The sequence below is a fragment of the Pseudophryne corroboree genome, chromosome 4 (assembly GCF_028390025.1).
Source record: "Pseudophryne corroboree isolate aPseCor3 chromosome 4, aPseCor3.hap2, whole genome shotgun sequence".
NCBI classification, from domain to species: domain Eukaryota; kingdom Metazoa; phylum Chordata; class Amphibia; order Anura; family Myobatrachidae; genus Pseudophryne; species Pseudophryne corroboree.
In genome coordinates this window covers 784,774,647-784,846,735 of record NC_086447.1, presented here as the reverse complement: position 1 = coordinate 784,846,735, position 72,089 = coordinate 784,774,647, and positions in this window count along the sequence as shown.

Below are 72,089 nucleotides of genomic sequence, written 5' to 3'. Positions count from 1 at the left end.
ACGGACAACAGGTGTCTCCCCGGGTGCCTGACTTAAACAAACCACCTCACCATCAGAATCCTCCTGGTCAATTTCCACCCCAGCACCAGCAACACCCATATCCTCCTCATCCTGGTGTACTTCAACACTGACATCTTCTATCTGACTATCAGGAACTGGACTGCGGGTGCTCCTTCCAGCACTTGCAGGGGGCGTGCAAATGGTGGAAGGCGCATGCTCTTCACGTCCAGTGTTGGGAAGGTCAGGCATCGCAACCGACACAATTGGACTCTCCTTGTGGATTTGGGATTTCGAAGAACGCACAGTTCTTTGCTGTGCTTTTGCCAGCTTGAGTCTTTTAATTTTTCTAGCGAGAGGCTAAGTGCTTCCATCCTCATGTGAAGCTGAACCACTAGCCATGAACATAGGCCAGGGCCTCAGCCGTTCCTTGCCACTCCGTGTGGTAAATGGCATATTGGCAAGTTTACGCTTCTCCTCCGACAATTTTATTTTAGATTTTTGAGTCCTTTTTTTACTGATATTTGGTGTTTTGGATTTTACATGCTCTGTACTATGACATTGGGCATCGGCCTTGGCAGACGACGTTGCTGGCATTTCATCGTCTCGGCCATGACTAGTGGCAGCAGCTTCAGCACGAGGTGGAAGTCGATCTTGATCTTTCCCTATTTTTGGAACCTCAACATTTTTGTTCTCCATATTTTAATAGGCACAACTAAAAGGCACCTCAGGTAAACAATGGAGATGGATGGATACCAGTATACTTATGGATGACGAGCGACTGCCGACACAGAGGTAGCTACAGCCGTGGACTACCGTACTGTGTCTGCTGCTAATATAGACTGGATGATAATGAGATAAAATTAAAATATATATATATATCACACTAGTACTGAAGCCGGACATGTATATATTATGTAATGACGGACCTGCTGGACACTGTCTGTCAGACTCAGCACTGCAGACTCCTAAAGTAAGCTACTAGTATCAAGAAGATAGAAAAAAGAAAAACCACGGGTAGGTGGTATACAATTATGGATGGACGAGCGACTGCCGACACAGAGGTAGCTACAGCCGTGGACTACCGTACTGTGTCTGCTGCTAATATAGACTGGATGATAATGAGATACAATTAAAATATATATATATATATCACACTAGTACTGCAGCCGGACAGGTATATATTATGTAATGACGGACCTGCTGGACACTGTCTGTCAGCACTGCAGACTCCTAAAGTAAGCTACTAGTATCAAGAAGATAGAAAAAAAAAAACCCACGGGTAGGTGGTATACAATTATGGATGGACGAGCGACTGCCGACACAGAGGTAGCTACAGCCGTGGACTACCGTACTGTGGCTGCTGCTAATATAGACTGGATGATAATGAGATAAAATTAATATATATATATATATCACACTAGTACTGTAGCCGGACAGGTATATATTATGTAATGACGGACCTGCTGGACACTGTCTGTCAGACTCAGCACTGCAGACTCCTAAAGTAAGCTACTAGTATCAAGAAGATAGAAGAAAAAAAAACCACGGGTAGGTGGTATACAATTATGGATGGACGAGCGACTGCCGACACAGAGGTAGCTACAGCCGTGGACTACTGTACTGTGTCTGCTGCTAATATAGACTGGATGATAATGAGATAAAATTAAAATATATATATATATATATATATATCACACTAGTACTGCAGCCGGACAGGTATATATTATGTAATGACGGACCTGCTGGACACTGTCTGTCAGCACTGCAGACTCCTAAAGTAAGCTACTAGTATCAAGAAGATAGAAAAAAAAAAAACCACGGGTAGGTGGTATACAATTATGGATGGACGAGCGACTGCCGACACAGAGGTAGCTACAGCCGTGGACTACCGTACTGTGTCTGCTGCTAATATAGACTGGATGATAATGAGATAAAATTAAAATATATATATATATATCACACTAGTACTGCAGCCGGACAGGTATATATTATGTAATGACGGACCTGCTGGACACTGTCTGTCAGACTCAGCACTGCAGACTCCTAAAGTAAGCTACTAGTATCAAGAAGATAGAAAAAAAAAAAACCACGGGTAGGTGGTATACAATTATGGATGGACGAGCGACTGCCGACACAGAGGTAGCTACAGCCGTGGACTACCGTACTGTGTCTGCTGCTAATATAGACTGGATGATAATGAGATAAAATTAAAGTATATATATATCACACTAGTACTGCAGCCGGACAGGTATATATTATGTAATGACGGACCTGCTGGACACTGTCTGCAGAATGCGTTTATAAAAACACCACACGACGAGTGTTTAACTTTTTCAGGCAGACAATCACAATATACTGGTGGTCAGCAGACAATCACAATACTGGTGGTCAGTGGTCACTGGTCAGTCACACTGGCAGTGGCACTCTGGCAGCAAAAGTGTGCACTGTACTTAAAATATGTACTCTTGCTATAACTGCTCCCCAGTCTCCCCCACAATTAAGCTGTGTGAGCAGTGAGCACTCAGCACAGTCAGATAATGATATACAGTATTACATATGATGCAGCACACTGGGCTGAGCACAGATATGGTATGTGACTGTGTCACACTGTGTATCGTTTTTTTTCAGGCAGAGAACGGATTAATTAAACTGGTGGTCACTGGTCACACTATCAGCAGCAAGTAGTACTCCTCCTAATAATATGCTCCCCAAAATTTGTGTCTCTCTCTAGTACTCTAGTCTAAACGGAGAGGACGCCAGCCACGTCCTCTCCCTATCAATCTCAATGCACGTGTGAAAATGGCGGCGACGCGCGGCTCCTTATATAGAATCCGAGTCTCGCGATAGAATACGAGCCTCGCGAGAATCCGACAGCGGGATGATGACGTTCGGGCGCGCTCGGGTTAACCGAGCAAGGCGGGAAGATCCGAGTCGCTCGGCCCCGTGTAAAAAAACCTGAAGTTCGGGCGGGTTCGGATTCCGAGGAACCGAACCCGCTCATCTCTAGTTCGAACCCAAAACACGGCCGCGGAACCGAACCCAAAACCAAAACACAAAACCCGAAAAATTTCCCTTGCTCATCACTAGGTATCATGTAATTTATAATGTATTGACATGTTTTAATAACACCCAAACCCACAGCCAAAACTTTGAATTTTTTTGAAAAAAACCCAGTGGCGTGCGGTGAGGTCAGTGGCTGGTGAGGCACTACAGCCATAATGTCCTCCGAATCCAGCCTATGACCCCTACCTATTACACCTTATACCCCCAGACATAATATTGCACCTCATACCCCCAGACATAATATTACATCTCACACCCCAGACATAATATTACACCTCATACCCCCAGACATAATATTACACCTCATACCCCCAGACATAATATTACATCTCACACCCCAGACATAATATTACACCTCATACCCCCAGACATAAATATTACACCTCACACCCCAGACATAATATTACACCTCACACCCCTAGACATAATATTACACCTCGCACCCCAAACATAATATTACACCTAACACCTCATACCTCCAAATATTATATTACACCTAAAACCCCCCAGACATTATATTAAACCTAACACCTCATGCCCCCAGAAATAATATTACACCTAACACCTCCAAATATTATATTACACCTCATACCCACAGACACATTACACCTCATACCCATAGACACATTAGACCTCATTCCCCCATACATATTAATGCACCTCATTCCTCCATACATATAAATGCACCTCATTCCCCCATACATATTAATGCACCTCATTCCTCCATACATATTAATGCACCTCATTCCCCATACATAATGCACCTCATTCCCCCATACATAATGCACCTCATTCCCCCATACATATTAATGCACCTCATTCCCCCATACATATTATTGCACCTCATTCCCCCATACATATTAATGCACCTCATTCCCCCATACATATTAATGCACCTCATTCCCCCATACATATTAATGCACCTCATTCCCAAATACATAATGCACCTCATTCCCCCATACATAATGCACCTCATTCCCCCATACATAATGCACCTCATTCACCCATACATAATGCACCTCATTCCCCCATACATAATGCACCTCACACCTCATTCCCCCATACATAATGCACCTCATTCACCCATACTTAATCATACACCTCACACCCCACCACGATCAGACCTTCTCTTACCGCCGATGACGACAGTGGCCTTTACAGGTGCGTGGACCTCCTCTTCTGGTCAGCCGGATGGGTTCGGGCCGGCTCTCCTGACAGCGGCCGCTGGCCGCAGCGCTCACATTGCAGGCACGCAGGTGACGGGGAGGGGGGATGGCCGGTTCTCTAGAAAGCTCTGCGCTCACATTGCAGGCACACAGGAGACAGGGAGGGGGGGATGGCCGGCACTTAGATAGCGGCCGCTGGCCGCAGCAATCGCATTGCAGGCACACAGGTGACGGGAAGGGTGGGATGGCCAGCTCTTAGATAGCGGCCACTGGCCGCACATTGCAGCCAGTAAGCATGTGACGGGGAAGGGGGGATGGCCGGCTCTCCTGACAGCGGCCACTGGCCGCAGTGCAGCACTCTCAGTTAATTCATTCAACAGTTAGCAGGTGACGTGGAGGGGGCAGTGCCGCTTATGACAGGCGGCCCCACACCCCAATCGGACCACCGGGATATTCCCCAGTTTGGCCAATGGCCAATCCGGGCCTGTCTGGGGGACTGACAGGGGCGTGCATTCATCGGGGCTGAATGCACGCCCCTGTCATTGAGGCACCAGTATAGGTGCCGCTTCACCATTCATTTTCAATGGGCTTTCACAGCCCATTGCTGCACCCCACCCCCTGCCCGCCCCCCGCTGTCCGTCTTTTACTGTTAGCAGCTGGAGGCACCTCTCCCGCTGCCTCCCACAATCACATGCAGCCACATACACAGGGGAGAAATGATTACAATAATAAAGGAAGATATTTATCACAGAATCTGTGCTATAAGTATCTTCTTTTTATTATTTTAATCATTATGACAGGGGAGGCACTGCCTCCCCTGTCTCCCCTGACTGCACGTCCCTGAAAAAAACAACAGGGTTTATGCACCAATTAATGCCCAACCCCCACTGTAGCTCCACCCACATTATCCACAGTTCCACCCCCAGGGGGGCCCTGTCTATTTTGTCAGTCCCGGGCCCCACAATTTCTAATGGCAGCCCTGGCTAGATACACACAGATTTGCAATATACTGTATTATTGTTATTGCTAATAGCAAAGTCTTCCTGTTTTCTTTTTAACAACAGTCCTTTGGGGGTCATTCCGAGTTGATCGCTAGCTGCATTTGTTCGCAGCGCAGCGATCAGGCTAAAAAATTGCAGTTCTGCGCATGCGTACGCGCAACATACGGGCACAATGAACGATGCAGTTTTGCACAGGGTCTAGCGATGCATTTCAGTCGCACAGGTTGCCGCAGAGTGATTAACATGAAGTGGGCGTTTCTGGGTGGCAACTGACCGTCTTCAGGGAGTGTTCGTAAAAACGCAGGCGTGCCAGGGAAAACGCAGGCGTGGCTGGGCGGGTGTGTGACGTCAAATCCAGAACTGAATAGTCTGAAGTGATCGCAAATGCTGAGTAGGTTTTGAGCTACTCTTAAACTACAAAAACATTTTTTGCAGGCGCTCTGCAGTACAACCGTTCGCACTTCTGCTAAGCTAAAATACACTCCCAGTGGGCGGCAGCATAGCGTTTTCACGACTGTTAAAAACTGCTAGCGAGCGATCAACTCGGAATGACCCCTTCTGTCCACTGTGTAATAGTTGTGGGATGTTCTTGAATCACTTACACAGGTCTGCGATGAAAAAGCTTTTTTAACGAATTTATGTGATACTTAAAGATTTTTGGCTTCTGAACACGAAAATGACTCCTGATTTTGCATGTCACATCATGTTTTTCTGCAAAACCTTTATTTATGAATAAGTCATTTTTTTATATTCATTAAAGTAATAAATGTATTTGGCCTACATCTCCTATATATTAGCCCAGATCTGTGACTCTGCCTCTGTGTCTAACGCTGGGAGGAGTCACAACGCTGGGCGGAGTCAAATGCATCTGCAAGGAGACATACCATGGCCTGTGCCAGCAGCAGAGTCAGGTACAATATGGCCTGTGACACTACCGACAGTAGGGAGGTGACCATGGGCAGTGGTAGCAGCACACACAGCGCCTGCCAGCACCAGCAGGGATGAGAAGACAGGGTATACTGAGGGTACATGGAAGCAGCAGGTGGACGGGACCCACACCTCTGCCAGTTACACACCATGCGTACCGCCTTACACCCACACCCCACGCCGGGACCACCTCCCTTATGCACCCCCCATGGCAGCGCTTGCCGCATACAGCCACTGGGGGGGTCATGGTGCCAGGGAGGCAGCGAGGATTCAGCGGTCCGGCGCACACACCACACACTCTCCAATACCCATTGACTGCGGCTAACGCCCAGCCCACCGCCCTGGGGACACACGCACAGAAGCAGCGCCATCACATCCCCCTGCCTGCAGGAACATAGTGTGGAGGCATGCCGCCCTTCACAAGGGACAGACCAAGCGCTGCGGAACTGCCACAGGACGGAACTATACATCCGGCACATTTCTGTAGCACCCGACGCTCCCTCCCTCTGCAGCCGACTCATTCTCTCACGGCAGCAGTCAGGGAGTGCACATCAGTAGCCGCATATGCTACAGCCACAACGGTGTACAGGCACCTCCCACATGAGGCTCACCATCACACCTGAGCCACCACCACCCTCCCCACCACAGCCCCCTTTTCTCCTTCACACAGAGGAATACCCCACCACCCCTCCACCAACTACAACATGCAGGCACCTTCCCCCACCCCCTGCACATAGAAAACCCCTTCTCCATCCATAAAATAACCCCACACAACTGCAACACCTCATGTACCCCTATCCAACACACCACAGCAACAAACACCACCCTCGCACATCCACATCTCAAACCAAACATCAAACCCCACTCACCACAACATCACCTGTACAACACCCACCGCACCCCACAAGGACATCCCCCAAGCATACCTAGCTCCCACCTCCCACAAATACACAACCCCTCCACCACCCCCTGTACCTTAACACACCCTTCCCCATCTGCCTACCCCACTCCCCACCCCCCTCTCCTGCACACACCACACCCCCCAATGCCCTTCCCCATCCACCCGCCCACCACAAGTGGACCTCCCCCACCCATGCCACTCTCATACACCCTTCCTCATCCCCTTGGCACTGACACCCACAACCTCTTGGCCAAGCCCCATCATCCACCAGCCACAGCATCTCGGGGACCCCCACCCTAATCCACGTACCCCTCGCAAATACTACTCCAACAACCACATTACCTTCACCACCCACCACAATCCAGCTCTAAACCCCCCATAACCAATCACATACAACCTCCACACCCGACCGTAAACAAACTGACCCTCCCCCCAGCAGCATCTATGAACCCCCTCTGGCATCCCCTGCATCCCCTCTGAAACTCCACCTCACTGCACCCTCCCCCTTTCTAATGCAAACCACACACAAGTTAATTTGCAGCTCCCCCCCCACAACGCACCCACCTGTGCAACATACACCACTACTCACAAGGCCATTCCCCAAATAAACTAGCCCCATACCTGCCACCCACCTGACACAGCCCTGATTGACCCTGGCACACCCTAATAGCAATATGTTGGACGCACTGACACAGCCCTGATTGACCCTGACAGAACCTGATGGCCACTGACTGACAGCACTGTGATCAACGTTACACTTCTCAAGTTCTCACACAGTCCTGATTGACCCTGACAGTCCCTGACAGACCCTGATAGCCAGTGACAGCAGAGACTCTGACAGGCTGCCCTGAAAAGCACAGACTGACAGCATCCCACAGCAGAGCTCCTCGCAGTGTGGATGCGTGCAGGAAAATGGTGCTGAGCCGCGTGATGTTGAGCCTTTATAGACTCGAAGTCTTGCAATAAATCTGACATGGGATGATGACATTCGGCCTCTTGCATGCGCCCGAGCTTGTTGTGACGTTCGCGGGCCAGGCTCGCAAAGTCTTGTGCCAGGCATGTTCGGAGCTGTTCTGATTCCACGCAATCATTATCGCTCAACTCTAGAACAAACATAGTGGGCATACACAACAATTTGTACAAAAAAGCAAAAAAAAAAAAAAAACGTTTTATTTTCTCTTATTAAAAACTTTTTTTGAAAATGACACTGCGGAGTCACACTGCTTATATTTGGAGCGGATGGACACAGCACAGCAGCAGCAGCAGCAGTAACTGACTGGAGTGGATGGACAGCACAATGGAGACAGCACAGCCCAGCAGCCACTGACATGAGTGGATGGACAGTGGATACAGCACAATGGAGACAGCGCAGCCCAGCAGCCACTGACTAGAGTTGATGGACAGTGGACACAGTTAGCAGCGGTCCCTACTGGAATGTATGGACACAGTACAATGGAGACAGCAGAGCCCAGCAGCTTAGATAATGAGAAATGGAGAAATGGATCCGAGTCACCACCGCAGGGACTTATATAGAATCCAAAACTCAGCGAGAATCTGACGCCGGGATGAAGATGTTTTGCCTCACTTTGGAATCCGAGCTAGGGTGGGAAAACCCGAACCGCTGTTCGATTTCACTTGGATCAGGGAAGTTCAGGTGAGCTTGGATCTCTGAGATCCAAGCCTGCACATCTCTAATACACAGGGTTGGACTGGCCCACAGGGTTACATGGGAAACCACCGGTGGGCCCTACTGCCTGGGGCCCCACCCCCTCCTCTAGGGATCAGGTTTCAGACTGTACTGTTACTAATCTAGTACATTATCAATGCATACACTACAGTATTTACTGTATATATTTATCTAGGGGACCAACACTTGCAAAATGAACCAATGTGGCGGCTGGGCACACCCCCTCTAGAGACTGGCCACACCCCTAAACATGGGCCCCTACCACTGTATTCCCCCAGTGGGCCCTACATGCCCCAGTCCGACACTGCTAATACATACCTTCCTTGAGTTCTGAGGATTATTCTTTTTGTGTGTCCCTCTGAATTCCATCTGTTCCTCCTACTCCTACTAAATTTAGCTGCATACTGACCTCCTCATATTTCAACCCTTCTTTACCTGTCTAGGCTTTTCTCATTTTTCTCATGGTACTGTATGTTGAAATCCAGATGAAAAACCACAATCATGGTATGCTTCAAAGTAACTACCAGGGATGTATTCTCTGTGTTCTATACCTTAAGGTATTAAATCCAGTGGTGGATTTTACCTATCAACCCCTCCAAGTAAAATCCACCACCCAGCTCAGTGTCAGTGAAGCCAGATACAGTCCATGACTGCACTGGCTTCACTGTGACTGGCAGTGTCTTCCTATTGGAAGTCCTACCTGTCATTCGCAGACACAGAACACAGTCCCACTGGGAGGTGTTTCCTCCCTCTGGGACTGCCAGCCCGGGCTGTCATATGCAGAGGGCTGGTGCAGCCCAATCCGGCTTTCATGGGCTGCAGTCAATGCAGTCCATAGAAGCTGGGGGTTTGCGCATGGGCAGTTGCACCACAGCATGGGATGCATCTGTCAGAAGACTCTGGGTGGGATGCATCAATGTCAAAAATGCAGTCAAGCCTCCTAAAATGCCATTTTTGGACATTTGACCACATTCCCCGTATACACCAAGCTCCAGACAGTGAAACTTTATGGAGTTTGGACCCAATAGGCAATGCCATCTATTCAGAAAGGGTAGTAAAAATACCAACAATATCATAGGTGTATTGAAAAAAACATAATCCGTATCCAATGTGTTCGTGGTGGAATTAGAATTATCTTATACAAGGTTTTATTGTATTCAAATACTTATATTTGCGTTAGTCTTTATATGGACAGCAAGAAAGCACCATGAGTAGGTCAGATCACTGACCACAGTATAACCTAACTGTATTAGTGTAACCCAGCAAACCATTAGTCCTAACAGCACTTCTGATTCCTTTCTTTCCATTCAATCTTTTAGGAAAGCTTTGTTTTATTTTTACTACAAGCTATATGTATATACATGGAATGTAGACTATTAAAAGTTATATTTTATTAATACTGTTTCTCTATAAGAGTGATTACAAAAGAGTTTTCTTTCTTTCTCCTTTAATGTATAGCAGGGGTAGGGAACCTCCAGCCCGCGGGCTGTATAAGGCCTGCAAAGCCGTTTGTTCTGGCCCACCTGCTTATTTGTCAGCGAGACACGCTGCCGCTCAGTCCGGCGGCGGCGTGTCTCAGCTATCAGGGCAGGGAGGAGAGCGCAGCTACTATGTCCGGCAGCGGCGGCGGGTAGGATCTAAAACCAGCCGCCTGTTCATGAGCCAATCAGAGCTCGTGGACCGGCAGCCAATCAGGAGCCGCTGCTGCAGGTCCGCGAGCTCTGATTGGCTCACGAACCGGCGGCTGGTTTGAGGTCCTACACGCCTCCTCCCTGCCCTGACCCGACAGCTGAGACACGCTGCCGCTGGATGGGGCTGCAGCAGCGGTGAGCGGTCTGGCACTGTGGGGACATTTGTGTATCTGGCACTGTGGGGGCATTTGTGTATCTGGCATTTTGGGGGCATTTGTATATGTGGCACTGTGGGGGCATTTGTGTATCTGGCACTGTGGGGGCATTTGTATATGTGGCACTGTGGGGGGCATTTGTGTATCTGGCACTGTGGGGGCATTTGTTTATCTGGCACTGTGGGGGCATATGTGTATCTGGCACTGCACTGGCATATGTGTATTTGGCACTGCACTGGCATATGTGTATCTGGCACTGTACTTTTGGGGGCATATGTGTATCACGTCCCATTTTAATTGGCCAACCCATTTTTTGGCGAGCGCACTCAGTACCTCTAAGGGGCATAACTACTGGGGGAAAGGGTCATTTTTAAGTTGATAATTTTTGTATGGCCCCCAAAGGATTTTATAAATATCCAAATGGCCCTTGGTAGGAAAAAGGTTCCCCACCCCTGGTGTATAGATACAAGTTACAGAATACAGTAAGGTATATATTACCTGGATTATCCCTGTATCAGTTAGCAGTTGCCATGGGGTCTAGCAGATGAGGCTGACTATAGCAGACAATCAGGTGCCAGGCTCTGTGTATTTGCCACCTGTGTTGCTCACCTCTGTGATGGCTGAAATCAGCAGGAAGTTTAATAAGCTCCTTGCTGTGTGAAATAGAGAACTCACGGCAATTAAAAGCCCAGTGTGCAGTACACATCAACCAGCATTCTAGAGCTCCAAAATTAAATTCTGCTCAGACGAAAATGTAACTGTTATCTTGCCTTCCTCTCTGAGCAGAAAGAACAGTACGGCACAATTCAGCAGGCGACAAGTGGAGATGGGTGCCTGGACCGGTGAGTACTGTAAGTTAAGGGAAGGTGCTTTGTTCTAGAAATTCAAATTTTACTTTGGGACCCACAGAATTCTGTTTACAGTCTTGATTCCATATATCTATAGTCCTCTGTGTTATATTTTCAGTTAGCTTACGCCTTGTTCACTCAGATATTATAATTAGAGATGTGCACTTGAAATTTTTCGGGTTTTGTGTTTTGGTTTTGGGTTCGGTTCCGCGGCCGTGTTTTGGGTTCGACCGCGTTTTGGCAAAACCTCACCGAATTTTTTTTGTCGGATTCGGGTGTGTTTTGGATTCGGGTGTTTTTTTCAAAAAACACTAAAAAACAGCTTAAATCATAGAATTTGGGGGTCATTTTGATCCCAAAGTATTATTAACCTCAAAAACTATAATTTCCACTCATTTTCAGTCTATTCTGAATACCTCACACCTCACAATATTATTTTTAGTCCTAAAATTTGCACCGAGGTCGCTGGATGACTAAGCTAAGCGACCCTAGTGGCCGACACAAACACCGGGCCCATCTAGGAGTGGCACTGCAGTGTCACGCAGGATGGCCCTTCCAAAAAACACTCCCCAAACAGCACATGACGCAAAGAAAAAAAGAGGCGCAATGAGGTAGCTGTGTGAGTAAGATAAGCGACCCTAGTGGCCGACACAAACACCTGGCCCATCTAGGAGTGGCACTGCAGTGTCACGCAGGATGGCCCTTCCAAAAAACACTCCCCAAACAGCACATGACGCAAAGAAAAAAAGAGGCGCAATGAGGTAGCTGTGTGAGTAAGATAAGCGACCCTAGTGGCCGACACAAACACCGGGCCCATCTAGGAGTGGCACTGCAGTGTCACGCAGGATGGCCCTTCCAAAAAACACTCCCCAAACAGCACATGACGCAAAGAAAAAAAGAGGCGCAATGAGGTAGCTGTGTGAGTAAGATAAGCGACCCTAGTGGCCGACACAAACACCTGGCCCATCTAGGAGTGGCACTGCAGTGTCACGCAGGATGGCCCTTCCAAAAAACACTCCCCAAACAGCACATGACGCAAAGAAAAAAAGAGGCGCAATGAGGTAGCTGTGTGAGTAAGATAAGCGACCCTAGTGGCCGACACAAACACCGGGCCCATCTAGGAGTGGCACTGCAGTGCCACGCAGGATGGCCCTTCCAAAAAACACTCCCCAAACAGCACATGACGCAAAGTAAAAAAGAGGCGCAATGAGGTAGCTGTGTGAGTAAGATAAGCGACCCTAGTGGCCGACACAAACACCGGGCCCATCTAGGAGTGGCACTGCAGTGTCACGCAGGATGGCCCTTCCAAAAAACACTCCCCAAACAGCACATGACGCAAAGAAAAAAAGAGGCGCAATGAGGTAGCTGTGTGAGTAAGATAAGCGACCCTAGTGGCCGACACAAACACCTGGCCCATCTAGGAGTGGCACTGCAGTGTCACGCAGGATGGCCCTTCCAAAAAACACTCCCCAAACAGCACATGACGCAAAGAAAAATTAAAGAAAAAAGAGGTGCAAGATGGAATTGTCCTTGGGCCCTCCCACCCACCCTTATGTTGTATAAACAGGACATGCACACTTTAACCAACCCATCATTTCAGTGACAGGGTCTGCCACACGACTGTGACTGAAATGACGGGTTGGTTTGGACCCCCACCAAAAAAGAAGCAATTAATCTCTCCTTGCACAAACTGGCTCTACAGAGGCAAGATGTCCACCTCATCATCATCCTCCGATATATCACCGTGTACATCCCCCTCCTCACAGATTATCAATTCGTCCCCACTGGAATCCACCATCTCAGCTCCCTGTGTACTTTGTGGAGGCAATTGCTGCTGGTCAATGTCTCCACGGAGGAATTGATTATAATTCATTTTAATTAACATAATCTTCTCCACATTTTCTGGAAGTAACCTTGTACGCCGATTGCTGACAAGGTGAGCGGCGGCACTAAACACTCTTTCGGAGTACACACTTGTGGGAGGGCAACTTAGGTAGAATAAAGCCAGTTTGTGCAAGGGCCTCCAAATTGCCTCTTTTTCCTGCCAGTATAAGTACGGACTGTGTGACGTGCCTACTTGGATGCGGTCACTCATATAATCCTCCACCATTCTTTCAATGGGGAGAGAATCATATGCAGTGACAGTAGACGACATGTCCGTAATCGTTGACAGGTCCTTCAGTCCGGACCAGATGTCAGCATCAGCAGTCGCTCCAGACTGCCCTGCATCACCGCCAGCGGGTGGGCTCGGAATTCTGAGCCTTTTCCTCGCACCCCCAGTTGCGGGAGAATGTGAAGGAGGAGATGTTGACAGGTCGCGTTCCGCTTGACTTGACAATTTTCTCACCAGCAGGTCTTTGAACCCCAGCAGACTTGTGTCTGCCGGAAAGAGAGATCCAAGGTAGGTTTTAAATCTAGGATCGAGCACGGTGGCCAAAATGTAGTGCTCTGATTTCAACAGATTGACCACCCGTGAATCCTTGTTAAGCGAATTAAGAGCTCCATCCACAAGTCCCACATGCCTAGCGGAATCGCTCCGTGTTAGCTCCTCCTTCAATGTCTCCAGCTTCTTCTGCAAAAGCCTGATGAGGGGAATGACCTGACTCAGGCTGGCAGTGTCTGAACTGACTTCACGTGTGGCAAGTTCAAAGGGCAGCAGAACCTTGCACAACGTTGAAATCATTCTCCACTGCGCTTGAGACAGGTGCATTCCACCTCCTATATCGTGCTGAATTGTATAGGCTTGAATGGCCTTTTGCTGCTCCTCCAACCTCTGAAGCATATATAGGGTTGAATTCCACCTCGTTACCACTTCTTGCTTCAGATGATGGCAGGGCAGGTTCAGGCGTTTTTGGTGTTGCTCCAGTCTTCTGTACGTGGTGCCTGTACGCCGAAAGTGTCCCGCAATTCTTCTGGCCACCGACAGCATCTCTTGCACGCCCCTGTCGTTTTTAAAAAAATTCTGCACCACCAAATTCAAGGTATGTGCAAAACATGGGACGTGCTGGAATTTGCCCAGATTTAATGCACACACAATATTGCTGGCGTTGTCCGATGCCACAAATCCACAGGAGAGTCCAATTGGGGTAAGCCATTCCGCGATGATCTTCCTCAGTTGCCGTAAGAGGTTTTCAGCTGTGTGCGTATTCTGGAAACCGGTGATACAAAGCGTAGCCTGCCTAGGAAAGAGTTGGCGTTTGCGAGATGCTGCTACTGGTGCCGCCGCTGCTGTTCTTGCGGCGGGAGTCCATACATCTTCCCAGTGGGCTGTCACAGTCATATAGTCCTGACCCTGCCCTGTTCCACTTGTCCACATGTCCGTGGTTAAGTGGACATTGGGTACAGCTGCATTTTTTAGGACACTGGTGACTCTTTTTCTGAGGTCTGTGTACATTTTCGGTATCGCCTGCCTAGAGAAATGGAACCTAGATGGTATTTGGTACCGGGGACACAGTACCTCCAACAAGTTTCTAGTTGGCTCTGCAGTAATGATGGATACCGGAACCACGTTTCTCACCACCCAGGATGCCAAGGCCTCAGTTATCCGCTTTGCAGCAGGATGACTGCTGTGATATTTCATCTTCCTCGCAAAGGACTGTTGGACAGTCAATTGCTTGGTGGAAGTAGTAAAAGTGGTCTTACGATTTCCCCTCTGGGATGACCATCGACTCCCAGCAGCAACAACAGCAGCGCCAGCAGCAGTAGGCGTTACACGCAAGGATGCATCGGAGGAATCCCAGGCAGGAGAGGACTCGTCAGAATTGCCAGTGACATGGCCTGCAGGACTATTGGCATTCCTGGGGAAGGAGGAAATTGACACTGAGGGAGTTGGTGGGGTGGTTTGCGTGAGCTTGGTTACAAGAGGAAGGGATTTACTGGTCAGTGGACTGCTTCCGCTGTCACCCAAAGTTTTTGAACTTGTCACTGACTTATTATGAATGCGCTGCAGGTGACGTATAAGGGAGGATGTTCCGAGGTGGTTAACGTCCTTACCCCTACTTATTACAGCTTGACAAAGGCAACACACGGCTTGACAAATGTTGTCCGCATTTCTGTTGAAATACTTCCACACCGAAGAGCTGATTTTTTTGGTATTTTCACCAGGCATGTCAACGGCCATATTCCTCCCACAGACAACAGGTGTCTCCCCGGGTGCCTGACTTAAACAAACCACCTCACCATCAGAATCCTCCTTGTCAATTTCCTCCCCAGCGCCAGCAACACCCATATCCTCCTCATCCTGGTGTACTTCAACACTGACATCTTCAATCTGACTATCAGGAACTGGACTGCGGGTGCTCCTTCCAGCACTTGCAGGGGGCGTGCAAATGGTGGAAGGCGCATGCTCTTCACGTCCAGTGTTGGGAAGGTCAGGCATCGCAACCAACACAATTGGACTCTCCTTGTGGATTTGGGATTTCGAAGAACGCACAGTTCTTTGCGGTGCTTTTGCCAGCTTGAGTCTTTTCATTTTTCTAGCGAGAGGCTGAGTGCTTCCATCCTCATGTGAAGCTGAACCACTAGCCATGAACATAGGCCAGGGCCTCAGCCGTTCCTTGCCACTCCGTGTGGTAAATGGCATATTGGCAAGTTTACGCTTCTCCTCCGACAATTTTATTTTAGATTTTGGAGTCCTTTTTTTACTGATATTTGGTGTTTTGGATTTTACATGCTCTGTACTATGACATTGGGCATCGGCCTTGGCAGACGACGTTGCTGGCATTTCATCGTCTCGGCCATGACTAGTGGCAGCAGCTTCAGCACGAGGTGGAAGTGGATCTTGATCTTTCCCTAATTTTGGAACCTCAACATTTTTGTTCTCCATATTTTAATAGGCACAACTAAAAGGCACCTCAGGTAAACAATGGAGATGGATGGATACTAGTATACTTATGGATGGACGAGCGACTGCCGACACAGAAGTAGCTACAGCCGTGGACTACCGTACTGTGTCTGCTGCTAATATAGACTGGATGATAATGAGATGAAATCAATATATATATATATAATATCACTAGTACTGCAGCCGGACAGGTATATCTATTTATTATGTAATGACTGATGACGGACCTGCTGGACACTGTCAGCTCAGCAGCACCGCAGACTGCTACAGTAAGCTACTATAGTAGTATGTATAAAGAAGAAAGAAAAAAAAAAACCACGGGTAGGTGGTATACAATTATGGATGGACGAGCGACTGCCGACACAGAGGTAGCTACAGCCGTGGACTACCGTACTGTGTCTGCTGCTAATATAGACTGGATGATAATGAGATGAAGTCAATATATATATATATAATATCACACTAGTACTGCAGCCGGACAGGTAGATATATTTATTATGTAATGACTGATGACGGACCTGCTGGACACTGTCAGCTCAGCAGCACCGCAGACTGCTACAGTAAGCTACTATAGTAGTATGTATAAAGAAGAAAGAAAAAAAAAACCACGGGTAGGTGGTATACAATTATGGATGGACGAGCGACTGCCGACACAGAGGTAGCTACAGCCGTGGACTACCGTACTGTGTCTGCTGCTAATATAGACTGGATGATAATGAGATTAAATCAATATATATATATATAATATCACACTAGTACTGCAGCCGGACAGGTAGATATATTTATTATGTAATGACTGATGACGGACCTGCTGGACACTGTCAGCTCAGCAGCACCGCAGACTGCTACAGTAAGCTACTGGAGTAGTATGTATAAAGAAGAAAGAAAAAAAAAAAAACGGGTAGGTGGTATACAATTATGGATGGACGAGCGACTGCCGACACAGAGGTAGCTACAGCCGTGGACTACCGTACTGTGTCTGCTGCTAATATAGACTGGATGATAATGAGATGAAATCAATATATATATATATAATATCACACTAGTACTGCAGCCGGACAGGTAGATATATTTATTATGTAATGACTGATGACGGACCTGCTGGACACTGTCAGCTCAGCAGCACCGCAGACTGCTACAGTAAGCTACTATAGTAGTATGTATAAAGAAGAAAGAAAAAAAAAACCACGGGTAGGTGGTATACAATTATGGATGGACGAGCGACTGCCGACACAGAGGTAGCTACAGCCGTGGACTACCGTACTGTGTCTGCTGCTAATATAGACTGGATGATAATGAGATGAAATCAATATATATATATATATATAATATCACACTAGTACTGCAGCCGGACAGGTAGATATATTTATTATGTAATGACTGATGACGGACCTGCTGGACACTGTCAGCTCTGCAGCACCGCAGACTGCTACAGTAAGCTACTATAGTAGTATGTATAAAGAAGAAGAAAAAAAAAAAAAACGGGTAGGTGGTATACAATATTATATATATATTATATACAATTATATATATATATATATATATATATATATATATATATATATTAAACTGGTGGTGATTATTAAACTGGTGGTCAGGTCACTGGTCACACTATCAGCAACTTGCAAGTAGTACTCCTAAGCAGACAATCACAATATATATTATACTGGTGGTCAGTGTGGTCACAATGGCAGTGTGGCACTCTGGCAGCAAAAGTGTGCACTGTACGTTATATGTACTCCTGAGTCCTGCTCTCAGACTCTAACTGCTCCCCACTGTCAGTGTCTCCCCCACAAGTCAGATATACATTATACAGTCACACTATCTATCTATCACTTCAGCAAGTAGTAGTACTCCTCCTAATGCTCCCCAAAATTACTACTGTGTCTCTCTCTACTCTAGTCTCACTCTCTTCTCTATAAATGGAGAGGACGCCAGCCACGTCCTCTCCCTATGAATCTCAATGCACGTGTGAAAATGGCGGCGACGCGCGGCTCCTTATATAGAATCCGAGTCTCGCGAGAATCCGACAGCGGGATGATGACGTTCGGGCGCGCTCGGGTTAACCGAGCAAGGCGGGAAGATCCGAGTCGCTCGGACCCGTGTAAAAAAAACTGAAGTTCGGGCGGGTTCGGATTTCCGAGGAACCGAACCCGCTCATCTCTAATTATAATACAGTAGATGTAGTTCAGATAATTAGAATATATAGTATGAAAAACTGTTCCTAAATGTCTCAAACGTTTAATTGCCACTTAAATGCCATACTACTATACTTTATTAGAACTATGACTTTAAATGTCTTACACTCAAATGCTGTAATTGTGTTCCAATGTAAAACACCGTATTATAATTATGACAGATAATTATTTTGTAAACATAATTTTCACTTAAATACAATAGTAGATATTGAAATTCCTTTAACAGTTTCTTCAGCGGGGTACACTGGATTCCACATGGAATAACATCGGGGTGTAGAGTTGGATCTTGATCCGTGGCACCAACAGGCTAAAGCTTTGACTGATCCCAGGATGCACTGCACCGCCTCCTCTATAGACCCGCCTCCAGGCACTGGAGCTTAGTTTGTAAGTTGGTGCCTGCAGTGCAGGTCGCTAACAGATGGGGGCTGCGCTAGGCAGCCCTGAAAAGAGCTTTTTAGAAGACTTCAAAGGCCGCAGCACTTTCTATGTCTTTATGACATGCTGTGCTGCGGCTCCATCACCTCCCTCAGTGGCGCAGCATACTCCCGCAGCCGGGTTCCCGGGTAATTGCAGCGGAGAAGCACCGGTTTTCAGGCACACCACCGCTGCTGCTCTCCAGGATTGTGTGGCTGCACTAAAGGGAGGAGGTAAGAGGGTCGCCGGTAAATCTCGATCCGGTCACGGTCCCAGGAGACGGACCGCTCCGCTAACGTGTACACTGTGTCACACAGGGACCCCACTATATCCACCAGGGCAAGAAGCACAAGTCTGATTTACTAAAATCCGTTTATAATAGGCTCCACAGTACCCGGTGGTAAAGTCTAGCAGAGGGAATAAGGTGCTGACCCAGTGGCGGAACTATAGAGTGGAGGGCCCAGGTGCAACAATATGCTTTGCCCCACCCCGCCCCCTTTTCACTGCAGCCGCCGCTGCACCCATTGGCCCATCTAGTCTGCCTGTGTACACACATACATTAGGGCAGGGCCGGCGCTACCCGCTCAGCAAGGTCCAGCAAAGCAGGGAGGCGCTGGGTCAGAGAGGCGCTCTCCCCGCTCTGCGACCTTGCTGTGATGTGCGCTGTTGATGCCGGCTGCCAGCGCCTGTCACTCTGACAGACGACAGCAGCGGCACCTTACTGATGGGGCCGCCCCTCTCCCTGCCTCTTCACTTATGAAGCCGCCCAGCGCTGTGTAGGAGCCCGCAGCCGGCAGCAGTGTAGTGAGTCACACTGACTCATTACACGCTGCCGCCACTGAGCTGCATGTTCTAACAGAAAAAACCTCACTGGCGCTGGTCCCCGACGCCAGTGAGAGGGTGATCAGTCACATCACCCTTCTTCTCTGCTCCGCACTGCTGCTGCAGCTCTCTGCTTCCTGGACTCTGTGTTGGCCCTCACTGCATGCTGGGACATACGGGGGAGGGAGGAGGGGGAGTCTCGGCAGCAGTCTGTGGTGTGTGTACAGAAGAGTGATGTACTCAGCCCCTGCAGTGAAGAGCCTTGATGGAGCCAGAGCCAGGAGGTGCACAGTGTGGAACTTGTGGAAAAAGAAAACACATGTAAAGTAAAGAGTGTGTGTTTAGCTATGGCTGTGTGTGTTTCTGCATATACTGTATATGTATTTTCCTATGTCTGTTTAGCTATGTGTATTTTTTGTGTATACTGTATATGTATTTTGCTAGGTGTTTAGCTGTATGTATGTACAGTATGTATGTGTTTGTGTGTGTGTCTTTTCTGTGGATGTGTCTGTGTATATATGTTTTGCTGTGTGTGTTTTACTATATGTGTGTATATCAATATCTACAGATGTAGCCACACTTATCCATCCCATGATGCGTACGCATCGCGGCATGGATGACGCCACTGGTGTGCCCATGTCTATGAGTCGCGCATGTGTACTTCTATGGAGTGAACGGAGGCTGCGAATAGCCAAAGCACGGCGTTCACTGTCTGCTTGCCATGATGCGTATGCCGGTTCCTACACATTGCAGCAACAATGAGGCTGGCCACATCTCTATCTATCTATCTATCTATCTATCTATCTATCTATCTATCTATCTATCTATCTATCTATCTATCTATCTATCTATCTCTCACATTCCCGGTAGTAAATGTTGACGTGTGCATCTCTATACTGTGTGTTGTACCGTGTATAAGCGTCTGTACTGTGTGGCGTACCGTGTATAAGCGTCTGTACTGTGTGGCGTACCGTGTATAAGCTTCTGTACTGTGTGGCATACCGTGTATAAACTTCTCAACTGTGTGGCGTAACGTGTATAAGCTTCTCTACTATAGGGGGTATTCAATTATGTGCCAAATTTGACCATGGGTATTCAATTTAGGGCGTTTTGAGCCAGATTTTAAATCTCTTTTCACCCATGAATTTTCCCCCTTTTTATGTCGAATCGGCATGGGCGAAAACGCCCCCAAATTCGACAACTCATAGATCGGCTGCAAATTTGCAGATTCACGTGATTTTTGCCAGTGCCGGACTTTTTAACAAGTCAGAAAAATGGCACAGGCATTGAATAGGGTGAATCTAATTCGCCCTAAAAACAGACGATAATTTGCCGATTTTTCGACTGGTCGAAAAATCAGGCAATAATTGAATACCCCCTATGTGTTAACATGTATAATCTTCTCTATTGTGTGGCGTACTCTGTATAGGGCTCTAAACTGTGGCGCAACATGTATAAGTCTCTCTGCTGTGTGGTGTACCATGTATAAGCTTCTCTGCTGTCTGGCATACCCTGTATAAGGCTCTCTACTGTATGGCGCTACGTGTATAAGGCTCTCTACTGTGTGGCGTACCGTGTTCAAGCTTCTCTACTGTTGTGGCATACGGTGTATAAGGCTCTCTACTGTGTAGTGTAACGTGAATTGGGAGTACTATTGTGTGGCGACACCCCTTATTAGTGAGACAAACAATATTTTGGGGGATGCTATTTCCCTATTTTTAATATGGGATGGGGCCCAATGCATATTGTTGCACCTGGACCCACTATTTGTAGTTCCGCCACTGCGCCTGTCTGCCCAGGAAGACCACCGCATGCATCCCTGCCCTCACCCTCTCTAACTCCCCCTCAACGTCCCTGCCCTCACCCTCCCTGTAACTCCCCCTCAACGTCCCTGCTCTCACCCTCCCTGTAACTCCCCCTCAGCATCCCTGCCCTCACCCTCCCTGTAACTCTCCTTCAGCGTCCCTGCCCTCACCCTCCCTGTAACTCTCCCTCAGCGTCCCTGCCCTCACCCTCCCTGTAACTCCCTGTCACTGCCCTCACACTCCCTGTAACCACCCTTCCGCGTCCCTGCCCTCACCCTCCCTGTAACTCCCTGTCACTGCCCCTGCATTCACTCTCCCGGTAAATCCCCCTCATTTGTGACGCACACTGACCCTTTATGAGTTAAGAGAGGGAGGGCGCAATTTTATAGTTTGCAGGAGGGCGCCGAACACCCTAGCACCGGCCCTGCATTAGGGTTCATTTTTGTTGGGAGCCAATTAACCTATCAGTATATTTTTGGATTGTGGGAGGAAACCGAAGTAGCCAGGGGAAACACACACAAGTACGTGTAAAACATACAAACTCCACACAGTTAGGGTGATGGAGGGAACCAAAACCATGAACTCTGTGCTGTGGGGCAGTAATGTTAACCATTACAATACACTAACCGATCCTACAATAAATAGATTTATACAAAAAGCATCAGTGAAAATTTAAATCTGCAAATATCTACCACAAACCGTTCCAGGCCACACAACACAACACAACACACTGATACACAGTACCTGAGCTTTCCCAGGACTTTTGACCGGACCTCCATCCTTCCTTTGCCTCAGGGCCAGTGGGGCTGGGGCGCCTAGGTCATCCTGCTGCTCCTGACTCCTAAGTCATGCAGCCACCATGGGCCTATATTTACTAATAATCCGAGTTTGACCGATTTGTGTTTTTTTTTTCTAAGTCCCAACACGGGAATTCACTAAGCACAAATCTCGGCAGTGTTTGGGCTATTCGTAATGGTTTTAACTAGAGATGAGCGGGTTCGGTTCCTCGGAAACCGAACCCGCCCGAACTTCAGTTTTTTTTACACGGGTCCGAGCGACTCGGATCTTCCCGCCTTGCTCGGTTAACCCGAGCGCGCCCGAACGTCATCATCCCGCTGTCGGATTCTCGCGAGGCTCGGATTCTATCGCGAGACTCGGATTCTATATAAGGAGCCGCGCGTCGCCGCCATTTTCACACGTGCATTGAGATTGATAGGGAGAGGACGTGGCTGGCGTCCTCTCCGTTTATAGAGAGTGAGACTACTAGAGTAGAGAGAGACACAGTATTATTTACTTTAGTAATTTTGGGGAGCATTAGGAGGAGTACTACTACTTGCTGAAGTGATAGTGTGACTGTATATCTGACTTGTGGGGGAGACAGTGGGGAGCAGTTAGAGTCTGAGAGCAGGAGTACATATTTTAACGTACAGTGCACACTTTTGCTGGCACTCTGCTGCCAGAGTGCCACACTGCCATTGTGACCACACTGACCACCAGTATATATTGTGATTGTCTGCTTAGGAGTACTACTTGCAAGTTGCTGATAGTGTGACCAGTGACCTGACCACCAGTTTAATTAATCACCACCAGTTTAATATATATATATATAATTGTATATAATATATATATAATTGTATATGTATACCACCTACCCGTGTTTTTTTTTTTTTTCTTTCTTCTTGATACATACTACTATAGTAGCTTACTGTTGCAGTCTGCGGTGCTGCTGAGCTGACAGTGTCCAGCAGGTCCGTCATCAGTCATTACATAATAAATATAATATATATATATACCTGTCCGGCTGCAGTACTAGTGATATTATATATATATATATATATATATATATATATATATATATATGGTGAACAAATTGGAGAGCGCAAATAAGTAATAAAAAGTATAAGATTTTACTTGAAATAACTGCTTACATACATTTCAGTTTAAAACAAACGGCATGTGTGGAATACTGCAACTCAGCCACTGCATCCGCAATGTAGACTTCTCACAGAGCCCGCTCTGGTCACGGTCACTGACGTCACCACATCCACGTCCAAGCCACGCCCTACGCGTTTCGTCCAATCAGGGACTTCGTCAGGGGTGTGGTCTGCATTCACGATCACAGTCTCTTATATACCCATATTGGGCGGTTCTTTCCCATCTTTCTCCCATCATTTAATTAATACTAGCAAGCATATACAAGTATATATATATATACCAGAGAGAGATGTTTACAATAGAGGATTCTTATAGGAATAACCATTTAAACATTAAAGTTCTGGAATCGATCTTAACAAGATACAATGTAACAGTTTCTTAACTTTTTATAAAGCAACTATAATCATAATTTCAGACAACTTGCCAATATTAATCCTGACTTATCACAGGGTTAAAGTGCATAGATTGAATGAGTAAAGCATATAGCAATTTAGATGGTAGAACGGCTCATGCAGTGTTAACCCCTCCAATGCTGCGCTATATGCACGGGAACCGGGACCTCGCCACAGCCGTTCTCGTGCAAAGCGCCATCAATCGAAGAGTCCACAGTGCACAAGCAATCTTCAACAGGGATAGAATTATTTTAAAAAGACAGTTATGTCCTCTACAATAATCGTTTAAATATCTCAGTACAGGGAATGTTATAAAATACATACAAAATTCAGATTTATAATAAACATTATTCATAAACAACTTGTCTGTATTCTCACAGCCCCTCATAAATTGGGAGAGACACATATTATGTATATATGCACAACATCTAAAGTTTCAAGTGGTAATCTAATTCTACGGTGTCCGACCTCACAACTGCTGCGCTAATATGTACGAGCCGGGACCTAACCACTGCCGCTCACACACAGAGCGCTGCCGTTAAAGAGGCCAGCACCGCACAAATGATCACCTCCATAACTATAGTTTATTAACCACTTCCTTTTCATATAAACATATGCCTATAAGCAGGATAAATATATAGACAGAACAAAAATTAATACATTCCAAATACCCGTGATAGGACATACACGTCAAAAAATGGACAACCCATTATCAATCATGCACATCCATCACGGATAATTAATTAACTATGCAAAAATGGAACAATATCACATCCTTCATTCAATCCAAAAGGTGAAAAAGTATTCAAGGTATAGATCCAGAAGGTTTCTCGCTGCGATAATCGTTTTAATATATCTCCCTTTCTATCATCCACTTGAATTTTTTCTATAGCCTTAAATGAAAATCCCTTTAACTTAGATTCACAGCATTCTTTAAAATGGCGTGGAACGCTATGATTTTCCACTTTATTTAATATATTACGTGTATGTTCTAAAATACGTAATTTCAATATACGTTTTGTTTTTCCTACATAGCGTTTTCCGCATTTACACTCCAATAGGTATATCACAAAGGTGCTGAGGCAACTCATTTTCCCTTTTATTTTCCAGGATTTACTATTTGATGAGTTAAAAAATTGTTTATTATCTTTATTTGCATATTGACAAACTTTACATTTAGTGCAAGCAAAAAATCCTTCCAGCTTTTTTATTTTATCCTCGGCTCTTATACTTTTTAAATTACTTGGGGCTAATTTATTTCTTAATGAGCATGATCTCTTATATACTACCTGTGGTTGTGGAGGTATAATGTCACACAGAAGTGGATCAAGGCATAATATACCCCAATGTTTTTGTAGTATACCCTTTATGCTGGCTCCCCTTGTATTAAATCTAGTTATAAATGGGATATCAAACTTTCCATTTTTATTGTTTTCCTTTCTTTATAAACTAACAATTCTGTTCTATCTCTATCCCTTGCTTTTATATAACTTTCTTCAATAATATTATCTGGATATTTCTTGCTATTAAACCGTTTTTTGTAGCTGACAAGCTTCGTTCTTTCCTTGAGAGTCAAAGTCGAAGTCAGGCGTAATTGTTCGGATTTGACCACCTTTGACGAACAAGCTACCATCTACAAAAAACGGTTTAATAGCAAGAAATATCCAGATAATATTATTGAAGAAAGTTATATAAAAGCAAGGGATAGAGATAGAACAGAATTGGTAGTTTATAAAGAAAAGGAAAACAATAAAAATGGAAAGTTTGATATCCCATTTATAACTAGATTTAATACAAGGGGAGCCAGCATAAAGGGTATACTACAAAAACATTGGGGTATATTATGCCTTGATCCACTTCTGTGTGACATTATACCTCCACAACCACAGGTAGTATATAAGAGATCATGCTCATTAAGAAATAAATTAGCCCCAAGTAATTTAAAAAGTATAAGAGCCGAGGATAAAATAAAAAAGCTGGAAGGATTTTTTGCTTGCACTAAATGTAAAGTTTGTCAATATGCAAATAAAGATAATAAACAATTTTTTAACTCATCAAATAGTAAATCCTGGAAAATAAAAGGGAAAATGAGTTGCCTCAGCACCTTTGTGATATACCTATTGGAGTGTAAATGCGGAAAACGCTATGTAGGAAAAACAAAACGTATATTGAAATTACGTATTTTAGAACATACACGTAATATATTAAATAAAGTGGAAAATCATAGCGTTCCACGCCATTTTAAAGAATGCTGTGAATCTAAGTTAAAGGGATTTTCATTTAAGGCTATAGAAAAAATTCAAGTGGATGATAGAAAGGGAGATATATTAAAACGATTATCGCAGCGAGAAACCTTCTGGATCTATACCTTGAATACTTTCACCTTTTGGATTAAATGAAGGATGTGATATTGTTCCATTTTTGCATAGTTAATTAATTATCCGTGATGGATGTGCATGATTGATAATGGGTTGTCCATTTTTTGACGTGTATGTCCTATCACGGGTATTTGGAATGTATTAATTTTTGTTCTGTCTATATATTTATCCTGCTTATAGGCATATGTTTATATGAAAAGGAAGTGGTTAATAAACTATAGTTATGGAGGTGATCATTTGTGCGGTGCTGGCCTCTTTAACGGCAGCGCTCTGTGTGTGAGCGGCAGTGGTTAGGTCCCGGCTCGTACATATTAGCGCAGCAGTTGTGAGGTCGGACACCGTAGAATTAGATTACCACTTGAAACTTTAGATGTTGTGCATATATACATAATATGTGTCTCTCCCAATTTATGAGGGGCTGTGAGAATACAGACAAGTTGTTTATGAATAATGTTTATTATAAATCTGAATTTTGTATGTATTTTATAACATTCCCTGTACTGAGATATTTAAACGATTATTGTAGAGGACATAACTGTCTTTTTAAAATAATTCTATCCCTGTTGAAGATTGCTTGTGCACTGTGGACTCTTCGATTGATGGCGCTTTGCACGAGAACGGCTGTGGCGAGGTCCCGGTTCCCGTGCATATAGCGCAGCATTGGAGGGGTTAACACTGCATGAGCCGTTCTACCATCTAAATTGCTATATGCTTTACTCATTCAATCTATGCACTTTAACCCTGTGATAAGTCAGGATTAATATTGGCAAGTTGTCTGAAATTATGATTATAGTTGCTTTATAAAAAGTTAAGAAACTGTTACATTGTATCTTGTTAAGATCGATTCCAGAACTTTAATGTTTAAATGGTTATTCCTATAAGAATCCTCTATTGTAAACATCTCTCTCTGGTATATATATATACTTGTATATGCTTGCTAGTATTAATTAAATGATGGGAGAAAGATGGGAAAGAACCGCCCAATATGGGTATATAAGAGACTGTGATCGTGAATGCAGACCACACCCCTGACGAAGTCCCTGATTGGACGAAACGCGTAGGGCGTGGCTTGGACGTGGATGTGGTGACGTCAGTGACCGTGACCAGAGCGGGCTCTGTGAGAAGTCTACATTGCGGATGCAGTGGCTGAGTTGCAGTATTCCACACATGCCGTTTGTTTTAAACTGAAATGTATGTAAGCAGTTATTTCAAGTAAAATCTTATACTTTTTATTACTTATTTGCGCTCTCCAATTTGTTCACCAGTTTCTACTTTGCTCCGGTGGCACGGAGGGGATTGAAGCGCAGTTGGACACTAATCTGGACTCCAAGGATTTTAAGCGCAAAGGACTGATTTTCGTTTGTATATATATATATATTAATTTCATCTCATTATCATCCAGTCTATATTAGCAGCAGACACAGTACGGTAGTCCACGGCTGTAGCTACCTCTGTGTCGGCAGTCGCTGGTCCATCCATAATTGTATACCACCTACCCGTGGTTTTTTTTTTTCTCTTTCTTCTTGATACATACTACTATAGTAGCTTACTGTAGCAGTCTGCGGTGCTGCTGAGCTGACAGTGTCCAGCAGGTCCGTCATCAGTCATTACATAATAAATATAATATATATATATACCTGTCCGGCTGCAGTACTAGTGATATTATATATATATATATATTAATTTCATCTCATTATCATCCAGTCTATATTAGCAGCAGACACAGTACGGTAGTCCACGGCTGTAGCTACCTCTGTGTCGGCAGTCGCTGGTCCATCCATAATTGTATACCACCTACCCGTGTTTTTTTTTTTCTCTTTCTTCTTGATACATACTATTATAGTAGCTTACTGTAGCAGTCTGCGGTGCTGCTGAGCTGACAGTGTCCAGCAGGTCAGTCATCAGTCATTACATAATAAATATATATACCTGTCCGGCTGCAGTACTAGTGATATTATATATATATATATATATATTAATTTCATCTCATTATCATCCAGTCTATATTATCAGCAGACACAGTACGGTAGTCCACGGCTGTAGCTACCTCTGTGTCGGCAGTCGCTGGTCCATCCATAATTGTATACCACCTACCCGTGGTTTTTTTCTTTCTCTTTCTTCTTGATACATTCTACTATAGTAGCTTACTGTAGCAGTCTGCGGTGCTGCTGAGCTGACAGTGTCCAGCAGGTCCGTCATCAGTCATTACATAATAAATATATATACCTGTCCGGCTGCAGTACTAGTGATATTATATATATATATATATATATATATATATATTAATTTAATCTCATTATCATCCAGTCTATATTAGCAGCAGACACAGTACGGTAGTCCACGGCTGTAGCTACCTCTGTGTCGGCAGTCGCTGGTCCATCCATAATTGTATACCACCTACCCGTGGTTTTTTTTTTCTCTTTCTTCTTGATACATACTACTATAGTAGCTTACTGTAGCAGTCTGCGGTGCTGCTGAGCTGACAGTGTCCAGCAGGTCCGTCATCAGTCATTACATAATAAATATATATACCTGTCCGGCTGCAGTACTAGTGATATTATATATATATATATATTAATTTCATCTCATTATCATCCAGTCTATATTAGCAGCAGACACAGTACGGTAGTCCACGGCTGTAGCTACCTCTGTGTCAGCAGTCGCTGGTCCATCCATAATTGTATACCACCTACCCGTGTTTTTTTTCTTTCTCTTTCTTCTTGATACATACTACTATAGTAGCTTACTGTAGCAGTCTGCGGTGCTGCTGAGCTGACAGTGTCCAGCAGGTCCGTCATCAGTCATTACATAATAAATATATATACCTGTCCGGCTGCAGTACTAGTGATATTATATATATATATATTAATTTCATCTCATTATCATCCAGTCTATATTAGCAGCAGACACAGTACGGTAGTCCACGGCTGTAGCTACCTCTGTGTCGGCAGTCGCTGGTCCATCCATAATTGTATACCACCTACCCGTGGTTTTTTTTTTCTCTTTCTTCTTGATACATACTACTATAGTAGCTTACTGTAGCAGTCTGCGGTGCTGCTGAGCTGACAGTGTCCAGCAGGTCCGTCATCAGTCATTACATAATAAATATATATACCTGTCCGGCTGCAGTACTAGTGATATTATATATATATATATATATATTAATTTCATCTCATTATCATCCAGTCTATATTAGCAGCAGACACAGTACGGTAGTCCACGGCTGTAGCTACCTCTGTGTCGGCAGTCGCTGGTCCATCCATAATTGTATACCACCTACCCATGGTTTTTTTTTTCTCTTTCTTCTTGATACATACTACTATAGTAGCTTACTGTAGCAGTCTGCGGTGCTGCTGAGCTGACAGTGTCCAGCAGGTCCGTCATCAGTCATTACATAATAAATATATATACCTGTCCGGCTGCAGTACTAGTGATATTATATATATATATATATATATATTAATTTCATCTCATTATCATCCAGTCTATATTAGCAGCAGACACAGTACGGTAGTCCACAGCTGTAGCTACCTCTGTGTCGGCAGTCGCTGGTCCATCCATAATTGTATACCACCTACCCGTGGTTTTTTTTTTCTCTTTCTTCTTGATACATACTACTATAGTAGCTTACTGTAGCAGTCTGCGGTGCTGCTGAGCTGACAGTGTCCAGCAGGTCCGTCATCAGTCATTACATAATAAATATATATACCTGTCCGGCTGCAGTACTAGTGATATTATATATATATTAATTTCATCTCATTATCATCCAGTCTATATTAGCAGCAGACACAGTACGGTAGTCCACGGCTGTAGCTACCTCTGTGTCGGCAGTCGCTGGTCCATCCATAATTGTATACCACCTACCCGTGGTTTTTTTTTCTCTTTCTTCTTGATACATACTACTATAGTAGCTTACTGTAGCAGTCTGCGGTGCTGCTGAGCTGACAGTGTCCAGCAGGTCCGTCATCAGTCATTACATAATAAATATATATACCTGTCCGGCTGCAGTACTAGTGATATTATATATATATATATATATTAATTTCATCTCATTATCATCCAGTCTATATAGCAGCAGACACAGTACGGTAGTCCACAGCTGTAGCTACCTCTGTGTCGGCAGTCGCTGGTCCATCCATAATTGTATACCACCTACCCGTGGTTTTTTTTTTCTCTTTCTTCTTGATACATACTACTATAGTAGCTTACTGTAGCAGTCTGCGGTGCTGCTGAGCTGACAGTGTCCAGCAGGTCCGTCATCAGTCATTACATAATAAATATATATACCTGTCCGGCTGCAGTACTAGTGATATTATATATATATTAATTTCATCTCATTATCATCCAGTCTATATTAGCAGCAGACACAGTACGGTAGTCCACGGCTGTAGCTACCTCTGTGTCGGCAGTCGCTGGTCCATCCATAATTGTATACCACCTACCCGTGGTTTTTTTTTTCTCTTTCTTCTTGATACATACTACTATAGTAGCTTACTGTAGCAGTCTGCGGTGCTGCTGAGCTGACAGTGTCCAGCAGGTCCGTCATCAGTCATTACATAATAAATATATATACCTGTCCGGCTGCAGTACTAGTGATATTATATATATATATATATATATATATATATATTAATTTCATTTCATTATCATCCAGTCTATATTAGCAGCAGACACAGTACGGTAGTCCACGGCTGTAGCTACCTCTGTGTCGGCAGTCGCTGGTCCATCCATAATTGTATACCACCTACCCGTGGTTTTTTTTTTTCTCTTTCTTCTTGATACATACTACTATAGTAGCTTACTGTAGCAGTCTGCGGTGCTGCTGAGCTGACAGTGTCCAGCAGGTCCGTCATCAGTCATTACATAATAAATATATATACCTGTCCGGCTGCAGTACTAGTGATATTATATATATATATATATTAATTTCATCTCATTATCATCCAGTCTATATTAGCAGCAGACACAGTACGGTAGTCCACGGCTGTAGCTACCTCTGTGTCGGCAGTCGCTGGTCCATCCATAATTGTATACCACCTATCCGTGGTTTTTTTTTTCTCTTTCTTCTTGATACATACTACTATAGTAGCTTACTGTAGCAGTCTGTGGTGCTGCTGAGCTGACAGTGTCCAGCAGGTCCGTCATCAGTCATTACATAATAAATATATATACCTGTCCGGCTGCAGTACTAGTGATATTATATATATATATATATATATATATATATTAATTTCATCTCATTATCATCCAGTCTATATTAGCAGCAGACACAGTACGGTAGTCCACGGCTGTAGCTACCTCTGTGTCGACAGTCGCTCGTCCATCCATAAGTATACTAGTATCCATCCATCTCCATTGTTTACCTGAGGTGCCTTTTAGTTGTGCCTATTAAAATATGGAGAACAAAAATGTTGAGGTTCCAAAATTAGGGAAAGATCAAGATCCACTTCCACCTCGTGCTGAAGCTGCTGCCACTAGTCATGGCCGAGACGATGAAATGCCAGCAACGTCGTCTGCCAAGGCCGATGCCCAATGTCATAGTACAGAGCATGTAAAATCCAAAACACCAAATATCATTAAAAAAAGGACTCCAAAATCTAAAATAAAATTGTCGGCGGAAAAGCGTAAACTTGCCAATATGCCATTTACCACACGGAGTGGCAAGGAACGGCTGAGGCCCTGGCCTATGTTCATGGCTAGTGGTTCAGCTTCACATGAGGATGGAAGCACTCAGCCTCTCGCTAGAAAAATGAAAAGACTCAAGCTGGCAAAAGCACCGCAAAGAACTGTGCGTTCTTCGAAATCCCAAATCCACAAGGAGAGTCCAATTGTGTCGGTTGCGATGCCTGACCTTCCCAACACTGGACGTGAAGAGCATGCGCCTTCCACCATTTGCACGCCCCCTGCAAGTGCTGGAAGGAGCACCCGCAGTCCAGTTCCTGATAGTCAGATTGAAGATGTCAGTGTTGAAGTACACCAGGATGAGGAGGATATGGGTGTTGCTGGCGCTGGGGAGGAAATTGACAAGGAGGATTCTGATGGTGAGGTGGTTTGTTTAAGTCAGGCACCCGGGGAGACACCTGTTGTCCGTGGGAGGAATAGGGCCGTTGACATGCCTGGTGAAAATACCAAAAAAATCAGCTCTTCGGTGTGGAAGTATTTCAACAGAAATGCGGACAACATTTGTCAAGCCGTGTGTTGCCTTTGTCAAGCTGTAATAAGTAGGGGTAAGGACGTTAACCACCTCGGAACATCCTCCCTTATACGTCACCTGCAGCGCATTCATAATAAGTCAGTGACAAGTTCAAAAACTTTGGGCGACAGCGGAAGCAGTCCACTGACCAGTAAATCCCTTTCTCTTGTAACCAAGCTCACGCAAACCACCCCACCAACTCCCTCAGTGTCAATTTCCTCCTTCCCCAGGAATGCCAATAGTCCTGCAGGCCATGTCACTGGCAATTCTGACGAGTACTCTCCTGCCTTGGATTCCTCCGATGCATCCTTGCGTGTAACGCCTACTGCTGCTGGCGCTGCTGTTGTTGCTGCTGGGAGTCGATTTTCATCCCAGAGGGGAAGTCGTAAGCCCACTTTTACTACTTCCACCAAGCAATTGACTGTCCAACAGTCCTTTGCGAGGAAGATGAAATATCACAGCAGTCATCCTGTTGCAAAGCGGATAACTGAGGCCTTGACAACTATGTTGGTGTTAGACGTGCGTCCGGTATCGCCGTTAGTTCACAGGGAACTAGACAATTTCTTGAGGCAGTGTGCCCCCGTTACCAAATACCATCTAGGTTCCACTTCTCTAGGCAGGCGATACCGAGAATGTACACGGACGTCAGAAAAAGACTCACCAGTGTCCTAAAAAATGCAGTTGTACCCAATGTCCACTTAACCACGGACATGTGGACAAGTGGAGCAGGGCAGGGTCAGGACTATATGACTGTGACAGCCCACTGGGTAGATGTATGGACTCCCGCCGCAAGAACAGCAGCGGCGGCACCAGTAGCAGCATCTCGCAAACGCCAACTCTTTCCTAGGCAGGCTACGCTTTGTATCACCGGTTTCCAGAATACGCACACAGCTGAAAACCTCTTATGGCAACTGAGGAAGATCATCGCGGAATGGCTTACCCCAATTGGACTCTCCTGTGGATTTGTGGCATCGGACAACGCCAGCAATATTGTGTGTGCATTAAATCTGGGCAAATTCCAGCACGTCCCATGTTTTGCACATACCTTGAATTTGGTGGTGCAGAATTTTTTAAAAAACGACAGGGGCGTGCAAGAGATGCTGTCGGTGGCCAGAAGAATTGCGGGACACTTTCGGCGTACAGGCACCACGTACAGAAGACTGGAGCACCACCAAAAACGCCTGAACCTGCCCTGCCATCATCTGAAGCAAGAAGTGGTAACGAGGTGGAATTCAACCCTCTATATGCTTCAGAGGTTGGAGGAGCAGCAAAAGGCCATTCATGCCTATACAATTGAGCACGATATAGGAGGTGGAATGTACCTGTCTCAAGCGCAGTGGAGAATGATTTCAACGTTGTGCAAGGTTCTGCAACCTTTTGAACTTGCCACACGTGAAGTCAGTTCAGACACTGCCAGCCTGAGTCAGGTCATTCCCCTCATCAGGCTTTTGCAGAAGAAGCTGGAGGCATTGAAGGAGGAGCTAAAAGGGAGCGATTCCGCTAGGCATGTGGGACTTGTGGATGGAGCCCTTAATTCGCTTAACAAGGATTCACGGGTGGTCAATCTGTTGAAATCAGAGCACTACATTTTGGCCACCGTGCTCGATCCTAGATTTAAAACCTACCTTGTATCTCTCTTTCCGGCAGACACAAGTCTGCTGGGGTTCAAAGACCTGCTGGTGACAAAATTGTCAAGTCAAGCGGAACGCGACCTGTCAACATCTCCTCCTTCACATTCTCCCGCAACTGGGGGTGCGAGGAAAAGGCTCAGAATTCCGAGCCCACCCGCTGGCGGTGATGCAGGGCAGTCTGGAGCGACTGCTGATGCTGACATCTGGTCCGGACTGAAGGACCTGACAACGATTACGGACATGTCGTCTACTGTCACTGCATATGATTCTGTCACCATTGAAAGAATGGTGGAGGATTATATGAGTGACCGCATCCAAGTAGGCACGTCAGACAGTCCGTACTTATACTGGCAGGAAAAAGAGGCAATTTGGAGGCCCTTGCACAAACTGGCTTTATTCTACCTAAGTTGCCCTCCCACAAGTGTGTACTCCGAAAGAGTGTTTAGTGCCGCCGCTCACCTTGTCAGCAATCGGCGTACGAGGTTACTTCCAGAAAATGTGGAGAAGATGATGTTCATTAAAATGAATTATAATCAATTCCTCCGTGGAGACATTGACCAGCAGCAATTGCCTCCACAAAGTACACAGGGAGCTGAGATGGTGGATTCCAGTGGGGACGAATTGATAATCTGTGAGGAGCGGGATGTACACGGTGATATATCGGAGGATGATGATGAGGTGGACATCTTGCCTCTGTAGAGCCAGTTTGTGCAAGGAGAGATTAATTGCTTCTTTTTCGGTGGGGGTCCAAACCAACCCGTCATTTCAGTCACAGTCGTGTGGCAGACCCTGTCACTGAAATGATGGGTTGGTTAAAGTGTGCATGTCCTGTTTATACAACATAAGGGTGGGTGGGAGGGCCCAAGGACAATTCCATCTTGCACCTCTTTTTTCTTTCATTTTTATTTGCGTCATGTGTTGTTTGGGGAGTGTTTTTTGGAAGGGCCATCCTGCGTGACACTGCAGTGCCACTCCTAGATGGGCCAGGTGTTTGTGTCGGCCACTAGGGTCGCTTAGCTTACTCACACAGCTACCTCATTGCGCCTCTTTTTTTCTTCTTTGCGTCATGTGCTGTTTGGGGAGTGTTTTTTGGAAGGGCCATCCTGCGTGACACTGCAGTGCCACTCCTAGATGGGCCCGGTGTTTGTGTCGGCCACTAGGGTCGCTTATCTTACTCAAACAGCTACCTCATTGCACCTCTTTTTTTCTTCTTTGCGTCATGTGCTGTTTGGGGAGTGTTTTTTGGAAGGGCCATCCTGCGTGACACTGCAGTGCCACTCCTAGATGGGCCAGGTGTTTGTGTCGGCCACTAGGGTCGCTTAGCTTACTCACACAGCTACCTCATTGCGCCTCTTTTTTTCTTCTTTGCGTCATGTGCTGTTTGGGGAGTGTTTTTTGGAAGGGCCATCCTGCGTGACACTGCAGTGCCACTCCTAGATGGGCCAGGTGTTTGTGTCGGCCACTAGGGTCGCTTATCTTACTCACACAGCTACCTCATTGCGCCTCTTTTTTTCTTCTTTGCGTCATGTGCTGTTTGGGGAGTGTTTTTTGGAAGGGCTATTCTGCGTGACACTGCAGTGCCACTCCTAGATGGGCCAGGTGTTTGTGTCGGCCACTAGGGTCGCTTAGCTTACTCACACAGCTACCTCATTGCGCCTCTTTTTTTCTTCTTTGCGTCATGTGCTGTTTGGGGAGTGTTTTTTGGAAGGGCCATCCTGCGTGACACTGCAGTGCCACTCCTAGATGGGCCAGGTGTTTGTGTCGGCCACTAGGGTCGCTTATCTTACTCACACAGCTACCTCATTGCGCCTCTTTTTTTCTTCTTTGCGTCATGTGCTGTTTGGGGAGTGTTTTTTGGAAGGGCCATCCTGCGTGACACTGCAGTGCCACTCCTAGATGGGCCAGGTGTTTGTGTCGGCCACTAGGGTCGCTTAGCTTACTCACACAGCTACCTCATTGTGCCTCTTTTTTTCTTCTTTGCGTCATGTGCTGTTTGGGGAGTGTTTTTTGGAAGGGCCATCCTGCGTGACACTGCAGTGCCACTCCTAGATGGGCCAGGTGTTTGTGTCGGCCACTAGGGTCGCTTATCTTACTCACACAGCTACCTCATTGCGCCTCTTTTTTTCTTCTTTGCGTCATGTTTTGTTTGGGGAGTGTTTTTTGGAAGGGCCATCCTGCGTGACACTGCAGTGCCACTCCTAGATGGGCCAGGTGTTTGTGTCGGCCACTAGGGTCACTTAGCTTACTCACACAGCTACCTCATTGCGCCTCTTTTTTTCTTCTTTGCGTCATGTGCTGTTTGGGGAGTGTTTTTTGGAAGGGCCATCCTGCGTGACACTGCAGTGCCACTCCTAGATGGGCCAGGTGTTTGTGTCGGCCACTAGGGTCGCTTATCTTACTCACACAGCTACCTCATTGCGCCTCTTTTTTTCTTTGCGTCATGTGCTGTTTGGGGAGTGTTTTTTGGAAGGGCCATCCTGCGTGACACTGCAGTGCTACTCCTAGATGGGCCAGGTGTTTGTGTCGGCCACTAGGGTCGCTTAGCTTAGTCTTCCAGCGACCTCGGTGCAAATTTTAGGACTAAAAATAATATTGTGAGGTGTGAGGTATTCAGAATAGACTGAAAATGAGTGGAAATTATGGTTTTTGAGGTTAATAATACTTTGGGATCAAAATGACCCCCAAATTCTATGATTTAAGCTGTTTTTTAGTGTTTTTTGAAAAAAACACCCGAATCCGACAAAAAAAATTCGGTGAGGTTTTGCCAAAACGCGGTCGAACCCAAAACACGGCCGCGGAACCGAACCCAAAACCAAAACACAAAACCCGAAAAATTTCAAGTGCACTTCTCTAGTTTTAACGGCAAAGTTCAAAAATACGAATGAATAGACCATCGGTCAAATGCGGCTGTTATTTCATACAACACGGGTATTCACTATTCACTCCTATTTGGGTGTTAGTCTCTGAGTGCTCAATTGCGGTCGTATTTTTTTGCGATTCGTTAAAAAAAGCTGCAAAAAAATAGACCTGCTTTTTTCAGGCTTGTTTACATGTGTTGCAACTAACAAATCACTCACACCTGAATTAGGATGCCTATAAAAGGATCTTAGGCCCATTTCAATCCATCTACACTCAGAAATGGCAGCAGAACTGTGGGCCAGTGATATTTTGTGTGCTGTGGGATTCCTCAGACTCAGACACCAGCCTGTAAGTAACCAGGGCCAAGAAACTGAACATGGTCAGCAGGTTGTACAGGTTCCACGGAGGCTGCGCAGGCCTCGTTTTTTTAGGGGGCGTTTAAACTTGAACGCATTGTCCGATGATACGGTCATACAGATGTTCCGTCTAAATCGTAACAACATTTACCGTCTGTATGACCTTGTCAAACTGGGCCTAGACCCTGAGACAGCACGCTCTCGCTCTGTCTCAGGCCTGCACAAACTCCTGGCTGTGTTGCACTTTATGGCTACTGGCAGCTTTCAGGCTGTGTCTGGGGATGTAATAGGAATCTCACAGCCCTCATTTTCTAGAATATTAACACAGGTGATGTATACCTAACTACCTCCTCTGTTTTTGGTTGGTTTTAATTACTCGGTGGCCAGTTCTGTCCTAAAATCTCATGTTTAATTTTCTTTAAAATATACACACAGGTGTTGGCTGTTTTGCAGCCCCACATCGATGCCTCAATCTGCTTCCCTACCCAGGAGTCTCAGTGGCATGCCGTCAGGGTAGATTTCTATGAGCTGGCTAGCATGCCCAATGTGCTGGGAGCCATAGATTGCACACACATTCAGCTGAGACCACCTAGGGGCAGGCAGCACATCTATACTAATCGTCATCTAGAGCACTCCACAAATGTGCAGGTGGTTTGTGATGCAAATCTCAAAATAATGAGTGTTGTTGCTGGTTACCCTGGGGGCTGCCATGACTCTTTCATCCTCAGTCAGTCATCCCTCTTTGATAAGTTTGAGGACGGACAAATGCCAGATAGATGGCTGCTGGGTATGTAATTTTATATGTGTAGGCCTGTGTCTACTTTGTCCAAATAGAGGGGCAGATGTATTAACCCGGAGAAGGCATAAGGAAGTGATAAACCTGTGATATGTGCAAGGTGATAAAGGCACCAGCCAATCAGCTCCAATATGTAAATTATCATTTAGGAACAGATTGTCTGCTGCCTTTATTACCCTGCACATATAACTGGTTTATCACTTCCTTATGCCTTCTCCAGGTTAATACATCTGCCCCACAGTGTGTTACCTATGTGTTGCTGTATCTTAACATGAATCACGTTACTATATCTGTCTTTTAGGTGATGGAGGATATGGCTGTTTCTCTTGGCTTCTAACTCCATTGTCCCAACCTGATACCCCAGCTGAACACAATTACAATCATGCACATAAGTCCACGCGGAATGTGATAGAAATATGTTTTGGTGTGCTGAAATCTAGGTTTCGGTGACTGGATAAGTCTGGTGGCCTTTTGTTGTATAGTCCCTTGAAGGTGACTCAAATTGTGTTCTGCTGCTGCTTTCTTCTTAACATGTGTTTGCAACAACATCTGCCACATGTTGAGGAGGAGGAGAATGAAGAAAGCAGCCTGCAAGCAGAGGAATTAGAGACATCTGGTGATACTTGGAGTACAGATGTAGGGAGGCAGGTTAGGCAAGACCTCATAAATCATTATTTTTAAGGTAGGTTTTGTTTGCTTCTTTCATTTGTGGTGTAAGCCTAAATATATGTTGCCCCATTTTTCATTTAAAAACCATTACTCAGAATGTGTCTGTCTCCTTGAGACATACAAACATACCCTCGCTTTATGCAAAACAAATGTAGCATGTGTCTTGTGTTTATTTTAAAACTCAAAACCACAGATTATGAGTGGCATGCATGAAGTCTGGATAAGTGTTATTAAACTTGCACAGATAATTTATTTACAAGCACACATAATCCACATAGTAATTTATTTAGTATTTTACTTTATGATTGTGTGTAACGTCCTAATGCACAGGTTCTCATACTTGGCCCTCAGGACCCCACACAGTGCATGTTTTGCAGGTAACCCAGTTGAAGCACAGGTGTATGAATTACTCACAGACACATTTTAAAAGGTTCACAGGTGGAGCTAATTATGTCACTTGTGATTCTGTGAGGAGACCTGCAAAACATGCACTGTGTGGGGTCCTGAGGACCGAGTTTGAGAACCTGTGTCCTAATTAAACACTCCTCCACATATAATATGTTAGCCTTGAGGAATACATGTGTCCCTATGTGTGATGCTCCATCGTATTTACGGGACACAAACTTAGTATCATCCAAAATAATTTATTTCGTAATGTTTGCTGCAGTAAACTTGCTGATTTGTAAGTCAATACATAGTTTGCCACATATATCCATTATTATACACATTATTTGTGCTTATTAAAAAAAATTACAATTTCTTTGTTTCTGCATCATGTGTAAGAAACTGATTACTCATTTTTAACACACACAAACATGGCCCTACAATAATGACATTCAGTTTGGCACTGAATTATCTAAATTCGATCACAACATATTAGGACCTTTTTAGCCAACTCAATTGTGTTATTCTTGTAATGTTGTATAGAGAAGAAAGGTAAAAGAGTTAACAATCACATTGTAATTTGTATTGGTCATGGATGAAACTGCATGGCTGCCAATTAGTCTGCCTGCAGGATATAAGAATGATTGGAATCTAGAAAGAGTAATGATTAGAAAAAAATCAAGTGGTTTGTTACTGCATGCTAAAGACATTCTGCATGGCTGCCAATTAGTCTGCCTGCAGGATATAAGAATGATTGGAATCTAGAAAGAGTAATGATTAGAAAAAAATCAAGTGGTCTTGTTACTGCATGCTAACATCAATGTGCAGTTCAAATAACTTTGTCCTCCTCCTAAAAAATTCAAAGATGTGAAAGAATAAACGTGTTAGCTAAAATCCTGTTGTTGTTTGTAACACTTATAATTAATGATGTTCAAAAAATTGACAAGGTGGTAAGTGTAATAGATATTGTGACAAACCTACACTTACTAAATGTGTTTATTTACTTCTCTATATAGAGATTGGTGTATCTATTTTTTATTTTTTTGGGGTTGGCTGCTTGGACTGGCCTTTGCCTTTACCACTGTCATGTTGGCGTGCTCTGGTGGAGCGCCTTGGTGATGAGGACACTGGCGATAGAATTGGAGTAGTCGTACCAGAACTGCTGCATGGTTGCTGATGGTGCTGGGATCTGAGTGTTTCATTGAGGTTAGTGAGGGTGGCATTAAGTTCACGTGTTGCAGCATTTTGATTCTCTAAAATTCTGGTGATAGATTCATTGATCATTTGATTGTTTTCTAAGATGTTGATGTAGCTTTGCTGTTGTCTGTGCTGTTCTTCCATTATGCGTTGTAAGTTGCCCATGACATGTGTAATGTCTGCACGCATGATTTCCATGGTATTGGCAGTTCTGGTGGTTGGTTCATTTTGGCGACTGATATTTCTGCTCATTCTTCTGAGGTGAGCTGGTAGGTTTGCAAAAATTTGGGTCTGCCTACGCAGGCAATCTTGATTAGTGGCCTGCTGTATAGCCCAACTGTTCCAAAACACTTGATCAGGGCCTTGTGCTACTGGTGTTGTTGGGCTGTGTTGTGGTGGTGGAGTGCTTTGCTGTGGTGGTGTACTCACAGGTGCTGGGTGGCTGATTCCTTGGATTAATGGCTGCATTTGTAACATGATTGTCTCATCCATGTCACTGTGTTGCTGCTGTTGCGTCTGGATGCTGGTACCAGTACTAGAATCTGGAATTAGAACCATTTTTTGCGTAAGTTTGACATATGTTTGAAAAATGTAATCAAACCAATAAACATGGAACACATGTATTTAAATGGTGCATTCAGATATCCAGCATAGCAACATCATCACTCAGAACTACAAAACAGACATATTCCTGTTGTGGCAAATGTGTCTGGTTACTTCATTATTAAAACAAGCACATGAGTTGTATGGTAGATCAGACATACTCCACCATAAAAACACACTTAAAATCTTAATTTTTGGCCTTATAGTGTTTAAATCTTAAACTTAGTAATGTTTTGGCATGTTGGTGCCAATGTTACGATAAACACAAGTTAAATTGCGGAAAATAATATTACTATTTTGCAAGCTTACACATGTGTTTATTTTGCAGCATCTTCAACACAATCTGCTGCTGTATGGCTGAAGTGAACATACATATCTTTACTGGATGTGGACAAGGCCATTTTGCTCAGAATCCATTTGATGTTTTTTTGTTTTCGGTAAGTATAGCAGATTTTGTGGAATTTAGAGTTAATTAGTCTCATTAAATGGATTATTATGAGATGATTAATTTATTTCATCATTACAGTTTCTTACTCACAATCAAGATGAGGGGAGTGTGGTTGGCGTCTTGGAGGTGTGCCCAAAATTTGGAGTTGTGGGACCGAAGAAACTGTAGACAATCTTCGTGGCGGAGTAGACTGCTGTGGTTGTGATTGGACATCAGACCTTGCTTTCTTTGTTGCCACATGTATTTTTGTTTGGTGTGCTACAGGAGTCCTCCTTCTGCTGGTAAAAACTTCTTGAGATGGACCTGGGATTTAAAGTGTACTTTTGTTATGGCCATTCCTTTACAAACATAACCTATACTACAATGGACACTTTACCTGCTTCCGCAGCGTCATCATCATCAGATGTAATGGGAGTGACTGTAGGCCGACCAGTACTGCTTTTTTCAACACTGTAAATAATGAAACAAATAAAAGAACTCATTTCTTCATGCTATTGTTGATACATCCACCCATTATGTTTACAAACATTAAATCTTTCTCAAATGGATGCTTATTTATGTGTGCATAATTTCTGTACAAAACCTTAAATGTTTTAAATAAATACACACATTGGGGGTAATTCCAAGTTGAACGCAACAGGAATGTTGTTAGCAGTTGGCAAAACCATGTGCACTGCAGGGGAGGCAGATATAACATGTGCAGAAAGATTTAGATTTGGGTGGGTTATTTTGTTTCTGTGCAGGGTAAATACTGGCTGCTTTATTTTTACACTGCAAATTAGATTGCAGATTGAACACACCACACCCAAATCTAACTCTCTCTGCACATGTTATATCTGCCTCTCCTGCAGTGCACATGGTTTTGCCCAACTGCTAACAAAATTTCTGCTGCGATCAACTTGGAGTTACCCCCATTAGCCAATAGCCATATGCACTATGGAAAGTGCAACATAGGAAATAATGGCCCTCATTCCGAGTTGTTCGGTCGCTAGCCGCTTTTCGCAGCAGTGCACACGCTAAGCCGCCACCCTCTGGGAGTGTATCTTAGCTTAGCAGAATTGCGAACGAAAGATTAGCAAAATTGCGAATATACATTTCTCTAACGTCCTAGTGGATGCTGGGGACTCCGAAAGGACCATGGGGAATAGCGGCTCCGCAGGAGACTGGGCACAAAGTAAAAGCTTTAGGACTAGCTGGTGTGCACTGACTCCTCCCCCCATGACCCTCCTCCAAGCCTCAGTTAAGATTTTGTGCCCGAACGAGAAGGGTGCAATCTAGGTGGCTCTCTTGAGCTGCTTAGAGTAAAAGTTGAAATAGGTTTTTTTTTTATTTTCAGTGAGACCTGCTGGCAACAGGCTCACTGCATCGAGGGACTAAGGGGAGAAGAAGCGAACTCACCTGCGTGCAGAGTGGATTGGGCTTCTTAGGCTACTGGACATTAGCTCCAGAGGGACGATCACAGGCCCAGCCATGGATGGGTCCCGGAGCCGCGCCGCCGGCCCCCTTACAGAGCCAGAAGAGTGAAGAGGTCCGGAAAATCGGCGGCAGAAGACGTCCTGTCTTCAATAAGGTAGCGCACAGCACCGCAGCTGTGCGCCATTGCTCTCAGCACACTTCACACTCCGGTCACTGAGGGTGCAGGGCGCTGGGGGGGGGCGCCCTGGGACGCAATGAAAATACCTTAAATGGCTAAAAATACATCACATATAGCTCCTGGGCTATATGGATGTATTTAACCCCTGCCAGTTTTCCACAAAAAAGCGGGAGAAAGGCAGCCGAAAAAGGGGCGGAGCCTATCTCCTCAGCACACAAGCGCCATTTTTTCCTCACAGCTCCGTTGGAGGAAGGCTCCCTGACTCTCCCCTGCAGTCCTGCACAACAGAAACAGGGTAAAACAAGAGAGGGGGGGGACTAAATTGGCATATTAATATATACAGCAGCTATATTAGGGAAAAACACTTATATAAGGTTATCCCTGTATATATATAGCGCTCTGGTGTGTGCTGGCAAACTCTCCCTCTGTCTCCCCAAAGGGCTAGTGGGGTCCTGTCCTCTATCAGAGCATTCCCTGTGTGTGTGCTGTGTGTCGGTACGCTGTGTCGACATGTATGAGGAGGAAAATGGTGTGGAGGCGGAGCAATTGCTTGTGTTAGTGATGTCACCCCCTAGGGAGTCGACACCTGACTGGATGGTCTTATGGAAAGAATTACGTGATAGTGTCGGCACTTTACAAAAGACTGTTGACGACATGAGACAGCCGGCAAATCAGTTAATACCTGTACAGGCGTCTCAAACACCGTCAGGGGCTATAAAACGCCCGTTACCTCAGGTCGATACAGACACTGACACGGACACTGACTCCAGTGTCGACGGTGAGGAAACAAACGTATTTTCCAGTAGGGCCACACGTTACATGATCACGGCAATGAAGGAGGTTTTGAACATTTCTGATACTACAAGTACCACAAAAAAGGGTATTATGTGGGGTGTGAAAAAACTACCCGTAGTTTTTCCTGAATCAGATGAATTAAATGAGGTGTGTGATGAAGCGTGGGTTTCCCCCGATAAAAAACTGCTAATTTCTAAAAAATTATTGGCATTATACCCTTTCCCGCCAGAGGTTAGGGCGCGTTGGGAAACACCCCCTAGCGTAGATAAGGCGCTCACACGCTTATCAAAACAAGTGGCGTTACCGTCCCCTGATACGGCCGCCCTCAAGGAACCAGCTGATAGGAAGCTGGAAAATATCCTTAAAAGTATATACACACATACTGGTATTATACTGCGACCAGCAATCGCCTCAGCCTGGATGTGCAATGCTGGGGTGGCTTGGTCGGATTCCCTGACTGAAAATATTGATACCCTGGACAGGGACAATATATTATTGACTATAGAGCATTTAAAGGATGCATTTCTATATATGCGAGATGCACAGAGGGATATTTGCACTCTGGCATCAAGAGTAAGTGCGATGTCCATTTCTGCCAGAAGAGGATTATGGACGCGACAGTGGTCAGGGGATGCGGATTCCAAACGGCATATGGAAGTATTGCCGTATAAAGGGGAGGAGTTATTTGGGGTCGGTCTATCGGACCTGGTGGCCACGGCAACGGCTGGAAAATCCACCTTTTTACCCCAAGTCACCTCGCAGCAGAAAAAGATACCGTCTTTTCAGGCTCAGTCCTTTCGTCCCCATAAGGGCAAGCGGGCAAAAGGCCACTCATATCTGCCCCGGGGCAGAGGAAGGGGAAAAAGACTGCAGCAAACAGCCTCTTCCCACGAACAGAAGCCCTCCCCCGCTTCTGCCAAGCCCTCAGCATGACGCTGGGGCCTTACAAGCGGACTCAGGCACGGTGGGGGCCCGTCTCAAGAATTTCAGCGCGCAGTGGGCACACTCGCAAGTGGACCCCTGGATCCTGCAGGTAGTATCTCAGGGGTACAAATTGGAATTCGAGACGTCTCCCCCTCGCCGGTTCCTGAAGTCGGCTTTACCAACGTCTCCCCCCGACAGGGAGGCGGTATTGGAAGCCATTCACAAGCTGTATTCCCAGCAGGTGATTATCAAGGTACCCCTCCTACAACAGGGAAAGGGGTATTATTCCACGCTGTTTGTGGTACCGAAGCCGGACGGCTCGGTGAGACCCATTTTAAATCTGAAATCCTTGAACACTTACATAAAAAGGTTCAAGTTCAAGATGGAGTCACTCAGAGCAGTGATAGCGAACCTGGAAGAAGGGGACTATATGGTGTCTCTGGACATCAAGGATGCTTACCTCCATGTCCCAATGTGCCCTTCTCACCAAGGGTACCTCAGGTTTGTGGTACAGAACTGTCACTATCAGTTTCAGACGCTGCCGTTTGGATTGTCCACGGCACCCCGGGTCTTTACCAAGGTAATGGCCGAAATGATGATTCTTCTTCGAAGAAAAGGCGTCTTAATTATCCCTTACTTGGACGATCTCCTGATAAGGGCAAGGTCCAGAGAACAGTTAGAGGTCGGAGTAGCACTATCTCAAGTAGTACTACGACAGCACGGATGGATTCTAAATATTCCAAAATCGCAGCTGATTCCGACGACACGTCTGCTGTTCTTAGGGATGATTCTGGACACAGTACAGAAAAAGGTGTTTCTCCCGGAGGAGAAAGCCAAGGAGTTATCCGACCTAGTCAGGAACCTCCTAAGACCAGGCCAAGTGTCAGTACATCAATGCACAAGGGTCCTGGGAAAGATGGTGGCTTCTTACGAAGCGATTCCATTCGGCAGATTCCACGCAAGAACTTTTCAGTGGGATCTGCTGGACAAATGGTCCGGATCGCATCTTCAAATGCATCAGCGGATAACCCTGTCTCCAAGGACAAGGGTGTCTCTCCTGTGGTGGTTACACAGTGCTCATCTCCTAGAGGGCCGCAGATTCGGCATTCAGGATTGGGTCCTGGTGACCACGGATGCCAGCCTGAGAGGCTGGGGAGCAGTCACACAGGGAAAAAATTTCCAGGGCTTGTGGTCAAGCATGGAAACGTCACTTCACATAAATATCCTGGAACTAAGGGCCATTTACAATGCCCTAAGTCAGGCAAGACCTCTGCTTCAGGGTCAGCCGGTGTTGATCCAGTCGGACAACATCACGGCAGTCGCCCACGTAAACAGACAGGGCGGCACAAGAAGCAGGAGGGCAATGATGGAAGTGGCAAGGATTCTTCGCTGGGCGGAGAATCATGTGATAGCACTGTCAGCAGTGTTCATTCCGGGAGTGGACAACTGGGAAGCAGACTTCCTCAGCAGACACGATCTTCACCCGGGGGAGTGGGGACTTCACCCAGAAGTCTTCCACATGATTGTGAACCGTTGGGAAAAACCAAAGGTGGACATGATGGCGTCCTGCCTCAACAAAAAACTGGACAGATATTGCGCCAGGTCAAGGGACCCTCAGGCAATAGCTGTGGACGCTCTGGTAACACCGTGGGTGTACCAGTCAGTGTATGTGTTCCCTCCTCTTCCTCTCATACCAAAAGTACTGAGAATCATAAGAAGGAGAGGAGTAAAGACTATACTCGTGGCTCCGGATTGGCCAAGAAGGACTTGGTACCCGGAAATTCAAGAGATGCTCACGGAAGACCCGTGGCCTCTACCTCTAAGAAAGGACCTGCTCCAGCATGACCATGTCTGTTCCAAGACTTACCGCGGCTGCGTTTGACGGCATGGCGGTTGAACGCCGGATCCTGAAGGAAAAAGGCATTCCGGATGAAGTCATCCCTACCCTGATCAAAGCCAGGAAGGATGTAACCATACAACATTATCACCGTATTTGGCGTAAATAATATGTTGCGTGGTGCGAGGCCAGGAAGGCCCCTACAGAGGAATTTCAACTGGGTCGGTTCCTGCATTTCCTGCAAACAGGACTGTCTATGGGCCTCAAATTAGGGTCCATTAAGGTTCAAATTTTGACCCTGTCAATATTCTTCCAAAAAGAACTGGCTTCTGTTCCTGAAGTTCAGACGTTTGTCAAGGGAGTACTGCATATACAGCCTCCTTTTGTGCCTCCAGTGGCACCTTGGGATCTCAATGTAGTTTTGGGATTCCTAAAATCACATTGGTTTGAACCACTCACCACTGTGGACTTAAAATATCTCACATGGAAAGTGGTAATGCTGTTAGCCCTGGCTTCAGCCAGGCGTGTCTCAGAATTGGCGGCTTTATCCTATAAAAGCCCTTACCTAATTTTTCATACGGACAGGGCAGAATTGAGGACTCGTCCTCAATTTCTTCCTAAGGTGGTTTCAGCATTTCACTTAAACCAGCCTATTGTGGTGCCTGCGGCTACTAGGGACTTGGAGGATTCCAAGTTGCTGGACGTAGTCAGGGCCCTGAAAATATATGTTTCCAGGACGGCTGGAGTCAGAAAATCTGATTCGCTGTTTATCCTGTATGCACCCAGCAAGCTTGGTGCTCTTTCTTCTAAGCAGACGATTGCTCGTTGGATTTGTAGTACAATTCAGCTTGCACATTCTGTGGCAGGCCTGCCACAGCCAAAATCTGTAAAAGCCCATTCCACACGGAAAGTGGGCTCATCTTGGGCGGCTGCCCGAGGGGTCTCGGCTTTACAACTTTGCCGAGCAGCTACTTGGTCAGGGGCAAACACGTTTGCTAAATTCTACAAATTTGATACCCTGGCTGAGGAGGACCTGGAGTTCTCTCATTCGGTGCTGCAGAGTCATCCGCACTCTCCCGCCCGTTTGGGAGCTTTGGTATAATCCCCATGGTCCTTTCGGAGTCCCCAGCATCCACTAGGACGTTAGAGAAAATAAGAATTTACTTACCGATAATTCTATTTCTCATAGTCCGTAGTGGATGCTGGGCGCCCATCCCAAGTGCGGATTGTCTGCATTACTTGTACATAGTTATTGTTACAAAAATCGGGTTATTGTTGTTGTGAGCCATCTTTTCAGAGGCTCCTTCTGTTATCATGCTGTTAACTGGGTTCAGATCACAAGTTGTACGGTGTGATTGGTGTGGCTGGTATGAGTCTTACCCGGGATTCAAAATCCTTCCTTATTGTGTACGCTCGTCCGGGCACAGTATCCTAACTGAGGCTTGGAGGAGGGTCATGGGGGGAGGAGCCAGTGCACACCAGCTAGTCCTAAAGCTTTTACTTTGTGCCCAGTCTCCTGCGGAGCCGCTATTCCCCATGGTCCTTTCGGAGTCCCCAGCATCCACTACGGACTATGAGAAATAGAATTATCGGTAAGTAAATTCTTATTTTCTTAGCAGTTTCTGAGTAGCTCGAGACTTACTCTGCCACTGCGATCAGTTCAGTCAGTTTCGTTCCTGGTTTGACGTCACAAACACACCCAGCGTTCGCCCAGACACTCCCCCGTTTCTCCAGCCACTCCTGTGTTCTTACCAGAAACGGCAGCGTTTTTTCACACACACCCATAAAACGTCCAGTTTCCGCCCAGAAACACCCATTTCCTGTCAATCACACTCCGATCACCAGAACGAAGAAAAATCCTCGTAAAGCCGTGAGTAAAATACCTAACTTTTGAGTAAAATAACTAAGCGCATGCGCTCTGCGAACATTGCGCATGCGCAGTAAGCGACTAATCGCAATATAGAGAAAATCGGCAATGAGCGAACAACTCGGAATGAGGGCCAATGTACAGGACACAGCAGGGACGTGCGGTGAACTAAATGGCTCAGGAGGCACTGGCTAACCGCAGAGCCAGAATTCCATGCAATATATGAGCCAAAGTGTACATGTGGGCATTATACACAGGTGCAGCAGTATAAACTCCTGGAAATTTGGTGAGGTTTGATCAGAGATGTGCGGAAATGTTAGACAGGTGAGGCACTGCCTCACATGCCATAGACTTTTTACTCCAGAGTTTGGGCTATAAAAATTATTAGAATAATGCAAAGAAGTTATTTCAAACATATTATTAGTATTTTTCATATACTTTTTTCAGTCAAAACTCTGTTTTAAACATAAGTATGACAGGAAAGGCTCTGCCTCACCTGCCTCACCCCACCGCACGTCACTGGGACACAGACATAGGACACAGGGGCAGATTTAATAATCCTGGTGAAATGATAAAGTGGTTGTTAATAAAGCACCAGCCAATCAGCTCCTAAGTGACATTTTGCAAACCCAGCCTGTACATGGAAGTAATGAGCTGATTGTTTGGTAATTTATCAACTTCAACTTTATCACTTCACCAGGCTTAATAAATCTGCCCCACAATTACTAATACATATACTAACTACCCAAAACACAGACATCTTCATTGAAAAATGTTAAGTCATTAATGAAAGATGCAATATAGAAAATGCTCTGTGATGTGGCACTACAAACACACATTAGCACAAGGGGGGTCATTCCGAGTTGTTCGCTCGTTATTTTATTTTCGCAACGGAGCGATTAGTCGCTACTGCGCATGCGCAATGTCCGCAGTGCGACTGCGCCAAGTAAATTTGCTATGCAGTTAGGTATTTTACTCACGGCATTACGAGGTTTTTTTCTTCGTACTGCTGATCGGAGTGTGATTGACAGGAAGTGGGTGTTTCTGGGCGGAAACTGGCCGTTTTATGGGTGTGTGAAAAAACGCTGCCGTTTCTGGGAAAAACGCGGGAGTGGCTGGAGAAACGGAGGAGTGTCTGGGCGAACGCTGGGTGTGTTTGTGACGTCAAACAAGGAACGAAACTGACTGAACTGATCGCAGATGCCGAGTAAGTGTGGAGCTACTCAGAAACTGCTAAGAAGTGTCTATTCGCAATTCTGCTAATCTTTCGTTCGCAATTTTGATAAGCTAAGATTCACTCCCAGTAGGCGGCGGCTTAGCGTGTGCAAAGCTGCTAAAAGCAGCTTGCGAGCGAACAACTCGGAATGACCCCCAATATGAGCCAAAAACCAAAACACATTTAAAAAAAAACATCATAATAGTACGGTAACTAAGTCTGCAGTGTTGTGTCGGGGTACAAATACAGACTCTAAATGTACCAAAAAATGATGGTTTTGTCTTAAACAAGATTACATACAGTACTAATGAAATGACACATGTAACTGGCTTCAAAGCCACTTTACACTACTCCAGCCTCTAACATGTCAACCACTGATTTTCAAACATTGCACATGGATAACTAAAATCAAAAACATAGGCCAACTTGCAAACTGGCAAATGTGCCAAAGGAAAACATTATTGCTGTACAATTCAATGACACACCAAGTCCAAACTACACATGGAAAATGTACTATAAAAAAACCACATGACATACTATAAAGTACTATGTTATATTGGCTTTGGTAAAAAAACAAACCAAAAACAATGTATTTGCTGACGCACACATGAAGATGGGAGTAATATGCAACGTCACATGACACACATTAACAAAAAACATAAAGACAGAAGTAATGGAATGGAATGATAAGACAAATACACATGCTCACCATCCTTCCTGGGCAGATCGGAATCACGGACATGGGTTGCAGACACTACTTCAGGAGGTATTAAACTCCGCATGGGCTCCTCATAGTCCAGATATCTGGCAATATAGGGCTGTCCACCACCGGTTTTGCGAGCCGACTTCGCCTCCTTGGCCATTTTGGACTTGACACGTCGCTTTATGTCATAGTACCGTTTGCGGCACGTGTCCTCCGTCTGCTTGACCACCCCCTCACTATTTACAGCAGCAACAACTTTCGCCCACAACACCGTCTTCTTCCGTGTTAGCACCTTGGCGGACTCAGGCCCAAATAGCTGCCGCTGATACTTCATCAGCTCCCGCACCAATGCCACATCTGCATAACTAAACTTTACATTCCGCCCAGTCTTAGTAGTGGTGCGTGGCTGCGGAGCTGTCTGACTGTCACTATCACTGTCAACCTCACCCACTTCCTCCACCTCACTAACCTCACTCTCACTTACCTCCTCCACCTGACCAACCTCCTCCCCCTCACTCACACCACCACCTCACTCACCTCTGAGTCAGACATAATTGTGTGGTTAAACAATTAACACAGAAAAAAAGAAAAACAAACAACACACTCCTCCACTACCACTGCACAACACACACACACACACACACACACACACACACACACACACACACACACACACACACACACACACACACAAGACAAGGGACTCTAAATCAAAAAAACTTGGACAAAAAATGAGACAAAACAAAAAAAAAAACAAGACTACAAGAATGACAAGACTACTTTCAAACACAATACTACACTCAGAAATCACCCAAAAAAACTCCTCACCAAACCAACTACTCACCAACCTCCACAGCACAACCTCCCTCCTCACCACTAACTAAACCCACGAGGTGCGGACTGTTTGGGGCGTATTTATATGGTTGCGCACAGACACTACTACATCTGAAACACAACCAATCACGAACGGGGATGAAAAACGAAACTAAAAGTGAAAATGCGGCCATGGTTGAAAAATAACCCTGCCGCGTTTAACATTGAAAATAAACCCGTAAAAACAACAAAAACACGTACGCAAATGACAATGACGGCCGTAAATGTGCCCAAAAAAATGACTGGAATCGACATCGGAAAACACGAAAACCATAAACTCGACTGCTTAGTAACTTGGCGTATATAGTTTCAAAAAGTTGCATGAAAATGCACCCGATACAAAACGAGTTTAAACACTACACAAACCGACTCAAACACGAATATTAGTAAATATAGGCCATGGTGTCAACGCCCCCATCCTCTTCTGCTACACTCCTATTCATCCTCCTTGTTGGTAATTCATTCGATTCCTGTTATGTGCAGCTAGTCTGCCGTCCACCTTGCTGGCTGCTCCTCTTCTGCAGCGCAGCCTGAATGATACAGGGGGTGGGCGCAGGGACGGTGCTAGAACACCCCCCCTACAATCTATAAATTTTTGCCCTCCTAGAAATATGAAGGCAAAATAGTGGTTGTTGCCCTCCACCTACCATACACACACACACACACACACACACACACACACACACACACACACACACACTTATTACCAACACCCCAGCAGCACCCAGACACTCCTCACATTCACCAGCAATACACCAGAAGCACCCAATCACCCATCCTTCATTCACCACCAATAGCCTGCCCAGCCACACGTCTCATCATTTACTAGTACCAACTCCCCTGCAGCACTCCGATAATACCCCTGGCCCTTCATTCACTACCAACACCCACCACCATGCAGTACTATTACCTCTACAGCAAAGACACCTCCACCTCGCACACTACAACACCCAGACATCCCCCCCATACACTACAATACCCAGACACATCCCCCTCATGCACTATGCCCAGATACCACCCCCTCCTGTACACTACAATGCCGACACTCCACCTCATACACTGCAACACCCAGACACCCACCACCCATAGACTACAATACCCAGACACCCACCACCTATACACTACAACACCCAGACCACCCCCATACACTATAACACCCAGACACCCCCCTCATACACTAACGCACCCAGAAACCCCACCTTATACACCTCAACACTCAGACCCCCCTCCTCATACATGACACCTCCTCCTTAAACACTACAACACTTTTACACCCCGCATACACTACAGCACCCAGACACCCCCCCCTCATACACTACAGCACCCAGACACTCCCTCATACACTACAGCATCCAGACACACCTTATACACTACAGCATTCAGACACCCCCATACACTACAGCACCTAGACACCCCCCATATACTACAGCACCCAGACACGCCGCCAAACACTGCAGCACCCAGACACCCCCCTCATACACTACAGCACCCAGACACCCCCCTCATACACTACAGCACCCAGACACTACCCCTCATACACTACAGTACCCAGACACTCCCTCATACACTACAGCACCCGGACACCCCCCATACACTACAGCACCCAGACACCCCCATATATTACAGCACCCAGACACGCCGCCATACACTACAGCACCCAGACACCCCCTTTCATACACTACAGCACACAGTCACCCCCCCTAATACACTACAGAACCCAGACACCCCCCATACACTACAGCACCCCATACACTACAGCACCCAGACAACCCCCATACACTACAGCATCCAGACAACACTCCCCCCTCATACCCTACAGCACCCAGACAACCCCCCTCATACATTACAGCACCCAGACAACCCCCCCTCATACACTACAGCACCCAGACAACACCCCCCCCTCATACCCTACAGCACCCAGACAACACCCCCCCATACCCTACAGCACCCAGACAACACCCACCCTCATACATTACAGCACCCAGACAACATCCCTCCCCTCCCCCCCCCATACACTACAGCACCCAGTCATCCAGTCCATTAAAATATCCAGACATCCCGGCAGCCGGGAGAAGTGCGGGTGAGAGAGGACGGGAGGTGTGACTGTGCTGCAGGGGAGCTGTCATATGAATTTGGGGCAGCTGATATGCAGCAGCACAGTACCCGATATGCCGCACTAGGAAAGCTGGGGGGAGGAGACGAGGGGGAGAGCTGGCCCATACAGTAACAGAGGCAGCTGAGGAGAGGCGGAGAGAGAAGAGCGGACCGGACACTCCTCCTGATCTTGCCGGGACCCTGTCACTTCCGGCCACTAGAGCAATACTGGCGGCGGGCTCAGCGCTACCCGCGGCATACAGTGAGTCAATGTGACTCATTGTAATAAGGGCGGCTGTGGGCCCTTTTACCCCAGCAGGCCCCAGTGCAACGCACTGGTTGCACCGCCGGTAGTTCCGCCTCCGTGCTGACCAGTAGCCCCTCCCCCAGCTCCGGGTGCCATTTACTACTGGTGTTCCCGCCCTGGAGCTGCAGTTTTCTCTCCCTCACTCCCTGACAGAGATTTTGGCGCCATTACATGGCTGGGCTGATCTCCGGGACTGCTGGGCACTGTCTCCTCTGTAAATCCTCCTGTATCATCAGCACTGTGCATTTACAGACACTGTAAATGATGAGACGTGTGGCTGGGCAGGCTATTCTACATGTCATTTTAGACAGTGTTAGTTAAGAACAGGTGTACTGCTATCTGAATATTTAGTACAAGTCATAGGCAAACGCAGGGGGGGTTTCTGGTTGTCTGGAAACCCCCCTCATCTTGGAAACTGGCTCAAACTATAACAACAATAGCAATGGTATATATAATAGGATTACTAGAGCTGCCACCACACCATGCAGTGTAAGGTAGAGAGCAGAGTTCCTGCACATGCCCAGTGGTAGCAGCTCCTTCTACCAAGTTTGCTGTGTGTGTGTGGATCTGAGTTCACAATCAGTACACTGGACCAGAGAGTATCTAACAGGAAGAGGAAAAAGGAGCCTTACTATGAGGTGGGAGAATGTGTGCTTAGAAAGTGCAGTACTGGTTCTATTATGTTTGTGTATTTATGGTATTTTTAACCTTCTCCTGACCACTTATCTTATTTATATTATTTACATATGATTGATACAGCCTATACTGGCCTGCGGCCCTCCAGCTGCTGTGGAACTACACATCCGAGCATGCCCTGCAACAGTTTTGCTATTGAGTCATGTTAAAACTGAGGCAGGGCATACTGGAATATGTAGTTCCTTAGCAGTTGGAGGGCCGCAGGTTGAAGACCCATGCTATAGACCATCTATAGTGTTAACTATTAATACTGTATTCCATACAGTATTCAATGTTTAAAAAAACCATTGTTAACATTAATGTCCTTACTAGCTTCTTCTACCACTACCCCAGACTCCTGCACTTGCTCCAGTGTTGAGCAGTGTGGGAGATTGTGGATTGCTTTTGGAAACCCCGTTCTAGAAAACCTGCGTTTGCCACTGCAAGTATTCTGTGATATACATCCAGTGTTTACTGTGTATTGTTATATCTGTATACATACATATCTGTATGTAATTTACTAGTCCAGTGCAGTTTTATTGTTTATATGTAATAATTCCTGCATTGTACCTGTGACTGAGTGTGCCTGTAGCTGTGTGGATTCCATTCTTGTGTATCACACATTTTGCGATCACTATATTCTGTACCTTGGGGGGCTAGGTGCGTCAGGGTCTCATATAATGTATAGTGCTACACAGGGTATACTGTTTTGTATTTCTCACTGTGTGTTTCAGTCACTCCACACCACTTAAATCCTCTGTTTGTATTCTGTGTTTACTGTCACATAACACATGGGATTATTTGCTGGTTTTCTTTTTGTCTGGCTATATTGTACTTTTACGCTCTAAGGCTACATCCCATACAATGTCTGCTACACAGGGCGGAACATCCGCAGATGCTCTTGCATCATGCAGTGCTCTCGCCATGTATTCACCAGTGGGGGAAGTGTTAGCTGCTGGTTCAGGTGCTGGGAGTCATACATCTCCCAGTCAGCCTGCGGCACCTGTGGCCAATCAGGACCCACCTTGGGCAGCGTTTTCAAATATGCTGACTACGCTTGTAACACGTCTTACGCCACCTGTGGAACCTCGTGTGTAATTACAGCCACATATTGTCCTTGTAGTTAATCCACCATGGGCGGATACTCTGTCTACCCAGTTACAGCAATTAAATCAGTCTTTAGTTAGACAAAAGTCCACCCCACGCAACTCTGGGGCCAAGGGGTCATCTAAGTGGGCCATTTCTTCCTCACAATCCACTAATATTTCAGATAATTCTTCCGATGAGGATAGGGAATATACTGATCCATTAGACACTGATACAGTTTCTTCTAAGGAGGAATCTACAACCCAGGTTGATCTTCCTGACCTTGTGGAGGCTATCAAGCTGATTCTCCAAATTGATGATGACATTGAGCCACCTGCTAGGTCTAAGAAACCTGATAAGTTCAATCGTCAGAAGGTTGCTAAAGTAGTTTTACCACATTCTGACCTTTTAATTGACATACGTCAGGAATACTGGTCTTCTCCAGGAAAGAAGTTTTCCCTGTCTAAAAAGATGCTAGCTCGTTATCCTATCCCTGTGGAGTTGAGTAACAAGTGGGAAACTCCACCGCCAGTGGACTCTCATGTTGCCCGTCTTGTGGTGTCACTTACTCTGCCTGTTACCACTGTCACCTCACAGAAGGAACCGACAGATAAGCGCGTGGAGGGATGTCTGAAGTCTATTTACACTCTTACCGGTGCTGTACATAGACCCACTATGGCTGCCTCTTGGGCGGCAAAAGGAATTGAAGCATGGATTCAGGCAATTGAGGATGAGCTGCCTCAGGAGATTTCTGACACTGCCAGACAATATCTGTCATATATTACCACAGCCTCTCACTATATTCAACAGGCGGCCTCTGATGCAGGGGTCATGGCAGCCAAGGCATCTACTACGTCTATCCTGGCTCGCCGGATTCTGTGGTTGAGGGCCTGGAAAGTGGACCTGGATTCTAAAAAGAACTTGGAGGTGCTTCCTTTCAAGGGAGACATACTATTTGGGGAGGATCTGAACAAGATTGTGACTGACTTGGCGATGGCCAAGACTGTGTTTCTCCCTAGTACTAATCCTTCTGCTCCAAAGGCTAAGAGTACAACTTTTCATTCCTTTTGACCTCCAAGTAAAGCAAAAGGTCAGGCATACCCGAGACAGGCTTGTACTTCCAAAACCACTAAGCCCAAATCTAAACAATCCTGGGCCGCCCGTCAGCCTGCTTCCAAACAAGACAAGCCTGATGCACAGGACTGCCATCAGGGGGGTGCTGCGGGCACAGTAGTCCCAGGCCTCTCTAACAGTGAGGAGAGGGCCCGGGCTGCTCATGTCGCCGTCTGCCCGCCGCTTTTCTCCACCCCCTTTTCGTGCCTGAGATCTGACAGTCACAGTAGAGGGAGAGGACGCTGCAAGCATCAATTGTAAGCGTCCCTCCCAAAATGGCCGCCACCTCATAGGAGACAGTTATGAAAGATACTAGAGGAGGCTCCTCTAGTATCTTTCATAACTGTCTCCTCTGAGGCAGTGGCCATTTTGGGAAGGACATTTTCAATTGAAGTTTGCAGCATCCTCTCCCCCCTCCTGTGAGTGTCAGAACTCGGGAATGGAGGGGTGGGAGGCCGACTTCTGCAGTTCGCCCAGGCCTGGTTAAAGACCACTTCAGACACGTGGGTGCAGGAAGTTGTCTCTCACGGGTATGCAATCTCTTTTAAGAGACGGCCCCCTCGCCAGTTTTGTTCAACAGTTATCCCTTTGGATCTGTTGAAAGCTCAAGCTCTACACCTGGTTGTACATGAGGACATGCACTGAGACTGGAGGGGGGGAGGTTCAGGTGAAATTTGAGGATAAATTACTTCACAGAAAGGGTAGTGGACAAGTGGAATAGCCTCCCATTAGAGGTGGTAGAGGCTAAAACAGTACAGCAATTTAAACATGCATGGGATAGACATAAGAATATCCTTACAAAGAAATACGGATCAAATAGGGGGGGTAATTCCAAGTTGATCGCAGCAGGATTTTTGTTAGCAATTGGGCAAAACCATGTGCACTGCAGGGGAGGCAGATATAACATGTGCAGAGAGAGTTAGATTTGGGTGGGGTGTGTTCAATCTGCAATTTAATTTGCAGTGTAAAAATAAAGCGCCAGTATTTACCCTGCACAGAAACAAAATAACCCACCCAAATCTTACTCTCTCTACACGTTATATCTGCCTCCCCTGCAGTGCACATGGTTTTGCCCAATTGCTATCAAAAATCCTGCTGCAATCAACTTGGAATTACCCCCAAGGTTTGAGATAAAAATATGGTTAAAAAAAAAGGGCAGACTAGATGGGCCAAGTGGTTCTTATCTGCCGTCAAATTTTATGTTTCTATGTACCGTCCCTCCAGGAAACAGGAGTGGTAGTGCCGGTACCTCTGTCACAGAGAGGCAGGGGTTACTATTCGGCCCTGTTTCTTGTTCCGAAACCAAATTGGTCTTTCCGGCCTATCCTCAACCTTAAATCATTGAACAAGTTTGTGAGAGTGTCTAAATTCCGTATGGAAACCCTGTGCTCTATTGTGCTGGCCATGGAACCCGAGGACTATATCGTGTCCCTGGACATACAGGATGCTTACCTGCACATACCTATTGCCATTTCGCATCAGCAATATCTGCGGTTTGCTATTGGCAACCTTCATTTTCAATTCCAGGCTCTGCCGTTTGGACTGGCCATGGCACCTCGTATTTTCACCAAGGTCATGGCCATGATGACGTCTTTCCTCCGTCGTCAGGGAATCAGGATCCTGCCGTATCTGGACGACTTACTGATTCTGGTGAACTCCCAAGAGGTCCTCCTCAGTCAACTGTAAATGTTGGTCCAATTCCTACAAGCCCACGGGTGGCTCCTCAATTGGAAGAAGTCCTTGCTGGTCCCTGCTCGGAACATGGTGCACCTGGTGGCGCTGCTGGACACACACAGCCAAAGACTGTTTCTGTCTCCGGAGAAGGTCCTGAAACTTCAGGACAAGATCAGATACTTCTCTCTCACTCGAGAGTGTCGTTACACTTGGTGATGCAAGTACTAGGCCTCATGGTGTCGGCTTTTGACATGGTAGAGTACGCTCAATTTCATTCCCATCCTCTGAAGAGGTTAATTCTTTCCAAGTGGGATGGCCTGCCTCATCGGATCAGGTCTTAAATGATCTCCTTGACTCCGGAGGTTCGTCTGTCACTGAGTTGGTGGCTACAGGACTTTTCAAGTACAATTAGACAACGCCACCACGGTGGTGTACATAAATCATCAAGGTGGCACTCGAAGCCGCATGGCAATGATGGAAGGGTCAAAAATCCTCCGTTGGGCGGAATGCCATTTGCCAGCCATATCAACAGTGTTCCTTCCGGGAGTCCTCAACTGGGAAGCGGTCTTTCTCAGTCAACAGGACGTGCATGCTGGAGAGTGGAGTCTTCATCCAGAAGTCTTTCAACTCCTAGTGGAGAAGTGGGGCCTACCAGATGTAGACCTGATGGCGTCTCGACACAATCACAAGGTTCCGGTCTTTGGAGCAAGGACAAGGGATCCTCAAGCAGCGCTCGTGGACTCACTGGCAATTCCATGGAACTTTCGGCTGCCATACGTGTTCCCTCCAGTGTCACTCCAGCCCAGAGTAATACGGAAGTTCAAGCAAGAAGGAGGAATACTACTTCTAGTCGATCCAGTGTGGCCCAGACGGCATTGGTTCTCAGACCTGCAGGGTTTCTCGATAGAGCGTTCTCTTCTACTTCCTCAATGCCCGGACCTTCTCGTTCAGGGCCCTTGTGTCTACCTGGACCTGGTCAGACTGGCTTTGATGGCGTGGCTCTTGAAGCTTCACTCCTGAGAGCAAAAGGATTCTCTGAGGCGGTCATTCAAACTATGTTGAAAGCCCGTAAACCAGCTTTGGCTCGGATTTATTACAGGGTCTAGAATTCTTACTTCACCTGGTGTGCTGCTAAGAATTATGATGCATATACTTTCAAAACTGCAAGACTTTTGGCTTTTCTACAACAAGGCCTAGACTTGGGCCTTCGTCTGACCTCTCTCGGTCCATATATCTGCCTTGTCAGTGTGGTTTCAGAGAAAAATTGCATCTCTTCCTGACGTTCACACTTCCACTCAGGGTGTTCTACAGATTCAGCCTCCCTATGTCCCTCCTGTGGCTCCGTGGGATCTGTCTGTTGTTCTGAATGCCCTGCAAGAGTGTCCATTTGAACCTCTTGAGTCTGTGGAACTTAATTGTCTTACACTTAAGGTCGTGTTTCTGTTGGCTATTGCCTCTGCTAGGAGGATGTCGGACTTAGGCGCAATGTCCTGTCGTCCACTCTTTCTGTTTTTTCACCATGACCAGGCAGTATCATCTTTTCACCTTAACCAGGAGATTGTGGTTCCGGCCTTCATCTCTTCTGGTTTGTCCTCCAAAGACAGATCTTTAGATGTGGTACAGGCTCTCCGTATTTATGTGAAAAGTACTGCCTCTATCAGGAGGTCAGATTCCATTTTTGTACTTTTTTGATTTCACAAACGTGGCTGGCCTGCGAATAAGCAAACCTTGGCCAGATGGATTAGAACAGTGATTGCACAAGCCTGCAGTGCAGGCTGGGCTCCTGCTGCTATCAAAGCCCATTCTACTCGGTCTGTTGGACCTTCTTGGGCAGCCTGCCGTGGTGCGTCCGCAGAACAATTGTGCAAGGCGGCAACGTGGTCCTCAGTGAACACGTTCATCAGGTTCTATGCCTTTGATACTTTCGCCTCCCAGGATGCTTCCTTTGGTCGCCGGGTTCTTGTGCCCGCTACAGTGCATTCCCTCCCATGAGGAACTGCTGTAGGATATCCCCGATTAGGGAAGCAAATCCCGGGCCATTTTTTCAATCCCGGGTATCGGGATTGAAAAATAGGCAATCCCGGGTATTGGGATTGAAAAATGGGCAATCCTGGGATTCCGGGATACCCGGGATTGGCTTTTAGCTATGTGGCCGCCCCTTCGCCCCACCCCACCCCGCACACATAACTCACCATATACCGGGGGCGGGCGGGTGGGGAACACATTCTGATCGCTGCTGGTGGCTCCCAGCAGCGGCTAACGGCGCAGAGTGACCTCATTGAGCGTGGGCTCATTGTAAGGGCTTGTATTTTAAAGTGTTGCTTGGATTTGTAAGTGTATGTGAGTTGGAATCAGCAGAAGGAGCTGGAAGCCGAGTGAAAAGGAGGTGCAGTGAGCTGGAACAACTGCAACTGCTAAGTGGAGTATCGGTGACGCAGGAGAGGTCCCACTCAGAGGGGGCACTGGAGTACTACGGCTGCAAAAAAGCGAAGGACCAAGAACCGCACAAAGATAGATAAGTATAAGCCAGCTTAATTATTGTATAAGTGAGTGTTTGCCCAGATTGTTTGTCTTCTACTTTTTCTTTTTGCTTCTTTTTCTTTGAGAGTAACAGGGAGTTAGACCTTACAAACAATATGGGAGGGGCTGTGATTGGGGACCTCACTCAGTGCATGTCATGCAAGATGTATGCACACCTGGAGCTACCGGCCCAGTGTGATTACATCTGTACGAGGTGTGTGCGAATCAGTGCCGTAACTAGACATTTTAGCGCTGTGTGCAATAAACAGCATCTGCGCCCCCCCATATCATATACAAAACAGGGCCAGTGCACACCATGGGGGTCATTCCGAGTTGTTCGCTCGTTCGCTCGTTGCCGATTTTCGGAGCGATTAAGGCAAAAATGCGCATGGTACGCAGTGCGCATGCGGTTAGTATTTTAGCACAAAACTTAGTAGATTTACTCACGTCCGAACGAAGATTTTTCATTGTTGAAGTAATCGGAGTGTGATTGACAGGAAGTGGGTGTTTCTGGGCGGAAACTGGCCATTTTATGGGAGTGTGCGGAAAAACGCAGGCATGTCAAGGAAAAACGCGGGAGTGTCTGGAGAAATGGGGGAGTGGCTGGCCGAATGCTGGGCGTGTGTGTGACGTCAAACCAGGAACGAAACTGACTGAACTGATCGCAGTGTAGGAGTAAGTCTGGAGCTACTCAGAAACTGCTTAGAAATTTCTATTCGCAATTCTGCTAATCTTTCGTTCGCTATTCTGCTATGCTAAGATACACTCCCAGAGGGCGGCGGCTTTGCATGTGCAATGCTGCTAAAAGCAGCTAGCGAGCGAACAACTCAGAATCACCCCCCATAGGCGTGTGCAAAATATATAGGGGTGTGGCTTAATGAGGAAGGGGCGTGGCTACAAAATAATACCAATTCATATTAGGCTGTACAGAAGTCTCCATTACTAAATTTATGCTGCACAGTAGCGCCGCAGCAATGCCCGATACCACCCCATCCAAGCTGCTGGAGCCCAGACACGCTCTCTACCTGACAGGAGGTTAAACTGAGCTGCGGACAATACTGCCCGATCCCCCCACAGGGGCAAATGAAGGATTTTTAGGAGGGGGGGTTACAGATAGAAGAAAGATAGAGAGAGAAAAATAGAGAGAGCGCACATATATGGAAACCTGTGTGTAAGAGATATATACTGTACACACAAAGCCAAGGAGACATGGGGAGGGAGACAGAGATATGAGAAAGGAAAGAGACAGATAGAGCAGCAGACATGTGGAGAGAGCGACAGGACATGTGGAAAGAGAGAGAGAGAGTTATGGATAGAGTGATTGACATGGGTAGTGAGAGACAGGCATGCGGAGAGAGAGGCAGAAATGGAGAGAGTGTCACACATGGAGAGAGACAGTCACAGGAGAGAGAGAGAGAGAGACATGCATGGAGAGAGAGAGGCATGGGCAGGGAGACAGACACAGGGAGGGAGGAGACATATAGAGAGAGACACAGGGAGGGAGGAGACATGTAGAGAGACAGACATGGGGAGGGAGAGATACAGGGAAAGAGAGTGAGACACACAGACATGGGGAGGGAGGAGGAGACATGGAGAGAGAGAGACAGACAGGCAGAGGGAGAAAGAGATATGGAGAGACAAACATGCAGAGAGAGAGAAGGACATGAAGAGAGAGTCTGACATGAGAATGGGCTCAGAGAGGGACAGAGAGAGAGAGAGAGAAGCACGGAGAGAGACAGACACAGGGAGGGTGAGAAAGACACAGGTAGGGTGAGAGACATGGAGAGACAGACAGGGAGAGAGAGAGACAGACATGCAGAGAGAAATGGACATGGAGAAACTGACATGAGAAAGGATTCGGAGACACGGAGAGACAGACACAGGGAGAGAGAGAGAGAGAGAGAGAGAGAGAGAGAGACAGAATATAGGGAGGGAGAGAGACATGGAGACACAGACACAGGGTGACAGAGACAGACATAGGGAGGGAGAGAGACATGGCGAGAGACATGGAGAGACAGACACTGGGAGAGAGACAGATACAGACATAGGGAGGGAGAGACAGACACAGGGTGAGAGAGAGAAAGACAGACATGGGGAGGTAGGGAGACATGAAGAGACAGACACAGGGAGAGAGAGAGAGAGAGAGAGAGACACAGACATGGGGAGGTAGGGAGACATGAAGAGACAGACACAGTAAGAGAGAAACAGAAACAGGGAGAGAAACACATCGAGAGAGAGAGAGAGAGAGAAACAGACAGACATGGGGAGGGAATACAGTGAGCACTCACCCGATCAGCATCACCCAGGATCAGGACCAGACAGCTCCCCACCAGCACACGAGCCACAAACCTGCTGCAGCTGCAGTCACTTCCTCACCCGGCCAGCTCTGTCTCAAAGGCCCATGGGAACTGCCTGAGAGGAGCTGGTCGGGTGAGAAAGTGACTCTGCAGCTCCCCCTACGTTCAGTCAGCCCAGCCTCCACGTAACTATAATGAGGCTGCGCTTTACACAGAGCCTGTCCTGCGTTTCCTGAAGCTCCTCCATCGAGGAAAACAAGGTCATTAGCAACGATAGATTGACGCGAAGGGGGGGGTTTCCAAGTACTCGGAAACTCCCCGGCATGCACGAATGGGCCCCCCACAGCCGCCGGAGTATGCGGTGAGCCACGCGGTCTATAATGCCTGATCCCGCTCCCCATCACCCCTGTCCTGCCTGAGTTACATTGAGCGCCCACAACTCCCTTCCCTTCAGAACAGTGAGCCCGCGGCTCACTGTAGTGTATCCGGAAGGGAAGGGGGTTGTCCAGCTGCATTAACTCATTGTAACTCTGGCGGTGGGGATCGGGCATCGGGCATTTTAGTCCACGCGTCTCACTGTATACTCCGGCGGCGGCAGTGGGGGTGGGGGGGATCGGGCAGTGTTGTCCGTGGCCCAGTTTAACCTCCCGTCAGGTGTAGGGGGCGTGTCTGGGCTCCGGCAGTGGGGATGGGGTGGGATCGGGCCCGCAGCTGCACATCACTCAGTAACACCGGAACTACGGGTGTTGCCGGCGGTACTGCGCCCACAGTGCATATGCGCTGTGTGCAAGGCACTGCCGGCACACACCTAGTTACGGCCCTGGTGCGAATGGTTCCCTGGAAGCCCAGGTAACTGATCTAGAGCAAACCGTTACGCAACTGAGGGAGATTCACAATCTCGAGCGAAGTTTAGACAGAACGGTAGAGGAGTTGCGGGAGGGGTCACTGGTAGAAGAGGATGATGATCAGGTAGCCAGCTGGGTCACAATTAGAAGGAAGAAAAAGAGGGGGAGGCTCGACATCTCCGAACGATCAAACCCGAACAAATTTGACAGACTGGACGAGGAATCGGAGGATGATAGTGAAGAAATGACGGTGCCGGAGGAGACTGCTCCCTCTAGCATCCAGAGGAGCGCAGTTGGGATAAAAGATAGTGAGGTACCTAGTCAGACGGTGGTGGTAGGGGATTCTATCATCAGGAAGGCAGATAGGGCAATCTGCTACCAGGACCGTGATGGCAGTACAGTCTGTTGTCTCCCGGGTGCTCAGGTACAGCACATCGCGGACCGGGTAGATAGATTGTTGGGAGGGGCTTGGAAAGACCCGGCGGTCTTGGTGAACGTTGGCACCAATGACTAAGTTAGCGGAAGGTGGAATGTCCTTAAGACAGACTATAGGGACTTAGGAAAGAAACTTAAGGCAAGGACATCTAAGGTAATATTCTCCGAAATATTACCTGTGCCACGCGCTAGTCCAGGGAGGCAGAGGGAGATTAGGGAGGTAAATGTGTGGTTTAGGGATTGGTGCAGGAAAAAGGGATTTGTGTTCCTGGAACACTGGGCGGACTTCTCAGTCAGGCGCCATCTCTTTTGTCGTGACGGATTGCACCTGACTGAGGAGGGAGCAGCGGTGCTGGGGGGAAGGATGGTTAAAGGGTTGGAGGAGATTTTAAACTAGGAGCCTGGGGGGAGGGTTTAGCTAGAAACTATGGGTCATGCAGTGAGAATAGTGGGGATGGCGGTAGTAAACGAAATGGGGGAGAAGTTGGGGGGAGGGTAAGAGCAGGCGGTAAGGTTACTAACATGGGTGCTAAAAGAGGTTTTACCAAAGCACTAACCAATGACGATTACAGGTTATCATTGCTACATAAGGTGAAAGATGTCCCTAACGCAAGGGAAAATACTTATCTTAGTTGTATGTATGTAAACGCTAGAAGCATTACTGGTAAAAAGGGCGAACTAGAAATACTTGCAGCAAGCAAACAGCATGATATTATAGGCATTACTGAAACTTGGTGGGACGAATCTCATGATTGGATAGTCAATCTAGAGGGCTATACACTGTTTAGGAGAGACAGACTAAATAAAAAGGGTGGAGTGGTGTGTCTTTACGTAAAACCGTTTTTAAACCTGATATACGGGAAGATATTCAGGAGGGGACTGTAGACACTGTCAAGACATTATGGGTAGAAATTGCATGCGGGGAAAAAGGAATAAAAAAGTTAGTATTGGGTGTATGCTATAGGCCGCCTGGTATCAATGTATCTGATGAGGAATTGTTACGAAAGGAAATTGAAAGAGCAGCAGGAGTAGGAGACATAGTAATGATGGTAGATTTTAACTATCCAGAGATAAACTGGAAAAAACGATTCATGTGATACTGCTAGGGGCAATATGTTTTTAAACACACTTAATGATAACAACTTAGTTCAACTAATTGAGGAACCAACTAGGTACAATGCAATCTTAGACCTGGTATTAACAAACAATGGGGATTTGGTATCAGGTATTATAGTAGGGGAACCAATAGGAAACAGCGACCACATTATGGTCACATTCAATATCAGTTTTCATAAACAGCCCTATACTGGCTCAACCAGGACTCTAAACTTTAGCAAAGCGAATTTTGAAAAGATGAGGGCATTTTTCAGGGATATTGAATGGGAAGGTTTCTTTTTAGGAAAAAATACTATGGAGAAATGGGAGGTACTAAAATTCCTGCTAGCTAAAAATACTCTCAAATTTATTCCTACGAGCAGCAAAAAAAGGAATAAAAATCATAAACCTACGTGGCTTAACAAAAAGATAAAGGAACTTATGGGCAAGAAAAGGCGAGCATTTAAAAAATACAAATCTGACGGGGAAGCAGAGTCATTTCAGCACTATAAGAAATGTAACAAAATATGCAAAAAGGAAATAAGAGCGGCTAAAGTAGAAACTGAAAAACTAGTAGCAAAGGAAAGCAAAGCGAATCCCCAAAAATTCTTTAAATACATTAATAGCAAGAGATTAAAGAAGGAGAGTATAGGCCCTTTAAAAGACAAGTTAGGAGTCTTAAGCAAAAATGATAATGACATAGCGGACACACTAAATGAGTTTTTTTCAACAGTATTTACTAGAGAGGACCCAATTCAGGGACTAACACATAATCTCAATAATGAGAATATCCCACTAATAGGTACTTATTTAAGCGAGGAAGTAGTCTGTGACAGATTAAAACTTTTAAAGATTAATAAATCACGAGGTCCCGATGGTATTCACCCAAGGGTTCTAATGGAGCTTCACTCTGAACTTGCAAAACCGCTATTTTTGATCTTTAAGGATTCAGTAATATCAGGTATGGTTCCCAAAGACTGGCGTATAGCGGAAGTAGTGCCTATATTCAAATAGGGAAGTAAAGCTGAACCAGGTAATTATAGACCAGTTAGTCTTACATCTATAGTTGGGAAAGTATTGGAAGATATTCTAAGAGATAGTATTCAGAAGTTCCTTGAAGTCAATAAGGTCATTAAAAGGAATCAACATGGGTTTATGAAGGACAGATCCTGTCAAACCAACTTAGTTGGCTTTTATGAAACAGTAAGCGCAAACCTAGATCAGGGTAAAGAGGTGGATGTAATCTTTTTAGATTTTGCCAAAGCATTTGACACTGTACCACACATGAGACTTATCTACAAGCTACAAGAAACAGGGCTAGGAAGCACAATATGCACTTGGGTCAAAAACTGGTTAGATAATAGGGAGCAGCGCGTTGTGGTTAATGGATCTTTTTCAAATTGGACTGAAGTGCTAAGTGGTGTGCCGCGAGGCTCAGTATTAGGACCGCTATTGTTCAATATTTTCATTAACGACCTAACAGAAGGTCTAGAGAGCATGGTGTCAATTTTTGCAGATGATACCAAATTTTGTAAAGTTATAAATGCGGAGGGGGATGCTGAGTCACTTCAGAATGACAGTTAAATTAGAAGCTTGGGCAGCGAAATTGAGAATGCGCTTCAATACAGACAAGTGTAAGGTAATGCACTGTGGTAACAAGAACAAAAATAACACCTACCTACTAAATGGGGTAAAATTAGGGGATTCTGTACTGGAAAAGGACTTAGGTGTCCTCATAGATAGCAAACTAAGCAGTAGTACCCAAAGTAGGACTGCAGCAAAGAAGGCTAATAAGATATTAGCATGCATAAAACGGGGAATTGATGCTAGGGACAAGAGTATTATACTCCCGTTATATTAATCACTTGTGAGGCCACACCTTGTATACTGTGTACAATTCTGGGCACCTTACTACAAAAAGGATATCCTGGAGCTAGAAAAGGTTCAGAGGCGGGTGACCAAACTAATTAAGGGTATGGAAACGCTGGAATACGAGGAAAGGCTTGCAAGACTAGGCATGTTTACACTGGAAAAGAGGAGATTAAGAGGGGACATGATCAACATTTACAAATATATAAGGGGACAATATACAGATCTTGCACAGGACCTGTTTTTGGTTAGATCAACACAGAGAACTCGTGGACACTCGCTCAGGTTAGAGGAGAGGAGATTCCGCACAATATGGCGTAAAGGCTTTTTTACGGTAAGGACGATACGTGTTTGGAATTCCCTGCCTGAGGGAGTTTTAATGGCCGACTTAGTCAACACCTTTAAGAATGGGTTAGATAAATTCCTAATGGATAATGATATCCAGGGTTACGGGGCATAGTCACGCACTATGGTTATTATAAAAAAAGAGGGGTAAAATGTAACGGCAGTCATCAACTTCAATCAAAATTTTATACAAAATAATCGTGCATAGGAGACCACAAATAGGTTGAACTCGATGGACAATTGTCTTTTTTCAACCTTAGATACTATGTTACCTCTCACGCTGCGCTGGGGAGCCGGAACAAGGAAGCCGGGCTGCGTCTGAGCGCCCTGTGGACGCTCAACGCTGATCCCTCAATCCCCGGGATTGGAGCTTCCAATCCCGGGATTGAATCCTGGCCATTTTTTGCCCTAAATCCCGGGATCCCACCAATCCCGGGATTGGCCACTATATCCCCGATGTTATTCCCTGTGGAATACCAGTGTACCCCGCTGCAGAAAAGGAGATTTATGGTAGACTACCCATTGTTAAATCTCTTTCTGCGAGGTACACTGGTCTCCCCAGGGTGCCCACCCTGATGCACTTAACTTCTTTGGGTTTGTATGGCATTAGCCGCTAGTCCCTTCTCCTGTTGTGAGAATGTAGTTCTATGTGACTAACATCTACCGTCTCTCTTTCCTGCTACTGCATTGGACTGGTTAACAAAACTGAGCTCCAGTGCCTGGAGGCGGGGCTATAGAGGAGGCGGTGCAGTGCATCCTGAGAACAGTCAAAGTCTGTTGGTGCCTCGCATCCAACTCTACACCCCGATGTTATTCCCTGTGGAATCCAGTGTACCTGTGTTTGGAGGATGCTATAGATAAATGTAATTTTGGCTGCAGAGATGGGCCGTACTAGACATGCCCCACTTACATACAGACACAGGGGCTGATTCTGAGTTTTAGGCATAGTAGATGTAGTTTCTGGCAGCGACCAAACTTACTACAATTAGCTAGTATGAGATTCCGTTCTACTAATGTGGGGGTTCCTGCATGTGCAAGTGCAATCCTGTGTCGCCCATTGATTCTACACCTGTTATCATTAGTGGCGGCACTTGTACCAGACCCATGCTAGATGTAAGAGATCTCTGAGGAAAAGTCTTCCCTTCCTTGCAGGGACATGCGGTGAGGTAAATTTCTCAGGAGGCACTGGCTAGTAGTACCAAAGCCAGATTTACACAATATATGCAGTCCAGTATAAACTCCTGGAAATTTGGTGAGTTGGGATCAGAGATGGGCGGAAAAGATAAGCCATAGACTTTTTACTCCTGAGATTTTACTATAAAACTGATTAGAATAATACAAGAAGATATTTTTAACATATTCTTTGTAGTTTTCATATACTTTATACAGTCAGACCTCTAGTATAACAGGAAAGGTTATGCCTCACCAGGACCGGCGGAACCCGCTCAGCAAAGGGATGCAGAGCAGGTAGGCGCCGGACAGGAGAGGCGCTGTCCCTGCTCTGCAACCCTCTGCTGTCAGTGTCTATTGGTGTTACAGGCAGCGGCGCCGGCAGCTGTGTGTGGCTATGATGCAGGTGCACCAGGTATTTGTAAAAAAAAAAAGTGATATCCTCTCCGGAGTGGGACAGACTTCAGCAAACTCCCCCTCCTCCCAGCGTTATTGCAGCAAGCACGGCCCCCATATGTTCTGCAGCACCTCAGAGTGCTGCTGCGGACAGCCACGCCGTTCCCCTCTTCTGCCACAATGAAGACCCTGGACAGCTGCGGTCGGCGGCGCACAAGAGGAAATGCGCTCACCTGGACCCCTGGCATCTTGACTGGCTCTGAGCACAGCAGTTCAGGTCACTGGGCAGGGAGAGGGCACGGGGCTGCAGGACCCGCCTGGGATACCATACCCACTAAGGCTCCGGGATGTCCTGATATTGCAGACACACCCTACTGTACCTACCCCCCCCCACACACACACACACACACACACACACACACTGCCCTGTCCTGATCAGCGCAGTGGAGGGCTACAATATCTCCCTCTCCCCTACCAACCATAAATATACAGTGAAGGAGCATAGAGAGGAAAGGGTGGAGGATGGAGTACTTTAGTGCCAGGCTGGGGGGTTGGTGCTGAGATTACTGAATGACAGGTGCATTTAGTCCCGGTTACATGCACCTTCCATCCCTGCAACTACTTCCCTGCACCATGTTTCTGCTCTCACTAAACACTGTAACTACACCCTTTCCCCATGCCACCCTTGCACCTGTAACTCCTCCCCATGCAAGGGACACCCTGTACCCTTTAACTTACACCATTGCACATCCCCTGCAACTATGAAATCAACACCCCACCCCCTAGTCCTTCTATGCATACTGTAATTGCTTCCCTATACCCTGTAACTGCCCCTCACCTCATGCAAGTGTCACTCCTTAATCCTATAACTTCCTCCTTTGCACCCATTTACCCCCCGCTGTAACTGCACCATGCAAGTGTCCCCACTGCACATTGTATATTCTGTATCCCTGTAACTGTCACTTTTGCACTCTGTAATTGCCCTCATGCAAATGACATCCATTCACCCTGTAACTGCACTCTTAACTTTCTCTCCCTGCACCCTTTAACGCCTACCACTGCACCGTGACCTCCTACCCCTGCACCCTGTAAATCCTACTGGTGCACCTTGTGACTGTCACCAATGCAAGTGACACCCCCGCATCCCCATACAACTACACCCCCACATGCTGTAAAGGCACCCTCCTGCAACTGCACCCCCACATCCTGTAACTACCCCTCCCCTACATCCTGTAACTTCCCCCTGCTGCCTGTAATATGCCTACATGCACCCTGTAACTGCCCCCCACTATGTAACTGCCTCCCCCTGCGCCATGTACTGTCCTGTCCTTGGGAGGAACAGCCGCTGCCCCCTCCCTGCACGCTTGCTGAAGCCCCGACATCATCATCTGTTCACGTGTGGCACTGCCTACTTCTAACAGCAGGAAACCAAAGCCAGATAGGCACACACAGGATAAGACCAAGTGCAGCCAGTCAAAACATCAGTGGCAGCAGACCAGGCCAGTGGCTAATAAGGTGAGGAGAAAAGTAATATGGGGACTGGCAAAACCGGATTGGGGGGGGGGGGGCGGCACAGGGAGAATGTGCATTGTCACACTGTATAAGGGGCACTACTGTGTAGCGTAAAGTGTATAAGGGGCACTACTCTGCGGTGTAATGTGTATAAGGGGCTCTACTGTGTGGTGTAATGTGTATAAGTATATAACTGGTAAAATTTTCATTCACCCTTAATAGAAGGTGGATCCTCATGGAATGGTGAAACAGTTTTTATTCTAGATGTTCCTCAAATCAACCAAAAATTCCGATAAAACATGCAAGTATCCAGGAAACCTGCAACGATAAATGCCTCTGTCTCCAAGGAAATTGGATTGGGAAATCTGAGGCACCATTAAATACCGACCATGGTGTAGTATTTTTTTAAAAACACGCACTGGTTTTAATACACTGATAAAACTTACAAGAAATTAAAAGAACATAAGCATGTAATCATTTCACTCCATAGGACAACACAGATGATATATCACCCAGAAATTCACTGCAGCCCCAGCAGATGGCAATGGAAGACGTGCACAATCTCTCCAATAGTCCAGTAGCATGCAGGATAGCCAAAGATGATTGTGTCCAGAAAAGTCCTAGGATCAATGACAGGTAAAAAGCAGGAGCCACGCTTAACGCGTATCGGACCAAGTGTCCTTCATCAGAAGCGTGGTTTGTCTGGCTCAGGAAAGTGCTTTTAAACCCCTTTAGGAGATAGTCACAGCTGTATCCACTGATTGTCTAATCTCTGCGCTACGGACAGCGCACCTGCGCTATCGCGACCGGAAACCGGAAGTTGTAAATGCGGGTCACATGCGTTCCAAACAGCCGGAAATCGCGTCTTTGGCTTCCTTGCGCACACACCGTGGATATCCTTGCTGTAATGCGTTCCATTCATCAGGAAATGCAATGGTCAGTTACCATGTCTGTTTATCTTATATAGTAGTCCCATATTAAGTAGTGTAAGACGTTCCAAACTTACAGAAATCCAAATATACGATCCATAAAAGGAAATAAAGAAAATGACAGCAATTACCAGCCTAATATGGATGTACAATTTAAAACGATTCATTAATTACTAGTACCAATATATCTTACTGTACAATAAATATAAAATGCAGATAGATAGCAACTTATTAGGGTTTAGATGCATATTACAAAACAGTGAATACACAAATAGGTGGATGGACTTATGTGAGGAAACATTTAAGTTCAAATTCACCGTTGAGACCCTTAGGACTCAGGGTACCCAAACGGTATATGGACTTCATCTCAGCTTGATAGAGTCTTTTTTCTAGGTCCCTAGTCCTCCACTTTTGCTGGACTACTTCTATGGCCCAGAAATTCTTTAATGCACATGGATTGGAATTGTGCATCCTTTTAAAATGTGAGGAAACATTGTGAGATTCAAGGCCCTTCCGGATGTTATATATGTGCTCCGCCCACCTCACCTTGGCACTC